The sequence below is a fragment of the Oncorhynchus mykiss genome, chromosome 1 (assembly GCF_057628025.1).
Source record: "Oncorhynchus mykiss isolate SJ-2025 chromosome 1, ASM5762802v1, whole genome shotgun sequence".
NCBI lineage: Eukaryota > Metazoa > Chordata > Actinopteri > Salmoniformes > Salmonidae > Oncorhynchus > Oncorhynchus mykiss.
The window spans coordinates 31,655,882-31,727,970 of NC_143022.1; the positions used below are offsets into that span (position 1 = coordinate 31,655,882).

Here is a 72,089-nt window from a genome sequence, read left to right on the forward strand (position 1 = left end):
TCTTCCACTGTACTACTGTTTATCCATTGCTGTTTCTCTTTCAAACTCAATTAGGTAATTGGGTAAATAGTAGGCTATTTTGGCATAAATGTGAACTAGGCCTACTGTCTAATGAATTGTTAGATACTTCTGAATTTCGCTACACCCGCAATAACATCTGCTAAATATGTGTAAGTGACCAATACAATTTGATTTGATTTGTAGCCCACTATAACAGAGTCTGCATTACTATTATTACCATTTGATAACAGTGGTTATAGTTGCTATAGTTGTAATACAAAGTAGTGGGAGGAACGAAATGTGGAGGAGGAGCATGAATCTTAGTTATTGTGGTTTATTAACATTTGTTGCAGCAGCTTGTGCGTAATGTTTGGATAATAATCATACTCACTCTAAACATTCGCCAATTGCCTGAAACTGCGTGAGGTGTCGGGGGACTGAAGTAGGGTCCCAGCGGCGTCATGCAGAGACGATCATTGTCTCTCTCACACTTTCTAACTAGCCATTTTACAACAGCGAGGCGAGGAAACGAGCCAGGCCAGAGATATCAGCAGTCCATGTGGCGCAGCAGCGGTGTCCCGAGGGCTCTTCCTCTCAACATCAACAAGAACCAAATAAACTGAGTGCAGGAATACAAGCGCAAAGATGAGAACAACTGTTGGAGTTAAATTCTATTAATATTTTATGAGACATGTTCGTTATATCGGGTGACTGTTTAGTCAAAGTAATGAGGCAGACGAATTGCCTCCAAGTGTAGGAGAATCAGTTAATTGACCAGGTTCTCTATCTCAACTACCAGCTTATTATTGTGTGAAAAGAAATACTTTAATCACACTCGTTATCTGTTACACCATCGAAGGAAACCATGCATGGAAGGCGGCATTTCCCACCAAGTTAAACAGTGTTATACGCACTACATTTGGATTAGCGTGCTGTACAACACATAGCTAGCTACCGGTATTTCGGGTGGAATTTCGGAGTGGCTTCTTGCTCGCGCATTTGCGCTTTCCTCGCGTTCCGCAGCTAAACTTGGAGAGCTCCATGCAGTCGCGAAGGTTGGTATTGGCCGTTTCTCAATATAGTGACAATTGGGCTATTTTCAGAGAGAAATTGAAGTCTGAAATCTAAACTCGTAATGTCGATGGACATTGGTGATATTTCTGTCAATGGGTCATTTTTTGTTTAAGGGCTCTTTCCTATTTTTGTCAGTGGACTATAGGAGACTATTTATATTGTAAAGAGTAAATATTGATGACTCTTTTAATAAATTAGCCCCTGCTTTATGTGCTAGGCTATAGATATTTTCTTTATGTAAAATGTTTTTGGGCAAAATAGACCAATTGCATACACAGTACAGGCTACAAAATAGGATTCGCAATGCAAGTTGTCCAACTGTAATAACATGTTTTGAATGTTATTATAGGCATGGCAATGTGTTGACATATGGCATTGCTTTATCAATAATTGTATAGCCTCATAGGCCTATGTGTAATTGTGAGTTCACCATTGTTAAGAATATTTATATGTACTCAATATGATGACATTAGGCCTACAATATCATATGCTTCTCCTCTTTCACATTGCTCAAATCAAACACCGTACGCACGCATTATTCAGGAAAAACTGCAATTGGAAGCATATAAGACAGCTTCCAATTAAGCACCTATCATATTTGTGTTTTGAATATATAAAAAACAGAAAGAGATGGGCTTCATTATTCGCTGTGGTAGAAAGGAAACGGGAAAGTATCACGATTCAATGTCGATGACTGATTGACAGTTGTTGGCTACTGTAGCCTAATAATTGCGCTAAAGCGCCACAAAGACCAATTCTATGTCAAATAAACTTATCCCGCACTCATAATGCCATGTGTCTGCATTCATAATGCCATGTGTGTTTGCCATATCTAGAGTTAATTAAAGGTGTCATCTGTTGGAAAGTGTGAAGTAACTTCCCCGGTGTCATACAGTATAGGCTAAGACAGACCAAATGTGTCTATGGGACAGATGCATTATTAGTGTACCTCCCCAAAATATAGCCGAATGACACCAACTGGAACATTGTAGTAGACTCAGTTTATGAATTTCAATCGAAATGTAGGCCTTGGTATTGTAAGCGTACAGATAGGCCTGACGTTTATATTCCAAGGTCAGTGATGGCAAAATGAGATCAAAACATCCATTTGTTCCATGGACTGATTAAGTTTGGGGTGAATGTGGTTTTATCTAGCATTACAGGAGGCATTACATGGGGGCCTTTGATATCTGCTATTAGGCCTACAGATGTAGGATCTTAATTTGATCACCCTGTTGCAGGAGAACATTCCTGCAATGCAGAAATTGTAAAAATGTAGTGTATTTGAGGTTTAAAAAGGCTTCTGAAGTTTGTAATTTCCACTTTTAAATTTCATACTAGATTTTTAACATAAGAAAAATTTTGCGACCCCTACCAAAATGTCCATTCATTATAATCCACATAATAATTCACATGTCCTGTGGCTGCAGGATTATTTTTCTGGTGTAGCAAACTGGCTCAAGTTAAGATCCTACATATGTACAGTGAGGTGTCATTAAATGTTCTACAAGTCTAGGATACATGTCAATTACCACACATTCATAAGCAATGCAAAACACCTCCCAGTCCTTGCAGAACATTATGTTAAGAAATATAGCCTACTATCACTGTAATACCACTCAAGTGGCCCAACCAAACACTAAAACACATGTAGTTCCCACAAACTATGCTGTTTAATTTAGTTTGATAATTCAGTCATATTAATCTATAGCCATTGCCCATGTTCTACCTCTTTCCAGAAAAATAGTTAGTCTGGATGGTATTTGGTGGTTCTCCAGTAGGCTAATGTCCCCAGGGTTTTTCATCAACCCCAATAGACTAGTATAACCCATAGAGATAGATAGAAGACCCATCTTTGTATCTGTGCCAAGTTAACGCATGTGACAAAATGGCATCTCCATTTTAAAGTAGTACATTTTCTTCATTGTCTGATTTCTCCCAACTCATAGGAATCCCCACCCAGTTGACTCCTTTAAAATGGTGGACACACTCAATGGCAATGTCCATTTTAAAATGGGTTATATCCATGATGAGTAATCTATCTCAATGGTATAACCTTATTAGCCTACACAGTATGTATGTAAGCTTACATAACCGCTCAGCTGAATATTATTCTAAATATCTTCTCATTGAAGTGCAATTGTGCAGCAATAAGTTCAATGTCTTATTACATCAGCCACCTTAATTGCCTGATATTTAAGGATAAAAAGAATGGATCAACATGGTGAGAAACATGTTATGTCAGCTTAAAGAAGTTTTGCTTAAGTATCTTAAGTCTTTTTTTTAAACGTATATCAGGATTTCTCACCCTCTTTTTGATTAGTAAGGCTATTATCTTTTTTTCCTGTTTTTTTATCTCCATAATTTTTCACCCATTTTCAATTCTACACAGATTGTCACAAATAGCATCTAATTATCACTTAACTGAATCATTCTGTGTAGATCTCATTTGTTTTTGTAGCCTACATGATGGCTTTAAGTTGCCTATGTCACTGTAATCATTTGACATATTTGACATTGTCAGGTGTCGGTCATCATGGTGTCATAGATAGAACTTTTGTACTACTATTCAGTGCTTGACTTGAGCAGGGGCTCATTTGAGCTGAGTAGCGTCACCTCAAATGTTCTACTGCTTGAGCTTCTGCACCTTTTATAGCAGGGTTCCCCAACTGAACAGTACGGAACAAAGATATAAATGCAACATGCAAAGTGTTGGTCCCATGTTTCATGAGCTGAAATAAAATATCCCAGCTTATTTATCTAAAATGTTGTGCACAAAATGGTTAACATCCTTGTTAGTGAGCATGTCTCCTTTGCCAAGATAATCCATCCACCTGACCGGTGTGGCATATCAAGAAGCTGATTAAACTGTATGATCATTACACAGGGGCACCTTGTGCTGGGGACAATAAAAGGCTACTCTAAAATGGGCAGTTTTGTCACTCAACACAATGCCACAGATGTCTCAAGTTTTGAAGGAGTGTGCAATTGGCATGCTTACTGCAGGAATGTTGCCAGAGAATTGAATGTTCATTTCTCGACCATAAGTCGCCTTCAATGCCGTTTTAGAGAATTTGGCAGTACGCCCAACCGGCCTCACAACCGCAGACCACGTGTAACAATGCCACCCCAGGACCTCCACATCAGACTTCTTCACCTGCGGGATCGTCTGAAGGGGGAGGGGCTGCTGAGGAGTTTTTCTGTCTGTAATAAAGCCTTTTTTGTGGGGAAAAAGTCATTCTGATTGGCTGGGCCTGACTCCCAAGTAGGTAGGCCTATGCCCTCCCATGGCTGCGCCCCTGCCCAGTCGTGAAATCCATAGATTAGGTCCTAATGAATGTATTTATATTGACTGATTTCCTTATATGAACCGTAACTGTTGCATGTTGCATTTATATTTTGGTTCAGTGTAGTTAATAAGGATGGTTAGTACGTTTCATATAAACTATAGGTCAAAGCACACGATAAGTGCGATTCACCACGTTACAGGCTTACCTGCTCCAACATATATTTACGCGACATATACTATTATTTAGGTTAGCATGTGCTGTTAGCTGCAAAGCAAAACACTGTTCCCAATAAACTATTGACAAGAGACCCAAACGTGACTTCAACGAACAAATCTACACATTGAGGTGTAATTTGACACTTAGGAGGGGCCGAAAGCTGGAACAACCGCACCTCATTGGCCCAGTCAGTAGTAGGCAATTGCCTAAACTGCACCTTCTTGGCACTGATGAAGCTCGATTAAACTGACTCGCGGTGCACCAGTCTATGGCCCGTGACGTGACAGGGCAAAAACGGTGAGGGAGGAGAGCCTGCTCAAATCGAACAGTAATCTGCGCTGCTCCATTATGTTGTCAACAAGGGAGCATTGGTCATCGTTCAGAAACATATCTCTTTTCCATAAAATATATGTTCAAAATTTCTAACTAGTTTTAATTGGGAAGGCAGATTTTTTTAATAAATCAAAAGCAATCACCTTTGCATGTGAAAACATAAAATCATACTCATTACCCCACGTGCATAACCTAGGTGACTATTTCACATTTGTTTTGAGCCAGCGTAGGCCAGTTGTTTGGCACTGGCTCAGGCAGGTTTTGTTTAGGATATAGCTTTTGTCAAAATGTTGTTTTCGTACCAGGTTTAGAAGAATTTACACAGCAGGTTAGGATTATTTGGTTACGGTTAGCTATAATGCACCCCACATTTTTGGGGGGATAAAAGCTGTATCCCATCTAGACATGACGGCTCACGCCCAGGAAGCAACTAAACGAACGCAATCACTTTTCAACCGGTGCAAAACCGGGCCAGATAAAATCGAATCTCCTCACTCCGTAAATGGAAGCTCGATTGCCAGCTTTCACTGTTTGCTGAGGAATTCGAGTGCAGTCAATAGGCTTCTAGAAAGAAGGCGAAGTTACTTCGAGTTCGAACCAAGTTCTTGTTCGAGGACATGACTGCATTCCTTAACTCCAGACCTCATGTAGCCTTCTGATTTGGGTTATTCAACCAGATAGACGATACGAATTTCTTCTAATTCATTTTTCCACCTTCTCATTTGATTCCACCAGGGAGAGGAGAGAAGTGCGACCCCGTGCTGGATGGATGGTTATGGGGAAAGGAGCAGGAGGACCTTCGGCGCTTGAAGTCGGCAAGATCCTTGTTGTGTTTCTTTGCCTGTTTCCTTCTGGTAAGATAATATTAGAGATACTAATTGAATCATGCCTCTGTAAACATTGTTAATATGATTCATGTAGTTATCACAATCCTTGTTCAGTTATACTCTCTCTTGAGGTCTTGCAAAGTTAGCCCAGTACCACGATGATGGCAAAATCCACACAATGAAAAGGACAAGACACATTGTTACATTGAGGCAATATTCACGGATACAATGTTAAATTGAAACAAGCTTCACAGAATGGATACATAAATGCATTGTTACATTTAGCAAAAGCGTTTGCCGTCGTGCCAAAACAGTACATTTTCTACAAATGTAGCATCCGTTTGTACGTTTTGCAGCTCACATAGTATTAAAAAGACAATATTTGAGTGTATCAACAAAAATGTAAGAATTTAATAAATTGCATGTCAACACTGGCAAAATGCATAAAATATCAGAGACCCGTGGAATCGACTGTCGGTGCAAACAGCCACTTATTTCGCCTTTCTTGTGCTCCATGTTGTGAGTTTGAGGCCTATGTTATAGTCGTAATACTTTTCTGTTAGTTATAGAAATAACGTCTTATTTTAATTTAACCGTTTTACGCAGCTCTAGGCTACTCAAGTGCTACACCCCCGTGCGGTTGTTTGTTTGGGGGGATGGGGGTAGGGTTTACGGATTCTATCCCCCTTTACTAAAGTAGCCTACTTTCTTGATTTGACTTTTTATTTTGGCCTCGGTCAAAACAAGTAAAGTTACCCTGAACTGCACATCGAATTTCCCCCTGAGCAATTCATAACCATGTTTAGGTTATTCATTGTTTGACCTGCATGGTTCTAGTAAAAGTAAACATGAAATAAAACTTGATCAAGCACAGCTAATAATGGTCTTACCTAATGGTCTTACCATTCCTGTTTATGAGATACAAAAATACCATATCTCCATGCCCCATAGAACTCAATTTGCCAACCTTCATTATTTTATTTTTTTACCTTTTATTTAACTAGGCACTTCGGTTAAGAACACAATCTTATTGACAATGATGGCCTACCATTTTTATTGGTTTCTTTCAAATCACTTACTGACAAATGCAAGTGTTCCTTTTTGAAGTTTATTAGTTGCTGAGGCGGGACTGGTGTGTAATTTGGTGGTGGTGGGGAAATCGTTGTTGTGGTGTGGTAGAACCATCAGCATTCAACTGAATGTTGGCTGCTCAGTTCTGAGGAAAAGTTTGGTGGAGGAAATGAAGGCCTAAACTGAAGTTTGTTTGTTAGGCGACAGCTAGGAGATCCAATTGTATTGGTATTTGCTTTTAATTACATCTATTATGTCCTATATACCCACCCCTTTTTTCATGCCTCCCAAAGCAACTTAAATTTCAGCTCATGTAATTTAAGTACCAGGGAATGCCTGTTGAAAATTGCGTTACTCTTTGATTAAGGCCTTCTGCAATGGACAGGTGGATATCTTATATCCAGTTTGAACTGTGGAATGGTGAGACCTCTCTTCTGGTCCTGGAGCCCCCCCCCCCCCCCCCATTGCCTCAACCCATTGCTGATGAAACTCAATCTAATCCCTTTACACAGGGCTAATTTATGACTCTGCTGGTCTCTTCTCAATGGCAAATTACATTGTCTTCATTCAGAGCTGTAAGACTACCCCCTCCCACATTGGCTCACACAAACTCATACCCCCTCCGGTTCACTTCAACGAGCTGGATTCTCAAATGGGAAGGTCTTTCCTCACCCCTGGTGGGGGTTTTATAAAGGCTTTTAGCCATGCAACAGGAGGATATAGTATACATGAAAACACTGGGTAGGATACCAATTGGTGAATTTATGCAGTTAACACTTCTGAGTAGCTTGTTTTGACTAATTCAAATCAAATTGTATTTGTCACATGCGCCGAATACAAGAGGTGTAGACCTTACAGCTTACTTACAAGCCCTTAACCAACATTGCAGTTTTAAGAAAAATAAGTGTTAAAAGTATTTACTAAAATAAACAGAAGTAATAAAAAAAATAGTAATTCAAGAGCAACAATAAAATAACAGTAGCGGGGTTATATACAGGAGGTACCGGTACAGAGTCAATGATGCAACCTGTCAGGATGCTCTCGATGGTGCAGCTGTAGAACCGTTTGAGGATCTGAGGACCCATTCCAAATCCTTTCAGTCTTCTGAGGGGGTATAGGCGTTGTTCCCTCTTACTGACTGTCTTGGTGTGTTTTGGCCATGATAGTTCGTTGGTTATTTGGATATCAAGGATCTTAAAGCTCTCAACCTGCTCCACTACAGCCCTGTCGAGGAGAATGGGGGGCGTGCTCGGCCCTCCTTTTCCTGTAGTCCACGATCATCTTTGTCTTGATCACATTGAGGGAGGTTATCCTAGCACCACACTGCCAGGTCTCGGACCTCCTCCCTGTAGGTTGTTTCATTGTTGATGGTGATCAGGCCGACCTCTGTGTCATCAGCAAACTTAATGATAGTGTTGGAGTCGTGCTTGGCCACGCTGTCGTGGGTTAACAGGGAGTACAGAAGGGGACTGAGCACACACCCCCGAGGGTCCCCCATGTTGAGGATCAGGGTGACAGATGTGTTGTTACCCATCTTTACCACCGTGGGGTGTCCTGTCAGGAAGTCTAGGATCCAGTTGCAGAGGGAGGTTTTTAGTCCCAGGGTCCTTAGCTTAGTGATGAGCTTTGAGGGCACTGTGGCGTTGAATGCTGAGCTGTAGTCAATGAACAGCATTTTCATGTAGGTGTTTTATTTGTCCAGTTGGGAAAGGGCAGCGTGGAGTGCAATTAAGATTGCATCATCTGTGGATCTGTTGGGGCGGTATGGAAATTGAAGTGGGTCTATAGTTTCTGGGATAATGGTGCACCTCATGGCTACAGATGTGAGTGCTATGGGTCGGTAGTCATTTAGGCAGCTTACCATAGTCCCTGTGCCCAAGAACACCATGGTGGTCTGCTTGAAATGTTTGTATTACAGACTCGGTCAGGGACAGGTTGAGAATGTCAGTAAAGATATTTGCCAGTTGGTCAGCGCATGCTAAGTACATGTCCTGGTAATTCATCTGGCCCTGTGGCCTTGTGAATGTTGACCTATTTTAAAGGTCTTACTCACATTGGCTACGGAGAGCGTGATCACACAGATGTCCGGAACAGCTGGTGCTCTCATGCATGCTTCAGTGTTGCTTGCCTCGAAGTGAGCATAGCTCATCTGGTAGGCTTGTGTCACTGGGCAGCTCTCGGCTGTGCTTCCCTTTGTAGTCCGTAATAGTTTTTTACGCCCTGCTACATCCGACGAGCGTTGGTGCTGTTGTAGTACGATTCACGGACAACTCCGCCAGCTGTATGTTATCCATGTCGTCGTTCAGCCACAACTCGGATAAACATAAGATATTGCAGTTTTTAATCTCCCGTTGGCAGGTTCGTCTTGATCGGAACGCATCTATCTTTTCATCCAATGATTGCACGTTGGCTAATAGGACTGATGGCAGCGGCGGATTAGCCGCTTGCTGTCGGATCCTTACATGGCACCCTGACCCATGTCCCCGATATTTCTGTCTCTTCATGCAAATGACGGGGATTTGTGCCTTGTCTGGTGTCTGAAGTAAATCTTTCGCGTCCGTCCAGTATGAGGTGAGTAATCGCTGTCCTGATATCCAGAAGCTCTTATCAATCATGAGAGACAGTGTCAGAAACAAAGTAAGTTACAAATAGCGCGACAAAGGACAACACAATAGCACAATTGGTTAGGCGCTTGTAAAACGGCAGTCATCTCGTCCGGTGCCATTACAAGAGTGGCCTGAGGTGTATGTTGGTGTTTTTAATAATTTATCCCCCTATGTCCCTGTTGAAATAAAGTTAGTATATATTTTTCTACAAGTTAAATTAATACACCTTGTCTTCCACAAAATATATATTTTTGGTGATGCATTAACTTTTGCAAGTCTACTGTATCTCTTGGAAACTGTGAATCTCACGTTGTGTGCTGTATGTTCTTTAAGAATGCGATGGTGTTCATTGAGTGTTATGAAATCTCAGAGCAGAATTGATTTGAACTTGGCAAATTGCAGCCACTTGGAATCCACATGTGGTGGAATTTTGGGTTTCTTTACACATGAGGTCAGAGTTATTTAATGGAAATAAATGCTCAATTTGTCTTGACACTGAAAAAACATGGAAAAACTAAAAGGATGCTGCAGGGCTTTTTGGAATTACAGAAGTCTAAATAGAAGGCATAGCCCTTACATAGGTTATTGTTATAGGTTTCAAAACACACAGATAAGACTAACACTTGCTTTTATTTAAATTTCTTAGTACATAAAAAAAACTGTCCATTGTAAGTATTTTTTTTCCCATTGTTTGTTTGAACTATGGTCCTAATGTTTGCTTCTCTCTACAGTGAGTCTGCAGTGTAAGATCCTCAAGTGTAACTCAGAGTTTTGGGCCTCCACCTCAAGCTCCGGCCCGGAGGAGGAGTTCTGTACTGCGCTGCGGGCGTACAACAACTGTGTACGCCGCACCGCACGCACCTGCAGAGGCGACTTAGCCTACCACTCAGCCCAACATGGCATAGAGGATCTCATGAGCCAGAACAACTGCTCCAAGGAGGGGCCTACAACTCAGCCTCGAGCCCGGACCCCTGCTCCACCACCACAGCTACAGCCTGACAGCCAGGAGCGCTCCGATGGGCCAGAGCAGTGTCATTACGAACGCAGCCTTCATCGCCAATCCTCGCCACCCAACTACACCCACTGTGGCTTCTTTGGAGACCCGCACCTCCGTACTTTCAGCGATGACTTCCAGACCTGCAAAGTGGAGGGAGCCTGGCCACTAATCCATAACAAATACCTGTCTGTTCAGGTGACCAACACACCTGTCGTGCCTGGCTCCTCTGCTACGGCCACCAGCAAGGTGAGAGGAGCCTCTACAGCTCTCTATCATATTCACATGTTGAATCCATGACATATTAACTATATTGTGGGCACAGCACAGTTATCAATGTCAGGCATCCCCAGACTAACTACTGATCAAGTATTCTGTGATAAATTCTTTGCCAAGGACTGAAACCTTGCAAAACTACTCGCTTGAAGTAAAATGTCACCACTTCTCTTATCATAGAAATACCAACAGACCTTGCAAAAAAATTCTGAAAACACCTGTCTTCTCACCGCTGCGGAGGAGTGTACAAGTTTTCTAAGTAAAGAACTCAGAAATAGCTATCTATCAAGCTATATTTTTTGCTATGTCCACTATTACATAATTGAGCTTCCAATATGGGCCCATAAAGGAAAGCTGTGTTAAAATGCCAGGTAGAGGTTTTTAGGAAAGGGAACATTTTGTTGTCTGTCCTGACCAGGGCTGGTACTCCTCTATTCTGCCATTTTCTTACTAAAGAAAGCCCTTTCAGGGAATGGGAAAATATGTTGGCCGGCTTGTACGAATCAGTAAACAGACAAATTGTACTGCAGTGATTAGTTTGTAGGAGCTCTCAAATCAAGAAATAGTATCGTAAGTAAGACCTTCGTATGTAAGGTTCTGGGCCTCTTTAATGTGGGTAGAGAAGTAGGAACAGCCTTGTGGACTCTGGTTAATGTTTGGATCAATTCCATCGCAGACCAAGAGGCAATACACAGACCAATTGTTGGGATCTTGATAAGGTTTACAAATGATATGCCAGTATTATAACAGCAGTATAAACATCAAACGTTACCAGGTGGCTCCAGCCCTCTCGCTTTTTTTTGTTTTGTTAACAGCCAAGACTAATTTTAGGCCCACTGTATGTGTAGCAGTCCATACCCTAGCATTGTGTGTATGTGAATTAGAAACTGTTGTTTTAACTAAGTGCTCAAGCCATGCAGGAAACTGCAGACATTTTCTCCACATTAGTTGGCCCTCATACCTCATCAATTATCATTGTTTTGCTTCTATGGTACATTGGACGGCCTGGAGGGTTTACCCTGAAATGGCTTTCACTAACTTAAGGGGAAAACCAAGAACCCTGAGCATTTGTAGTCTGTGAATTCACTTAATATTCGGTCCACATTTGGTGAAATTTTGGCAATAGTGATTGTGTGACCAAAAGGCCTCCGTGCGCTCTATCCTGACTTCAGGGTTTACACTGAAACTTTGTCCTCAATCACATAGAGAAAGACCAATTTTCCATCATCAGACCTAATGATGCACTTTCAGCATTCAGGCTTTTTTCTGTGCACTTAAGGTAATTATATTTGTACACAGCTGTACTTGGAAACAAATTAGACAGCTTTTTAAGTTATTCAGTCTGGACAAAGGGAAAACAATGCTACAGCCTATACAAACAAGACTTCCCTGGTTATAGATAGACCATGGCATTGCTGGAGCTCTGATTATCATTGGCTCCTGCTGCAGTGTATGGGAACTGTCGGTTGTATACTCTACCAGTGTGACATGCTAGCTGTTCCCTTAGATTTCCAGTCATTGAGCCAATGACTATCCACTTAAACGCTCTTCTCAGTAGAAATATATAAAAAATGACTTTTATTTAGCGTTGGTGACAATTTAGCAGCGATGGGCCACCGCTGCCAAATTAATATAGGGGAAACACTGACTACCTTAAGGTTAATGATGCAAATTGTTTCTTTATGCACAGTGTTTTTGCATGTTCTTAGATAAAGTTGTCCTTCGAAAACGGGAGATTGAGGGGTGGGCTGGGTGGCAGATGACTTCACTGGGTAAGGCATTTTCGTGCTCCCCTCCCCCCTCCACTCTGAGATTAGAGCCTCTCGGCTGTACCGGGCTCACTTCTGTGACAACGGCTCACTGGCGTCCTAATGAAACCATGCAAGCGGAGAAGTGACCAGCCTGAGTTAATTAGCCGCAGAGCATGCTCTCCCCTACTGGCCCAGTGCCACTCCCCAGAGCATAGTTCTGGGGTTCACAGGCATGTTTTTCACCACTATGAATGGCTCGTCTTTGTGTCTGCACACTAAGGCCCGATTTAACATGGCCTATACCCATGTTTTCTGAGGCCGTTTACTTTGGCCTCCCCTATGTTGAGGCAGAGCTGAAATGTGAAACTGGGTTGGGGTCTGCATTACACAAACTACTGGTGGTGTTAATGCCAAAGCACAAAGATACCCCTCAGTCATTTGTGTAGCCCTACCACTAACTCTTGTCCACATAAACATGACAATAGAGAGCCTCCATACAGTTATTAAATTCAACTGGTGTTCAATGATTTCATTAATTTGATGTCTATATGTACCTTTTCTATTTTCAGCCTCAAAAGGCTCCACCATTACCTGAAACATATTGAATGAGCTAACTATTGTTGTGCTGACTGCTATTTCTAATCCCCTCTCTTGCTACAGTTGACAATCATCTTTAAGAACTTCCAGGAGTGTGTGGACCAGAAGATGTATCATGCAGAGACAGACGAGCTGCCTGCAGCGTTCGCCGATGGCTCCAAGAACGGCGGAGACCGCCACGGGGCCAACACGCTACGCATCGTGGAGAAGGTGCCTGGGCAGCAGGTGGAGATCCACGCACGCTACATCGGTACAACCATTGTGGTCCGGCAGGTGGGGCGATACCTGACCTTTGCTGTGCGGATGCCAGAGGAAGTAGTGAACTCTGTAGAAGACCGAGACAACCAGGACCTGTACCTCTGCCTGCACGGCTGCCCCGCCAACCAACGCATCGACTTCAGGACATTCAGGGCCCGTGCAGTGGAGGGCCACGGCCTGAGCAGGACTGGCAGCCCTCCCCATGGGTTTACCTACAAGGCTGCCATGGCTAAGTGTAAAGAGCGCCTCCCAGTGGAGGACCTGTACTTCCAGTCCTGTGTGTTCGACCTGCTTTCCTCTGGGGACGTCAACTTCACCATGGCTGCCTACTATGCCTTTGAGGATGTGAAAATGCTCCACTCCAACAAGGACAAATACCACATTTATGAAAAGGATGCATTTGGGAGTAATGCGGCGCCAAGGGGATCAGATGTGTTCTCGCTAGTCCTCCTCAACTTTCTGGCTGTGTTGTACATCTATAGTCCCCTGCCAACATCATGCTCATTATGCTAGCTGTCAGTGGGTGTGAAACAGTGCTCTCACCGTGTCATACTTCACCACCACTGCTCTGTCCTCAGTGGCTGGTGGCCAGTGGAGTCCGCAAGCCCTTCCATGCCTCTGCGGGGACAGAGCAGCCCATGTGCAATCAAACTCATCCCAGCCATGGTTTCATCATTGTTTTGTTGTTGTCATCATGTGTTGACTTCCATCTGGTGGTGAGGTGAGCTCTATGTGCTCCCACCTATCATTACATTCATTCTGCTGGTTTAAGGACTGGTCCTTTGATGAAGGGGAGCGGTGGTGAGTGAGGAGAGCCCAGGAGCCCCAGTACTTTGGATATCAAGCTGGGATTAAATCCCACGTTCCCACTGGGACTGCATGCGCCTATGGGAAGCGAGATGAGATTATCTCTTGCAGAAAGAACCTCACTGGTTCCAAGCCAGTGGAGCTCCCTGTGGCTCATGGGTATGGGCTAGACGACATGACAGGGGCTTTTGTTAACCTCTGGCCAGAAGTAGCTCCCTGTTTGATGATCTTCCAGCTTTGGAAAAGCTGTAGCTTTTTGGAGGAAGCTCTCAGCCAAAAGGATGTCAGAGCAGCGAGTCTAGTTGTCTGCTGTGGAGATTAATAGGTCATAACGCCAGGTCTTTTGTAACATTGTGTGTTTGTTTGTCTGTCTGTGTGTGTGCGTGCGCACCTCTGTGGTTAATTGTGTGCTCCAGAAACGGTTGTGAGTGAGAGTGAGTGTTACTCAAAAGTGCAAGAAATCTTTCCTTGGGAGAAATATTTCTTAATGTTGTTATATTGCACCCCAGGTTCTAATATAGAACCGTCATGGTGGTCTAGAGTCAGTTGAAACTGCCTCTGCCTGCCAAGTGGTTACTTCTAAGTGAACTGGCAGACGGTAAAAAAATATTTTCCCAACTTTTTACCTGTCAATCAGTGTCAAAAAGACTTAGTTCAAATATTGCCGTTTTAAAGTGTTAAGTATGATAAATGTATTTTTTTGTATCAGGTCTAATTAGGAATGGAGATGTTCATAAGGAAAAAGCCCTGAACAAATTCTACCAAGGGCACACAATGCAGAAACGCAGATCACGTTTACACAGTATCTCTCTTCATTCAACCAACCAACTTTCATGTACAATGTATCATAGCCAAGAAATTGTTTTCTACTGATCATTTGTTTCTTGTCTAGGCAGTCAACAGTTCCCTGCAGATGTAGGTATATTGGCAATGTGATGGGTTTGAGAAAGGTATAGTCACACTAGGTTAAAATAAAATGTTTTCCCACCCGTGGTGTGCTTCCACCAAATGGACTTGTTGCGGATACAAATCAGTGTGATGACGTAGTGCACACAAAATGTACTTTAAGTTCAATTTGTTTCCATTGTATTTTCAATTCTACCGATAGTTTTGTCACAAATTGTAGAAAATGTATCTATTCTGGTCTTGACACATGCGCTCTAGCCAACAGCTGGCAGATACAGTGCGGGTAGGCTTGTCTACATTGACATTATTATGGATAAGAGCAAGAATATTTGTCAAATGGCAGTCAAGCATCAATCATCATGTCACCAGATCCTCAACATTTATTGGAAAGGAGCATCAAGCTCATCACCGTGCACTTTCATCACCCTGTGAAGTTCATTTATTTCATCTGTCGTCTAATAAGCGGCATTGTTTCCCTAGTCGGAGGACTCACCATATCATCACGTGACTCCAAGTTCTTCGATATGATGGTTATTCTATTAATATTTGCGCATAAAGGGGTTTCCACTGCCATTTCTCGCATAATTAATTTTACCAACACAAAAAGATCCCACCATGTTGAATGAACAAATTATTTATCGGCATTTATAAAGTTGTACCAAAGCCTCCTGTTTCTAACACCACTGTCGTGATTTGTTTTATATGGTATGATTTTACCCACATAAAAACTGTGGATGGAAACGTGGTTTACTGACCACTGTAGAGAGCAGGCCCTGTACGTAAAAGAGGGTGTTGACATGGCTCCGCTATAGGGAACGTACAACTTGCATCTGTCTGTAGACCTGTTCATTTATGGCTTTAATCTTTGCCAAAGAACAAGCCCTGGTGCCAACAATTTTCCCAACAGCTGAATTTTCACTTCTCTCTTTCTCTGTGAACTTTTCCGATTAACGTTTCCATTTGGATTGTGTAGAACGCTGGTGCTACTACTTGAACTTAGTGGATTGACTTATTCAGCGCAGTATGGTAAATAAGCTGTCAGTTTCTGGTTTTGAATTTGATCTTCTGTCATATGTGAAATGCATGCAGCTACAGCAGTGGAGGCTGGTGGGATGAGTTTTATAAGAGGACCGGCTCATTTTAACAGCTGAAATGGAATCAATGGAAATGAGTCAAACGCATGGTTTCTATATGTTAATTGTTTAATGCCGTTCCATTTATTCCATTCAGTGGTGTAAATTACTTAAGTAAAACACTTTAGTACTACTTAAGTCGTTTTTGTGGTATCTGTATTTTACTATTTATATTTTTGACAACTTTTACTTCACTACATTCTTGAAGAAAATGATGTACTTTTTACTCCATACATTTTCCCTGACACCCAAAAGTACTTGTTACATTTTGAATGCTTAGCAGGACAGAAAATGGTCAAATTCACACACCTGGTCATCCCTATTGCCTCTGATCTGGCGGACTCACTAAACACATGCTTTGTTTGTAGGTGTTAGTGTGACCCTGGCTAGCCGTCTGGTTTGCTTAATATAATGAATTTTAAATGATTCATACTTTTACTTTTGATACTTAAGTATATTTTAGCAACTACATTTACTTTTGATACTTAAGTATATTAAACACATACTTTTAGACTTTGCCTCGAGTAGTATTTTACTGGGGGACTTTTACTTGAGTCATTTTCTATTCAGGTATTTAAAAAAAACCTTTTATTCAAGTATGATATTTGAGTACTTTTTCCACCACTGATTCCATTCCAGCCATTACAATGAGCCCATGCGCCTCCCACCAGCCTCCACTGATCTACAGTATCATTTTGATGTGTTGTAGTTTCTCCATTGCATTGTCTGTGTAATAATTTCATTCACTAGTAAGCCTAAGGGCTCGTTTAAATTCGTACAGCGGAAGTTCAGTGCGATAGCGAAATTGAAAGGTAATTTCTGATTGAGCCGACACATGCAGCATTTATCTCCACGAGCCAGGAGCTTTGCCTTTAAATGTCAATCATGCTATAGCGCTGAACTTTCACGATACAGATTTAATCAAGTTCTACATCTTGAGGCTGGAGGTACTAATACTTCAAAGGCATGTTATATGAAGAAGACATTGAACCTTTCATTCTGGTTGGATCTTGATTTGCATTATTTGTTGTATACCCAAGTAAGGATAAAACCTTGTCAGACGATTTGCTTCGGGGGGTTTTCCGATTTCATCTCGGTTTAATATTTTGGGGTTTTACCTTCCTAGTCCCTTAGCACTCATCTATTAAACAACTTAAAAGGTAATATATCCTTACACTGAAGTATTTGGCCTAACTACTGCTATGGGAGCATGTGCAGTTTGTTCTTAGTCTGGCCTTAAAAGATGATCAAAGAAACAAAAATGAATGTAAACACTGAATCTTGTGATTATAGATGTAATTTGTATTGTGCGTTTGATATATGGTTCTACATGTGTAATGTGTGATTGTATACATGTTTGTTGAATTGCTAAAATATTGTATTATCTGTTGTGTTGAATTTATCACTACAGTTTTGTATATGAGAAAAGGTTTGGTGAATGTGACTTTTATTTAAAAAGGATTGTGAAAACGTGAACATTACAAAGCTGTTGGGTTGTCAGGGCCTATTTTTCAGCTATCCATTAATGGCAGGAATCCTATACTGGTTACTGTAGTTTCAGAGCATTCCTTTACCTGCTCAGGAGCAGACATGTTAACCTTCATTCCATCCACCTAGATGTCTACTAAGGGAATACAAGAAAGTTTTTTTGGTGTTCATGTCTTTCATTTTAACGCACTTTATGTTTTTTCACTTGGCTCTTACTTGGTTTGAACTTGATTGTGAATAGAGGTTGTCAGACTTGTAACGGTAGAAAAATATGGAATTAAAAAAAAAACATGTCCGATTGGGAGAAGCCAGAAAGATCAAACTGTGTATGTAGGACAAAAGCGGTGCCACAAACTGTTTATACTGTAAAATATTTATTAAATAAAAAATAGACAGCACCCAAAGTGAACCTCGTGTTTCATAGTGATAATGAAATACTTTGTTAAAATTCTTGATTCCCAGTGGTGTTGCATTCAGCGCCTTGATTTGCTTAGTTACACTGCCCCCTGGTGTAAGCGTTTAATGGTATGAATACGTTTGAACTGCTCCGGGGGAGTCCTGACATATCATACAAAACAAGCATCTCGATGGTAATAGCCATGGATGTTCATATTAGCATATACAGTGCATGCCGGAAGTATTCAGAACCCTTCACTTTTCCCACTTTGTTACAGCCTTATTCTAAAATTGATGAAATAAAACATGTCCTCAATCTACATACAATACCCTATAATGACAAAGCATACAGGTTTAGACATTTGCAAATGTATTCAAAATAAATAAAAACATTAAGTATTCAGACCTTTGCTATGAGACTTGACATTGAGCTCAGGTGCATCCTGTTTCTACAACTTGGAGTCCACCTGTGGTAAATTCAATTGATTTGGAATGGCACACAACTGTCTATATAAGGTTTCACAGTTAACAGTGCATATCAGAGCACAAACCTAGCCATGAGGTCGAAAGAATTGTCCGTAGAGCTCCGAGACAGGATTGTGTCGAGGAACAGACATTGAAGGTCCCCAAGAACACAGTGGCCTCCATCATTCTTAAATGAAAGAAGTTTGGAACCACCGGGCCAAACTGAGCAATAGGGGGAGAAAGGCCTTGGTCAGGGAGGTGACCAACAACCTGATGGTCACTGTGACAGAGCTCCAGTTCCTCTGTGCAGATGGGAGACCCTTCCAGAATGACAACAGTCTCAGCAGCAGTGGTCCACCAGTCAGGCCTTTATCATAGAGTGGCCAGACAAAAGGCAGGACAGCCCGCTTGGCACTTAAAGGACTCTCAGACCATGAAAGTAGATTCTGGTCTGATGAAACCAAGATTGAACTAGTTGGCCTGAATGCCAAGCATCAGGTCTGGAGGAAACCAGGCACCACTCATCTGGTTCAATACCATCCCTACGGTAAAGCATGGTGGTGGTAGTATCATGCTGTGGGGATGTTTTTCAGCAGTAGGGACCGGGAGACTAGTCAGGATCGAGGGAAAGATGAACGGAGAAAAGTACAGATCATTGAAAACCTGCTCCAGAGCAATCAGCACCTAAAACTTGTGCAAAGGTTCACCTTCGAACAGGACAACGACCCTAAGTACACAGCCAAGACGATGCAGGAGTGGCTTCAGGACAAGTCTCAATGTACTTGTGGCCCAGCCAGAGCCCGGACTTGAACTCGATCGAGCATCTCTGTAGAGATGCTCCCCAGCCAACCTGACAGAGGATTTGCAGAGAAGAATGGGGGAAAATTCCCCAAATACAGTTGTGCCAAGCTTGTAGCGTCATACCCAAGAAGACTCGAGGCTGCCAAAGGTGCTTCAACAAAGTACTGAGTAAAGGGTCTGAAGAATACTTATGTAAATGTCATTTTAGTAAAAAATGTGCGAAATTTTCATAAACCTGTTTTTGCTTCATTATGGGGTATTGTGTCGATTGACGTTAAAAAACGATTTAATCCATTTTAGAATAAGGCTGTAACCTAACAAAACGTGGAAAAAGTGAAGGGGTCTGAATGCACTGTAAATGTTGTGGGAAGAGTCAAGATTCCCAATGACATCATTAATAGCATTCACAAAGCTATTAACCTTTATCATAATCAGACTGATTGTTGGTCTTATACTTTACTAGATGAATAAACAAGTGACAATGCTTTTCATAATGTAGGAAAGTTTAATACATATGTCTATTAACATTTTTACAGTACATTTCATGTGAAGAGTGGCTTTCACAAATATAAATTATTTCGGCTTGTTTTCAAGAGGACAGGTCCAGGGACTGTAGCGTGGAGAGAAGGAAGGCGGTGTTGGTTGGCTATTCCTTGTAACAGATCTACCCACAGAGGACATACACAGATTCACCTGTGTAATGCTGTTTATCCTTTTCCCAATAACTTGTGGGGAGTTACAGAAGAACATGACAAACTAAACAATTTGTTCCCACCTCCAGTCTTCACTTAACAAGCATTCCACAAATCATCCATTGAGAAAAGTCTCAAAACATGACTGTTTAATACTGCATCATTGCTGTAGTAGAGTACACTAATGTACATGAACCCATATACAGTATGAAAATATACACAAAAATAAGGCACAAATGGAGAAGCACACCAAAACACCAGAAATCATAAGAACCAGAGCAGGGCCAGTCTCTGGTTTGGCACTGAACCAGATTGACCAATAACAGCTTGTCATCAACCACATCCGTAAACACTCAAATGTCCCTTTGAAAATTTACCAGAAGTTAGTTACATTGTTTGATTCCCAGCGACAGCAATCTTTTAACTTTAGAGAAAGAGAAAATTATTTCCAGTCTTCTCAAACATCGTTCAATACTTTTATGGGTGGAATAAAGCGGTAGAGTGCAGTACTTCTAGTGCAATGTAAGATGCAAAAGTACCATTCATACATAAGACACAGAAATATGGTTGAAATAGCTTCATTCTTTGCACATCTACAAATAAAATGTTATTAGGGATAGCTTAAACATAGTCATAGTGTTCTTTTGAACCTTTGCACAATGAATTACCTTAAATACTGCTTAGAAAGTTGTCCTTTCATTAGGTCCTCAACTTATCAGCGAGTAAGTGGTTTTTATCAACTTAAAGAAACTTGCAATGATGAATGTCTTTTCAGAAGAATGATTATCAACAGTAATGAGAAATGCTCATTAAAACCTTTTAAATAGTCATTCTGAGGACTAGGTACTGGCAAGCTGACTAACTTACTATTCTCCACTTCAATTTAGACATACGGATGCACTCCCATTTGGATTTGGGGAAGAAGGTGCATCTCTTTATGAAATGATGATAGTTGCACGACCAACTCAACATTAAGATTCATAAACATCTGAAGGTGAGGGTGACATGATAAATATAACATTTTTTACAGAAACATTTCCTATGGACATCATAATGGCATAAAGCTAAACACAAAAAAGAAAATCAAAGTCATGGTTCCTTTGGGAATAATCCCATACCTCTAACAGTCAAAAAGGCCAAATACTGTAGGCACTTTTATGTTCCAAGATCAGTCAACATCAACCTTTTAGGCATTGTAAGCTTTCCCCAGATAATAGTCCATGGGACTAGTGATCCACAGGCATTTTACAGACTCACCACTAACACTGACTGATCACCTGTCATTTCATCTAAAAAAACCTAAAAAAAAACATCTGTAATAGATTTCAATATGGGCACAGACAGTTCACTACCACAGTCACACCCGGAGGAGGGGTTTGGAGTTTGGTGTTTGCTGGTAAACAGAGTATTTGCGACTGAGGGTGTGTCAGGCCAAGCAAACCAGTGAGTCTAGCCAGCCCAGACCTGTCCTTCAGCAGCATGTGGAGTTCACACTGTGTTCATCACCTGAACAAAATACACTCACATTGTCCTTCAGCGACAGTCCTCATGTCTTCCTGTTTAAATCAGCCGTAGCTGCTTTCTGCTCTGCAGTCCGCTCTGCAGTTGGCGAGCGTGAGTCCTGGGGGGACTTCTGCGCCTGTGGGGAGCGTGGGTCCAGCAGGGGGGGGGGTTTGTTGTCTGGATAGGGCCGGGTGAAGTGTTCTGGCCCTGCTGGCCCCGGGGGCCCCCTATGCTCTGGCATCCTCACCCTGAAGTCTTGGGGATGGCCTCCACTCCCCCTGAAGTCTTGGGGAGGACGGAAGTCATCGCCGCGTCTCCGCTTTGAGTCTGGATGTCTGGAGCGAGAGGGATGATGTCTTTCAGAGCTTACTACTACAGAGCTACAAGCTATCACAAGTCATATGGTTTTAGCATTACATTTCAATACTGACAAATACAAACCTCTACATTATTGTGTTTGAAAAGGCCTAATTCTCACCTGTCGTAATAGGCACGACGGTCCCTGTGTTCTCGGTCGCTGTCATACTGGTCATACGGCCTCTTCCGAGGGGAGCTGCTGCTGCCGCCACTACGGTAACTACTAGAGCTGCTGCGGTAGGAGTCTTCACGCGGACGACGGTCACCATAGTGATGGTCCTTATACCGATGGGCGTCATATGGATGATGCCGCTCGCTTTGCCAGGGCTGGTTGCTATTTCCAGGGTAGTTGTATTTACGATCTCGCTGCCAATCTCCTCGATCTTTTATAATAAGATAAAATAGTGGCCCGTGAAGTGTCATGCTCATATACATTTTTTTATAGAAATCCACACAATTGCTGCAATGTTATAGAATTGTGCATACTTCATACAAAATAAACAACTCTTACCATCATTTCCAAAGTGTCGCTTGTTGGACTGGTTGTAGCCTTCTCTGTGGGGACCATGGGGGGACGTTGGAGAGGGGTGGGGCATGCCTGGATGAGACTTGGACGATGGCTGGGTGCCGGTGGAGTCTCGACTGGAACCAGACGCCTCTGCTCGGAAAGTCTTTTTCCTGCCTGACGGGTCATCCCCCTTTTTTCTATGCTCCTTCTGAAAATTAGCAAAGGGTCAAGCACAGGACCAAGCAAAAATAACGTTTGTCTGGTTGTACTTGTTACAGAAGCCTGTGAGTTTTCATACTAGGAGAAAAGAGACCAGCTCACCTCCTCCTCCCGAGACCGCTTCTTCTGAGCCATCTTGTACAGCTTGTGAAGCTTCCTCGCTCCAAATTCTGTGAACTTAGACACAAAAATCCAGAGGTTCCTGCCAAACAAAGACATCTTGGTAAGTCATGTTAAGTCACAGACTTACCCTTAATATGGAGAACTATTTTAATGAAACTCAATGGCATCGGAATTAAAAACATAGATTGACCTAAATGACCAAGGAGTTGGTTTCATAATCAAACCTTCAGTGCATACACTGAGTGTACAAAACATTAGGAACACCTGTTCTTCACATGACAGACTGACCAGGTGAAAGCTTTGATCCCTTGTTGATGTCACCTGTTAAATCCACTTCAAATCAGTGTAGATGAAAGGGAGGCGAAAGGTTAAATAAAGCGCTCAACTGTTTCCCGTGTGTATCAAGAATGGTCCACCACCCAAACGACATCAAGCCAACTTGACACAACTGTGGGAAGCATTGAAGTCAACATGGGCAAGCATCCCTGTGGAACGCTTTCAACACCTTGTAGAATCCATACAAAAAAGGATGCAACTCAATATTGGAAAGATGTTCCTAATGTTTTGTACACTCAGTTTATAACTTGTGGTTGGCTGAGGGCTTACCGACGCCATGTTTTGACATGCTCTGGGTCGCTGTAGGCTTTAAGGCACTCAGTGATGCGGTCTCCTATCTTCAGCAGGCAGGTGCGTGTGTGTTGGAGCTGCTCCTGAACAGACAGGCCCTCGTCAGGCTTATCCAGCTGTTTTAGGGCCTTCTTCACCGGCCTCATGCGCTCCTTACACTGGACAAACGCACACAGACAGTTTACTCCGCTAAGTACAAGAGAGCGCCAAGCCAAAGATGATCCATGTTTCAATTATCCTCAGCTGTAACAGAACATCCATTATGTTTGACATATTAAATGGCTTATTAACACCTACATTAGTCTTCAATGTAGTTAATATGTTTCCTTATCCTGTCCACGCCGGTGGTAACTAGCATGGCCATGCTCTAGTCGTTACAGGGTGCAATAACTCACTATGCTGAAGTTCTCTTGGTCCAGCTCATCGTCCTCCTCTCCGATGGGAACAGGATCACTCCCAGCAGTAATGTGGACCGGCCCCTGGGGCTTCTTCCCTTTAGCTCCTTTTGCCTGAGACACAGATAAAGACAGACAGACACACCACCAAGCAGGTTAACACAGATCTCCATACAAACACCTGCACAGTGACACTATCCCTCCCGGTGATCCAGGAGCAATCTTATAACCTAATCTGTACACCCCATCTTGCTCCTAAATCCACCACCAACAACACAGACAAAGCTAAATGTTGTCCCATTTGTTTGGAAACAAAAAAGGTTAGTGGGTGTGAGATTGTATACTACCGCAGCACAAGGCATAAAGTTTGCCACTGCCGAAGTACCTTTTCTTTTTTTGGCTTTGGACGTTTTTTGTCTTTGTCCGCGTCCTTCTCTTTTTTAGGAGTTCCGTGTTTTTCTTTGTTCTCTTTGTTATCCTTTTTCTTCTGCCTCTTCTTTGTGGGAGTTTTTTCAGTCCCGTCATCCTGGTTAAATAAAGAACATGGAAAGGTAAATAAGTAAACTAGTTCTGGTGGACTACCAACAAAGACTGCATCACATTTCCCTTTTCTCTATCCCGGTATTCTGTAACCAACAAGAAACTCCCTTGTGAAAAGGCTGGTGGTTGATAGGCAGGTAGAGCTGGGTGTTTTGAGATGACTTACCCTCACCTCCCCTTCCTCTGAGGGGTTGTCTGACATGCGGGGGGAGGAGATGTCATTGCCCTGTTCATCTTTAGGGGCCTTGTTCTCTTTCTTCACCCGAGGCTTCCTCTTCTTCACTTTGGCCTGGGAGGGGGGGAGAGATATGATGAGCCAATGGGGTATATACTGTGCAGAAACCAATACCAGACAGACTGTACATTTATTATTTAAGAGAGGTCCTGTTAAACAGAGCAGCCATGTCTTTTCTAACCTCCTCCTTAGTAACATCTTTACAGTCCGCTTCTTTCTTCAGCATCTTCAGAAGGTAGTCTGATCTGGCCTGCAACTGCTTCCCTTGAGGTTTCTTCTCTGGGTCATCTGGGAGAATCTGTGCATATAGAATACAATTTCTTAACAGGAGCCAATCTAACGCACAGCTTTATAGTTTCATCGAGTTCCACAGCTTTCTGAGAACTTTTTTTATTCTGACATTCTGATGGTTACCTTGTCTGCGAGTTTGAGATCGGGGTCGGTCTTCATCAGATCCCAGTTTCCGTAGCCATGCTCATAGACCCCCAGCAACAGTTGAGTGTCATCCTGCAGATCCCAGTCCACGTCAAAGTGAGGCACCTTCACTCTGCAGGTCAGTTGGAATCTGTGGCGAAAAGAGGAGAGGTGGTCAAACCCTCTGCTACTGCAGCCCATCATGACAATGCCCTGGTGTCTGCATCAGTTGTTACCTCTTTGACCCACATCTGTTATAGTAATATTTATTTTAATCTGATAAAATGTTTCACAGGCCTCAGATATATCTGCAATGGTAACTTACTGGTTTCTCTCAGTAGGATTAGCTGGCACAGCTTTGTGCAGTGGCTCAAACTCCTCCTCGTGCTGAATGATGGACTTGGCATTGACCTGCACTCCTGAGATCTTGATGTTAATACCTCTGCGCTTCCCAGGGCCTTTGGCTAAAGGAACCGGGTATGCATGAGTCAAAATATTAGCACACACATTCTAAGCCCTGATTCCTAAAAATCTGAATCAGACAGGTCGTCAGACAGACAGGCAGGCAGGCCGTCAGACAGACAGGCAGGCAGGCCGTCGGCAGCAGTCAGACACACTCACCTTCACTGGGATTCTCTCTGAGGTGCTCTTCATGCTCTTGGACAGCCGTCACGCAGCTGCTATGGATCAGCTCGCCCAGTCTCTTCAGGTCTGCCTGGGATTTGTCCACCAGCTCTGAGTCCCGGGCAATGCCCTCCAGCCTTTCAAGCGGAGCTCCAAATTTCTTATAAGCCTTGATGAACCTGGTGAAGGAAAGTGTAAAACATGAACTAAGTGTTTAATGAAACACTGAGAAACCATTCTAAAAATCAGTCTAAATGGCCAAAGAGACCTACAAACCTGCGGATCTCTGCATCAGTAAAACCCTCCACGTTGTTCTTGCGGGCTCTGGGCCTGCCTCTCCTCTTTGGCTTCTTGTCATCGCCGCTGTCGTCCGTCTCGCTCTCGGAGCCCGAGGAGCGGTGCTTCAGCTTGGAGCCAACGTCACTGTCACTGTCGTTGGCTTGGGCCTGCAATTAATAGACACAATACAACCTTCAGACACAACAAGCAAAACCTATTTCCTACTGATTAATTGCCCAATGCCTTTTTGAGTTATGAATACTTCTGAATGCTGAACTGTTTAAGGATGTTTGTTTTCTCTACTATAATATTAAATAAAATCAAGAGAAAATCTAATCAAGAATTATAATTGAATCACACTAATGAATAATTGAGGTGACTCTTCCATGCATTTCATGAATTTGGATAATATCCTATGCTGTTGAAGGTTATCTGTGTGATATAAATACCCACTGTTGCATCACAAGGGACAATGCTGCTATAAGCCCTAATGATTCATTAAGGAAGCTTCTCATGCAGAAGATTCACATACACACAGTGGAATCACCAGGGATTCACCTACACCGTGAGGCAGTAAACACCTCATTACCACCCCATCAGACCCCCAGTCCCCCGACAGAGAGCAGGAGAGGATGAAAGTAAACAGTTCAGCAGCACACACATTCCCTGGGGAAGCCCCTTCACACACAGCCACCTGAGCTGCACCATACCATGGAGTAGTCACATCTCTGTCATGCTCAAGAGATCTAACGTGAGATGTGTGTTCTCTCCTGCATACCCTCTTATTGGAGCTCCTGCTTCTAGGCAGCATGTAGATGTCCTCCATCTCCTTCTGCTTCTGCTCCTCCTCCAGCCTCCGCCGCTGGTCCTCCGGGATGATGTCGTCCCAGTCAGGCACCATCCGCTCCACCATCTCTGGAGCACTCTCCTCCATGTTGGAGAAGTTGGCCACCTGGAGGGAGACACACATGTACTGTCTGAGACTGGGAATAATATTTTATCTTTAGTTAGAATAGTAGCTAAAGGTATTCCGAGAAGTATTGTGAAAAGCAGGCTGAGAGTTGGTTCAAATTCTAGGTACCTTGAACTGAGAGAGAAGCTCATCTGTGGCACTTGATCCCTGGTCACTTTCTCTGGTTTCAGCCAACCGCAAGATCTCATCAATATCCATCTCCTGCAAGGGCAAAAAGAGAAAGGTACAATGTAAAGGACAAGAAACGCAGACATTCTGCAAATCTGGAAGTTTGAAAATCATTCACTCATACAATTTAACTTTCAACAGAGTACATAATCAATAGAAATGTGTGTCTGTGTACCGTAGGTTCAGTCTCCTCTCCTTCTGCCTCTTTGAACAGATCTTCAGCTCCAAACTTCAGAATGGCAGTCAGCTCATCTTTATTGAATGGGTTGGAGCTGTGAAAAGATGTTGATGTTAAGTTAAGAACCTGAGAGACCTCATGTTTTCAGTCAAAGCAAAATATCACTCAAAGACTAGTAGACCGCATGGTGAAGTTTCCTCACTTTGAATTTCCGGAGTTGTTATCCAATACAGTTCGACCAGTGGTGTCCATTCTCTGAATTACAAGATGGTCCAAAACCATCTTCTTCTTGGCTCTCTCAATAATGTCTTCCTCCACAGATCCCTTTGTGACCAAGCGATAGATATTCACCTGTTCAGAAATACAAGAAATACTCACAAAGTTGGAAGACAAACATTTTCCATGAAGGCTCTGCCAAAGAAAACGTATGCCAAACTGATTACTAACTTCCTACTGTACCTCACAGGTTTTATTCATTAGGATCAAGTCACCAGAATCAGACCAACAATCTTGTGCTTAGCTAAACCTTCCCTCAATACTTAGGACAGTGGGTCTAGTTGTAGATACCTGCTTCTTCTGGCCAATCCTGTGAGCCCTGGCCTGAGCCTGCAGGTCATTCTGAGGGTTCCAGTCAGAGTCAAAGATGACCACAGTGTCTGCAGAGGCAAGGTTGATACCCAAACCTCCAGCTCTTGTGGACAGCAGGAAACAGAAGTCCTGGACAGAGAGGGGGGATTATTATTCTCAAAACAAATCACATAGTGCATCACGCCAAACCTGCTGAACATCACAGGTGAAGGGACAAAATGCCTGAAGTAGAGAACATGTCAAGTGTGATAACCGTTCTTGTGGCTTTTATGGTGTGGGTTCACACTTTATTTGGATATTCCCATATAGATGATCCACAGATGGTCATATATCAACAAACTACCTATTGATAAGAAACTGCTTGTTAATGTTACAGTAAAGGTGAGGTTTAGAACAAGTGTTAGGATAAGGGTTAAGATTTGAGCTAGGGTTAGTAGATAGTTTGTTGAAATGTTGACAGTTATTGAACATCTACAAACCATCTACTTGGGACGATCCAAAGAAAGTGTTACCTGATGTGGTAAAACACACCAGGTAACAGTCACGGCCATTTTGTTTTTACTTGGTTGAGCTACGCTATCACAGGTCAGTAAATGTGTCTTGCTAAATTGACCTCAAAAGAATATGATAACTTCTGAGGAAAATAAATCTTAACACTAGATGAAACAATGTACTGACTGTCATGTTAATGTCATGTTAATGTCATGTTAATGTATGGTATCTTCCGGCGCCGACAGAGATGGCCGCCTCGCTTCGCGTTCCTAGGAAACTATGCAGTTTTTTGTTTTTTTACGTGTTATTTCTTACATTAGTACCCCAGGTCATCTTAGGTTTCATTACATACAGTCGAGAAGAACTACTGAATATAAGATCAGCATCAACTCACCATCAGTACGACCAAGAATATGTTTTTCGCGACGCGGATCCTGTGTTCTGCCTTACAAACAGGACAACGGAGTGGATCCTATGCAGCGACCCAAAAAAACGACTCCGAAAGAGAGGGAAACGAGGCGGTCTTCTGGTCAGACTCCGGAGACGGGCACATCGTGCACCACTCCCTAGCATTCTTCTTGCCAATGTCCAGTCTCTTGACAACAAGGTTGATGAAATCCGAGCAAGGGTAGCATTCCAGAGGGACATCAGAGACTGTAACGTCCTTTGCTTCACTGAAACATGGCTCACTGGAGAGACGCTATCCGAAGCGGTGCAGCCAACGGGTTTCTCCACACATCGCGCAGACAGAAACAAACATCTTTCTGGTAAGAAGAGGGGCGGGGGCGTATGCCTCATGGCCAACGTGACATGGTGTGATGAAAGAAACATACAGGAACTCAAATCCTTCTGTTCACCTGATTTAGAATTCCTCACAATCAAATGTAGACCGCATTATCTACCAAGAGAATTCTCTTCGATTATAATCACAGCCGTATATATCCCCCCCCAAGCAGACACATCGATGGCTCTGAACGAACTTTATTTAACTCTCTGCAAACTGGAAACAATTTATCCGGAGGCTGCATTCATTGTAGCTGGGGATTTTAACAAGGCTAATCTGAAAACAAGACTCCCCAAATTTTATCAGCATATCGATTGCGCAACCAGGGGAGGAAAGACCTTGGACCATTGTTACTCTAACTTCCGCGACGCATATAAGGCCCTGCCCCGCCCCCCTTTCGGAAAAGCTGACCACGACTCCATTTTGTTGATCCCTGCCTACAGACAGAAACTAAAACAAGAGGCTCCCACGCTGAGGTCTGTCCAACGCTGGTCCGACCAAGCTGACTCCACACTCCAAGACTGCTTCCATCACGTGGACTGGGAGATGTTTCGTATTGCGTCAGATAACAACATTGACGAATACGCTGATTCGGTGTGCAAGTTCATTAGAACGTGCGTTGAAGATGTCGTTCCCATAGCAACGATTAAAACATTCCATAACCAGAAACCGTGGATTGATGGCAGCATTCGTGTGAAACTGAAAGCGCGAACCACTGCTTTTAATCAGGGCAAGGTGTCTGGTAACATGACCGAATACAAACAGTGCAGCTATTCCCTCCGCAAGGCTATCAAACAAGCTAAGCGCCAGTACAGAGACAAAGTAGAATCTCAATTCAACGGCTCAGACACAAGAGGCATGTGGCAGGGTCTACAGTCAATCACGGACTACAGGAAGAAATCCAGCCCAGTCACGGACCAGGATGTCTTGCTCCCAGGCAGACTAAATAACTTTTTTGCCCGCTTTGAGGACAATACAGTGCCACTGACACGGCCTGCAACGAAAACATGCGGTCTCTCCTTCACTGCAGCCGAGGTGAGTAAGACATTTAAAACGTGTTAACCCTCGCAAGGCTGCAGGCCCAGATGGCATCCCCAGCCGCGCCCTCAGAGCATGCGCAGACCAGCTGGCCGGTGTGTTTACGGACATATTCAATCAATCCCTATACCAGTCTGCTGTTCCCACATGCTTCAAGAGGGCCACCATTGTTCCTGTTCCCAAGAAAGCTAAGGTAACTGAGCTAAATGACTACCGCCCCGTAGCACTCACATCCGTCATCATGAAGTGCTTTGAGAGACTAGTCAAGGACCATATCACCTCCACCCTACCTGACACCCTAGACCCACTCCAATTTGCTTACCGCCCAAATAGGTCCACAGACGATGCAATCTCAACCACACTGCACACTGCCCTAACCCATCTGGACAAGAGGAATACCTATGTGAGAATGCTGTTCATTGACTACAGCTCGGCATTCAACACCATAGTACCCTCCAAGCTTGTCATCAAGCTCGAGACCCTGGGTCTCGACCCCGCCCTGTGCAACTGGGTACTGGACTTCCTGACGGGCCGCCCCCAGGTGGTGAGGGTAGGCAACAACATCTCCTCCCCGCTGATCCTCAACACGGGTGCCCCACAAGGGTGCGTTCTGTGCCCTCTCCTGTACTCCCTGTTCACCCACGACTGCGTGGCCACGCACGCCTCCAACTCAATCATCAAGTTTGCGGACGACACAACAGTGGTAGGCTTGATTACCAACAACGATGAGACGGCCTACAGGGAGGAGGTGAGGGCCCTCGGAGTGTGGTGTCAGGAAAATAACCTCACACTCAACGTCAACAAAACTAAGGAGATGATTGTGGACTTCAGGAAACAGCAGAGGGAACACCCCCCTATCCACATCGATGGAACAGTAGTGGAGAGGGTAGCAAGTTAAGTTCCTCGGCATACACATCACAGACAAACTGAATTGGTCCACTCACACAGACAGCATCGTGAAGAAGGCGCAGCAGCGCCTCTTCAACCTCAGGAGGCTGAAGAAATTCGGCTTGTCACCAAAAGCACTCACAAACTTCTACAGATGCACAATCGAGAGCATCCTGGCGGGCTGTATCACCGCCTGGTATGGCAACTGCACCGCCCTCAACCGTAAGGCTCTCCAGAGGGTAGTGAGGTCTGCACAACGCATCACCGGGGGCAAACTACCTGCCCTCCAGGACACCTACACCACCCGATGTCACAGGAAGGCCATAAAGATCATCAAGGACATCAACCACCCGAGCCACTGCCTGTTCACCCCGCTATCATCCAGAAGGCGAGGTCAGTACAGGTGCATCAAAGCTGGGACCGAGAGACTGAAAAACAGCTTCTATCTCAAGGCCATCAGACTGTTAAACAGCCACCACTAACACTGAGTGGCTGCTGCCAACACACTGACACTGACTCAACTCCAGCCACTTTAATAATGGGAATTGATGGGAAATGATGTAAATATATCACTAGCCACTTTAAACAATGCTACCTTATATAAATGTTACTTACCCTACATTATTCATCTCATATGCATACGTATATACTGTACTCTATATCATCGACGGTATCCTTATGTAATACATGTATCACTAGCCACTTTATACTATACTATGCCACTTTGTTTACATACTCATCTCATTTGTACATACTGTACCCGATACCATCTACTGTATCTTGCCTATGCTGCTCTGTACCATCACTCATTCATATATCCTTATGTACATATTCTTTATCCCCTTACACTGTGTACAAGACAGTAGTTTTGGAATTGTTAGTTAGATTACTTGTTATTACTGCATTGTCGGAACTAGAAGCACAAGCATTTCGCTACACTCGCATTAACATCTGCCAACCATGTGTATGTGACAAATAAAATTTGATTTGATTTGATTTTATCACTATGGTTATCTTCAGGTAGATACGTCGCTGAGTAAGTGAAATGCATACCAACTGAGTTCCGACACAGATTCAGGGCTGACATAGACACTTCAAATATCAACGCCTCGAATGTTCAGACCTGCAATCTGCAATAGCTAAAACATAATATAGATGACATACCTCAGAACCTTCAGCATTAAAGTGGTCAAGTGCTTGTTTTCGTATTTCTCCCTTTATGGAGCCATCCAGGCGCTGAGAAGAGAGGGAAGGAGAGAGTTTTCAGGCCTTGGAACCTTGCCTGAACTCCAAACCCTAAGATCCCACTTGGGAATGCTCAGCTATACATGGCATTATATGATCCATCAGGCAAGCAGCATATTGTCAAAGAGAATTACAACAGTAAAACTATGTCTAGTTATTTACCTGTGCTAAGACCCAGTGGTCACTCTGGCTCTGGGGACCAGCCAGTCCCCATCAAAAATAACTTGAGGATAAAAATAACTATGCAAGAGCATGTTTGCGGCAACACTGACACATGAGTCGGTTAACATCTGAGTGGACTCCAACACTGCTCCAATATCTCAACAGCTACTGAAAACACCCTCACTAAGTCACCATAATAAAGATGTATTAACATTTAATGGAGACGTAAGAGAACAAGGACAAGTCATGCAGAATAAAAGAACAGCAGGTACACTACTGAAGGGTTGGACCTGCTGCCTTGCCATCCCCTGGGCTGTGTTATACCCTACCTGGAATGGGTAGCGCTTCAGGGCCAGGTACTCAGCCAGGATGTCCAACATGCGCACCATCTGGGAGAAGATGAGGACTCTGTTGCCCCTGTCCCGAAGTCTGGTCAGTAGCTTGTCCAGAAGAACCAGCTTCCCACTGCCCCTCACCAACGCCTGAGATACGCAAAAGGTCAACGGTCAAACTTAGGGAAATTAACATATTTTCTACACCCTCTAACAAACCGATACATTAGTGTGGCTACATGTAATCATGCTCTGCTGCCATTTTAACCAATGAGGGTATTTCTAAATGTTCAAAACAGCAAAAGTAGAGATAATTAGTCCACTGTATTATCACATGGACATAATACATATTTTGCCATAATGCGCTGAGCTGAGCTCTTCTTGCTAGTCCTACCTGCAGGTGCTCCTGTGGAGTGTCACACTCTTCCTCAGGCTGTTTGATGAGGAAACCATGGTTAGTGCACTTCTTCAGCTCCATGACGATGTTGAGGAAGCCAGAGGAGCTGCCTCGGGTGCCTTTCTGCAGGGCTCTGAAGTTCCTGGTCAGAATCCACCTGAAACAAGCACCAAAACACACCACCAGTTAACTTCAGGGACAAGGAGTAAGACCTTAGATACTGCTCAAATCATCTGTCCAGACAGGCAGACATGGATAGACAGAAGTGCTACATTTGAGGGAACGTACTTGTAGTACTGCTTCTGCACAGCAGACATGTCCACACGGAGGATCTGTTCTACCTTGGCAGGCAGGGATTTCTCCACATCCTTCTTTACACGCCTCAGGAGGAAGGGCTCAAGGACTTTGTGAAGGCTCTGGTAGCCATTGTCAGTCCCTTTACCATGCTCACTTTCAAAATCTTCCCAATTTTCAAACCTTCAGAGGGGGAAAGTACAATTGCATCGAGATAAGAACACTGTAAATGAATACAAATGCACAGGTTGTTCTTCTCAAAGTCCACATTTGCCAAAATATACATGATGCATTTTATAGAGAGGAGAAGTACATACTTGTCAGGCATGAGGAAGTGCAGAAGGGACCACAGCTCTTTGAGAGAGTTCTGCAGTGGTGTCCCTGTGATAAGAAGTCTGTGGTTGGACCGGAACTCGATCAGGGTTTTGTACAACAGGGAGTCGTCATTCTTTAGCCTGTGAGCTTCGTCCACACCCAAGAAAGCCCAGTTTATGTTCCCCAACACCCCCTATGGACAGACCACACACATTGAGTGAGTGGAGAGTTGTATTCAATCAAACAATTAAATGTTTTCTTGGTCTTTTTTATATTTTAAATAAATCACAAAATGTGTACTATTTTGGCCAGTACAAATCGAAGCCGATTCAGTATATCGAAATGCATCTGTCTGAAAATGCTTCCAAGAAATACAGATGCCTTACCTTGTCTTTCAGTAGAATTTCATACGTGGTTATAAGTGCATTGAACTTTATTCTCTTCGTCTGATGGCATACCCACTCATAGTCACGGATCTGTTCAACACAAAAGCAAAGCAGAGGGGCGGCAGGTAGCCTAGTAGTTAGAGCGTTAGGCCAGTAACCGAAAGGTTGCTAGATCAAATCCCCGAGCTGACAAGGTAAAAATCTGTCATTCTGCCCCTTAAGGCGCTTAACCCATAAATAAGAATTTGTTCTTAACTGACTTGCCTAGTTAAATAAAGGTTAAATAAAAAATTAAAGAGGGGGACATTCATTTTTGGTTGGCAACAAGACTACAACGCTTCTTTCGAGTTTTGTAAAGAGGAGATTTCCGTACCGATTTCCTGCTCATCACATCTCCCAAGTAGACCACCACGTTCATATCGGGGGCCCAGGTGTCAAACTCTCTCTGCCAGGAGGTGAGGGTGGATAGGGGTACCACCACCAGGGAGGGCCCATACAGCTGGTGCTGGTGGAACATGTAGGACAAGAACGAGATGGTCTGGATGGTTTTCCCCAGACCCATCTCATCAGCCAGGATCACACTATTGCACCTGAAAAACAAAGAACATGGAGTCTTATTAGGGTTACGTTCATGCTAAAATGACCTACGAACTACCTAATTCCAGGTAATTAACAGTACACCTCAGTACAGTATCAGTACATCCACTAAATGAGATGATTAAAACAGTAATAATCTCTACTGTTTCTCTAGTGTCCCTCGTGACTTGATGTATACCTGCACCAGGAGTGAGCCAGCCAGTTCAGTCCATCTAACTGGTAATCTCTCAGCTGCAGGTTCTCATCCCCAATGTACGATGGCTGGTTCTTTAGTGCAACAAATCTGGGCCTCTGTTTCAACACCTGAAATTAGAGTTAGAAAATCACTGCACTGTTCTGAAATTACCATAGCTACATATTGTACATTTGTGTTCTAGCTGATATTAGTAAATGTTTAAATAAAACAATTGTGATGAGTATTGATGTGCAATCTATCTAGTCGGGACACTTTCCTCACTCACTTTGCAGTCTTTGGAGGGGACTGTTTTACTGGAGTTCCTGTTGATGAAGCCGTCTATACAGTGCTGGAACTTCTTCCCCAGCAGAGCTCCATCCTCCCAGCTGCACTCTGAATAAGGCAGGCCCATCCACTTACACAGGTACTCTGGCTCATTGGAAGAAGCACCATTCTTGTGGCTGTGAGCTGGTGTACAGTGAAAACAACATCTTCAGTGAAAATGTTTTTCAGAAGGTTTTATTCAAAATGTGCTTAGTATGATAATGAAGATGCACTACATGACCAAACATATGTGGACATCTGCTCGTAAAGCATCTCATTCCAAAATCATGGGCATTAATATGGAATTGGCCCCATCTTTGTTGCTATAACAGCCTCCACTCTTCTGGGAAGGCTTTCCACTAGATGTTGGAACATTGCTGTGGGGACTTGCTTCCATTCAACCACAAGAGCATTAGTGAGGTTGGGCACTGATGTTGGGCAATTTACCTGGCTCGCAGTCAGCGTTCCAATTCATCCCAAAGGTGTTCAATGGGGTTGAGGTCAGGGCTCTGTGCAGGCAAGTCAGATCTCAACAAACCATTTCTGGACCTCACTTTGTGCACAGACAAGGGCATTGTCATGCTGAAACAGGAAAGGGCCTTCCCCAAACTGTTACCACAAAGTTGGAGTCACAGAATCGTCTAGAATGTCATTGTATGCTGTAGCATTAAATTGGCACTATGCAGTCGGGCAGGTAGCATTTTCCTGGCATCAGCCAAACACAGATTCGTCCGTCGGTCTGACAGATGGTGAAGCGTACTTCATCACTCCAGAGAATGCGTTTCCACTGCTCCAGAGTCCAATGGCGGTGAGCTTTACACCACTCCAGCCAACGTTTGCATTGCGCATGGTGATCTTAGGCTTGTGTGCGGTTGCTCGGCCATGGAAACCCATTTCATGAAGCACCAGACGAACAGTTCTTGTGCTGACGTTGCTTCCAGAGGCAGTTTGGAACTTGGTAGTGAGTGTTGAAACCGAGGACAGATGATTTTTACGTACTTCAGCACTTCCATTCTGTGAACTTGAGTGGTCTACCACTTCGCGGCTAAGCCGTTGTTGCTCCTAGACATTTCCACTTCACAATAACAGCACTTACAGTTGACCGGGACAGCTCTAGCAGGGCAGAATTTTGATGAATTAATTTGTTGGAAAGGAGGCCTCCTTTGACGGTGCCACATTGAAATTCACTGAACTCTTCAGTAAGGCCATTCTACTGCCAATGTTTGTCTATGGGGATTGCATAGCTGTGTGCTCGAATTTATACACCTGTCAGCAATGGGTGTGGCTGAAAAAGCAGAATCCACTAATTTTAACAGGTGTCCACATACTTTTGTATATATAGTGTATGATAATGTTGGTGATGACATAAGGGACTTACAAGGAAAATCCGAGAGACCCTGTGTCTTCCCGGTTTTAGTCGCTGAAAATAATAATAATATCTCAAATTACATTCCCCAAATAGCTATAATTGTTGATTACACTAATTCTGTAAATATATTATAAAGTGTGAAGAAAGAAGGTAAGTCTGTTGTAATAATCACAATTTTGTCAAATATATTTTCATCGATGAACCATTGCTGCTAGTCAATGAAGACACATTTCAAAGGAGTTTAGTTTCTTACCAATGACTCTCTCCAGAATATGGAACTGCTTATTTAAATCAGTGGTTAGCTCTTGCTGGCAGTTGTAATATTCTGAATCCTCAGGGGATGCTTTGCTCAACCTATGGAAGATAATCAGTGTCAAAAAGTAAAAGAACACAACACTGAAAGATAAAACTTCAAATTGTAGCTACTTTACATGTGTACACAACAAGCCCTCACCAAGCAGTGAGCTCATCGTTCTTCTTCTTGAAGTTATCTAGTTTCTTGAGTCCCTTGACCTTCTGTTGAGTGAGGGAGTCGATGCTCTCCCAGGTGTTGTGGATGTAGGACCAGCCTTTCCACTTGATCAGGTAATGGATCTCTCCCTCATCCTTCTCTGGGTCAAAGTCGGCTCCTGGGTCCCCATTTTCCTCAACAGCATACTGGGTAGTGGAAGCCCCGCAGGCTAAAATGGATACACACACAACATTTGGACATTAATGTTTTCAATATCTGAATATTATTCACAGTATAGATTCCTAACCAGGAGGCAGCCGCTAGTAAACAGATATCTTGTCTAGCATAGTAATATGAGCACCTCGGTTACTGTGTCTTTCAACACCATAGGGTACTATAAAGCAGGATCAATTAGTTATTCAGCTAACTTTGATAAACAACCACAAAAAAAATGATATTCTGGTTTATTAAAAAAGAGAAACTTAGATATGAGTTTTCATTTGTTGAATCAATTAGACCATGCCCATTTCAAGCCTATCAGCCTATCAAGCCCATCTGCTGGCAATGTCTATCTAGATGGGTTAACACAATACAGGTGAGATACTAAGTGAGGATGCATCACCTCCTTTTTTGCCTGTCCTGGTATCCATGATCTTCTCAATGGTCTCGCTGTCATCTTCCGGCTCCACCTCAGCTCCCTCCATCTCTATCAGGTCGTCAGAGTCAGTCTCAAAGTCATTTTGGTCCTCCTTGTAACTGTAACAAACCAACACAATGCATGTCATGCACGGTAAACAATTTCCTTCATATTTTATATTGAACAAGTGAAACATTGACATACCTGACTTTAGCAGACACCCTTCGCCGGGTTTGTCTCTTTGGGGTATCTTCGTCATCATCATCATCATCATCATCATCGTCGTCGTCATCATCTTCCTCCACAGATGACTCTTGTTTCCTGGTTTTCCTTCCCTTTGGAGGCTGCTGTTTTTTGACTGTAGATGATTTGTTCTTTGGTCTGTAAAATATTGAGTCAAATACACACATATACCACTTCTAACCACTCTGCAAGACAGCCTACTTACTAGTTTTCCTCTAACAGCTCTAACTGACTATAATCACTCCTAACAATCTGACTCACACCAATGGCCTTGAGACAGCTTTCAACCCTCCGACCTCAGCAATATTAATAATTTATTGTTGATAGGCTTACAGGTGAATTTCTTAATTAAATGCCTTTAGAATACCAAGTGATCAATGGGGGGGGGGGATCCTAAAGCCTACAAAAATATTTAATGTACGGTCCATTCGGAAAGTATTCAGATCCCTCAAATTTTTCCACATTTTATTACATTACAGCCTTCTAAAATTGATTAAATTGTTTTTTCCCCCTTAATCTACACACAATACCTCACAGTGACAAGGCAAAAACAGGTTTAGAAATTTTTGCAAGTGTATTACAAATATAAAAACTGAAATATCACATTTACATAAGTACCCTTTAGTCAGTACTTTGTTTAAGCACATTTGGCAGTGAATACAGCATTGAGTCTTCTTGGGTATGACACTACAAGCTTGGCCCACCTGTATTTGTGGAGTTTCTCCCCGTCTTCTCTGCAGATACTCTCAAGCTCTGTCAGGTTGGATGGGGAGCGTTGCATCAAATCTATCTTCAGGTCTCGAGAGCGAGATGTTCGATCGGGTTCAAGTCCTGAGTTGTCTTAGCTGTGTGGTTAGGGTCATTGTCCTGTTAGTAGGTGAACCTTCACCCCAGTCTGAGGTTCTGAGCGCTCTGGAGCAGGTTATCATCAAGGATCTATCTGTACTTTGCTCCGTTCATCTTTGCCTCGATCTTGACTAGTCTTCCAGTCCCTGCCGCTGAAAAATATCCCCACACCATGATACTGCTACCACCATGCTTTGCCGTAGGTACGGTGCCAGGTTTCCTCCAGACGTGACGCTTGGCATTCAGGCCAAAGAGTTCAATCTTGGTTTCATCAGACCAGAGAATATTGTTTCTCATGGTCTGAGAGTCCTTTAGGTGCCTTTTGGCAAACTCCAAGCGGGCTGTCATGTGCCTTTTACTGAAGAGTAGCTTCCGTCTGGCCACTCTACGATAAAGGCCTGACTGGTAGAGTGCTGCTGAGATGGTTGTCCTTCTGGAAGGGTCTCCCATCTCCACAGAGGAACTCTGGAGCTCTGTCAGAGTGACCATCGGGTCCTTGGTAATCTCCCTGACCAAGGCCCTTCTCCCCCAATTGCACAGTTTGGCTGGGAGGTCAGCTCTTGGTGGTTCCAAACTTATTCCACTTAAGAATGATGGAGATCACTGTTCTGTCTTGGAGCTCAAGGGACAATTCCTTTGACCTTATGGTTTTGTTGTTGCTCTGATATGCACTGTCAACTGTGGGACCTTATATAGACAGGTGTGTGCCTTTCCAAATCATGTCCAATTAATTGAATTTACCACAGGTACAAACATCTCAAGGATGGATCAATGGGAACAGGATGCACCTGAGCTCAATTTCGAGTTTCATAGCAAAGGGTCTGAATACGAATGTACATATATTTTTAATACATTTCTAAAAAACAGTTTTTGCTTTGTCATTATTGGGTATTGTGTGTAGATTAGATTGCTGAGAATTGTTATTTATTTAATTAATTTTAGAACAGTAGCATAACAAAATGTGTAAAAAGTCAAGGGGTCTGAATACTTTCCAAAGGCACTGTAGCTGATAATGTTAGCAAGCCTTCATCAAAACATAATTTTGGTTGACTTTAGGATTTAACTGTTCTTTTTTTGGTCATCCTTCTGAGTCTAAATGCAAATATTCACTGCAATATAACAATATAGAATAGTATAATGCATATCATAGTTGATAAAACATATTAAATGCACAGTAATAAATAATACACAGAAGAACATTTTGAACAATTATCAGATTGGAATTGACCGATTTCATATTTTGTATGTGACTGAAGGCTAAAAAGAAACCCGGTCATACAGCACTTTCAAAGCCAAAAAAGCACTACAACAGCCAGTTTCTGATCACACACAATGGACATGAAAGTGGACAGATTAGCTGTCTGAAGGCCAGGCTTCACTACACCCTTACCTTCTAGCAGGAAGTCGTCTGGATCTAACTTTTTTCTCTTCCTGCTCACTGTCTGCACTGCTGGCATCCTCCTCCTCATCATCATCATCATCATCATCCGATTCATCACTTTTCCAGGTATTTCTTACAACACAGAAATACCACAAGTTCACCCTTTGGGTTTATTAATGCTCTACACCGGGCTTAGGGTGCTCTGGTTAGCAAGATTTGATCAGATAACTAAACATAAAGTAAAGTTCTGAAGACCACCTCAGTCTTGCTGTCTGAATCTCCTAATGAGCCACTTTAGACAAGCACAAACATCCACATATGCATGAAAATGGCAAGGACAGTATCCAGAAAATTATTGGAAAAAATAATGACAAATACAAACGCCACCGAATTGAAAGATCAAACCAAATATACAGTGCCTTGCGAAAGTATTCGTCCCCCTTGAACTTTGCGACCTTTTGCCACATTTCAAGCTTCAAACATAAAGATATAAAACTGTATTTTTTTGTGAAGAATCAACAACAAGTGGGACACAATCATGAAGTGGAACGACATTTATTGGATATTTCAAACTTTAACAAATCAAAAACTGAAAATTTGGCGTGCAAAATTATTCAGCCCCCTTAAGTTAATGCTTTGTAGCGCCACCTTTTGCTGCGATTACAGCTGTAAGTCGCTTGGGGTATGTCTCTATCAGTTTTGCACATTGAGAGACTGAAAGTTTTTCCCATTCCTCCTTGCAAAACAGCTCGAGCTCAGTGAGGTTGGATGGAAAGCGTTTGTGAACAGCAGTTTTCAGTTCTTTCCACAGATTCTCGATTGGATTCAGGTCTGGACTTTGACTTGGCCATTCTAACACCTGGATATGTTTATTTTTGAACCATTCCATTGTAGATTTTGCTTTATGTTTTGGATCATTGTCTTGTTGGAAGACAAATCTCCGTCCCAGTCTAAGGTCTTTTGCAGACTCCATCAGGTTTTCTTCCAGAATGGTCCTGTATTTGGCTCCATCTATCTTCCCATCAATTTTAACCATCTTCCCTGTCCCTGCTGAAGAAAAGCAGTCTCAAACCATGATGCTGTCACCACCATGTTTGACAGTGGGGATGGTGTGTTCAGGATGATGAGCTGTGTTGCTTTTATGCCAAACATAACGCTTTGCATTGTTGCCAAAAAGTTCAATTTTGGTTTCATCTGACCAGAGCACCTTCTTCCACATGTTTGGTGTGTCTCCCAGGTGGCTTGTGGCAAACTTTAAACAACACTTTTTATGGATATCTTTAAGAAATGGCTTTCTTCTTGCCACTCTTTCATAAAGGCCAGATTTGTGCAATATACGACTGATTGTTGTCCTATGGACAGAGTCTCCCACCTCAGCTGTAGATCTCTGCAGTTCATCCAGAGTGATCATGGGCCTCTTGGCTGCATCTCTGATCAGTCTTCTCCTTGTATGAGCTGAAAGTTTAGAGGGACGGCCAGGTCTTGGTAGATTTGCAGTGGTCTGATACTCCTTCCATTTCTATATTATCGCTTGCACAGTGCTCCTTGGGATGTTTAAATCTTGGGAAATCTTTTTGTATCCAAATCCGGCTTTAAACTTCTTCACAACAGTATCTCGGACCTGCCTGGTGTGTTCCTTGTTCTTCATGATGCTCTCTGCGCTTTTAACGGACCTCTGAGACTATCACAGTGCAGGTGCATTTATACGGAGACTTGATTACACACAGGTGGATTGTATTTATCATCATTAGTCATTTAGGTCAACATTGGATCATTCAGAGATCCTCACTGAACTTCTGGAGAGAGTTTGCTGCACTGAAAGTAAAGGGGCTGAATAATTTTGCACGCCCAATTTTTCAGTTTTTGATTTGTTAAAAAAGTTTGAAATATCCAATAAATGTCGTTCCACTTCATGATTGTGTTGTTGATTCTTGTTGATTCTTCACAAAAAAATACAGTTTTATATCTTTATGTTTGAAGCCTGAAATGTGGCAAAAGGTCGCAAAGTTCAAGGGGGCCGAATACTTTCGCAAGGCACTGTATGTCTTGCACTTACATCCAGACTGTCATGGGATACTATGGCTATATGTTCATGATATCAATCAAGAATGTGATCCAAGGTTATGGAAGAGTCTAATTGGACAGCAGAAAGTGCATTTTGGAAGCAAAAAAAAACATGGATTGCCAGTAATGCTACAGATAACGAATGTCATCTATGGCATTTGTCGGTTTAACTAACCCATTTACAATTGATTTGACAAGTAGACCTAAGTCATGATTCAAATGAGTTATTCTACACATAGCCCAACATTGAGCAGAATTTGGCACAACATAATAAATTCATCCCACGACATGATAGATTTAAGTGGATAAGAATCAAAAAAATCAAGAAAATAAAACTGAAAATTACAAATCTAATAATCTCAATACTCACTCTTTCTTCTTCTGTCGTGATGCTTTTCTTTTAGGACTTTCACCTTCGGAGTCACTGCTACCCTGCAAGTGTGTTGAAATTGATTACATCTCAATGAGAGATTAGGCTTTGCCATAAGGGGTTGCAGCTAAATTGACTGAGACACCAATAAATCCACACGACATACACTAGAAGTTTTTTGGGAGTTTTCTTTAAAGAATTTCCATTCAGCAGTATTTCAGTAGATTTCATGTTGCACTTCTTACCCCAGCTCCAATATTGAGACGAGCAGGTTCTTGTCTACTGCGATTTGATCGCCTGACCCCATAGACATCTGGATGCTCTTCCCACATCTGGAATCAAATACCAAATTGGATCATTGCATCCTTGCCATTTTCCGTCTCCAACCCAATTAAGACAGGACTCCGTTTCTAAATATGCAGTGTCCATGCATAAAAGCTGTTGTGTAACTGATGGCGCGATATATCCCAGAGCCGACTTGGTGAAAAATCTGTTGATGTGCCCTTGTGGGCACTTAACCCTAATTGCTTCTGAATCTGAACGGAATATGAAGACGCTCTATATAAGTGTCTGCTAAATGACTAAAATGTAAATACAGTACATGTCTTCTTCTGGCCTGGTATAGAAAATCTGATTTACAATCTAGAAACCATCAGGCAAATAATCATCAGGTAAATAATGGTATAACCAAATATGGGGAGTAGGATACCAAGTCTGTGGTATAACTATATGCATTCAACTGAAATGGGGCTTATATATATATATATATACATAGACCACAGACTTGGCATTGGGCTTCAATTTATTTCCAACGCTGCAACGGCCTTTCAGCCCTACATATTATAACTCAAGCAAACTAGTTTGCAGTACAGGCCTTGCTTTGTTTACCTTCTTCACATCTGACAGATTGTCTTTCTTTTTAACTGGTTGTCTGTCCTTGACCTCTGCCGAGGCCTGCTGGGATTCACTCTCAGACCCGGACTGGCTCCCAGATTCAGAAGAGCTGTTGGACTCTCCTGAGTGGTGCAATCTTCTCCTCTCCCTGCCGTGCTCACTCTCCGACTGACTCCCAGACTCCAACCCAGAGTGGTTCGATTCTTCTGAGGCCGAATTGCTATAGCATCAAAAATGTGGAATTTAAGTCTAAAATATTACCATATTTACTTAATATCATCCTTTTATAGTGCTGTACTTTCATTTGGTAAGCTATGCAAAGATTTCCCTTTTCAATAACAAGCCCATTTCATGAACAGTTTCTCCAATCTCCCACCTACTGTTGTCAAGCACTGATTTGGCTAAACAAATGAAGATCACTTTTTTATTCAAAATTGTACACACTTTATTATTCAAAATAGTACACAAGGTCCAAAGGAAATTTGACTTCCGCTTCATCCTAACACCTCTGAAAGACACACATACAGGTTGGAGGTTGGAGCAGGGGGCTGCCACACTGGGCACCCATGGAGCTGTTGTTGTGGGGTGTTGAGCACCTTGCTCAAGGACACAACAGCAGCCAATGTCATCTAGGATTTGTGTGTAGAAAGTTAAGAGGCTTATTTCACAAAGTACAAAAAGTTGGAGAATGTGTAACATGTTGTTTTCTAAGTGAATGGAGTTCATGTAGTACTGAAAAGACTACACACAAAATGCTAACGCCTTTAGGTGGAAAGGAAACATCATTACATCACCATAGTGTGCTCAGATTAACTTTGTCATAACAAGACCACTCTCCATGCCAATCCAATCATGTTATAACAGATCTTTAAAAATACTTCCATAACCACATGCAGGAGAAATTGCTGAAAACCACACAAGTGCTTCTCAATCAGGGATGTGTTTTATGTCCATACTATTATTGGTATGTTGAAAAATCTTAGCACGGTATTTAAAAGTTGCTCACACTAAAAATATCTTTGCATTCATTCAATTCCTAACATAGCCTACAAACTTTCACAAATAACCATTACTGTTTTAAAACAATAGAGGGCGCCAAATAAGTCCGATGGTTGCCAGTGCCACATCAGTACATACATAGGGCCAACAGTGACTCCACCAAACATGAAGCTCCTACTGAGATTCTATCCAACAACCAATTATAACATCTAGACCTGAAGTAATATTCACCTCAAGAGCACATCATATCATTTTGTTAATGCAAATATTAGGCTACATTTAACTAATGTATGTAAACAATGACAGAACCATGCCCTGATACATTCAAAACACTCCACATTTTTAGCAATCTAACCAAAAAATGCCATATTCATACTGTACTTTACCGTGAAAATGTTACATGCAACTAAAAAAAGATTAGAAGAAATGTCAACATTATTCAATTTAAATGGAATGTCTTTATTTAATGAAACCAGAACACATTAATCACTAACATGTATTTATTAAAACTGTAATTCTTACATAATAAACCCAGCAAATTACAAGAATGTAAACCTGTCTGTCTATGCCCCATACGAACAGAATGTGCAGTACCTTGAACAGACTATAGGGGGTACCCACATCCAGCATTATTTCATTTTCAAAATAGATCATATCCACAGTCAGCCTACCTTAAAATGGTTAAAACATGGAGAAGGCTGCTACAATAGAACAAAAACAATCATTTCATGTGTAGCCATGCTTTATTACCTATGTGTAGTCACTTATGACAGTATTTATGCATATAACTAGAGCTATTCTATTAGTACATAATATTTCATTTGAAAATATACATCTAACTATAGAAAATCTAACTGATTAAATGTTTATATAACCATTCAGATAAGAAAGATTTGTTATTGTGATATCAAAAGCTAATGAACTGTGATAAAGTTATTGTAATTTATTGACCAGTCAGTCACCCAGTGACAAACGCTCAAACCCCCATGAGCAAGTGACTCCCTTCATTGAATGTGAAGTTAGACATAGGCGGGACAAAAAACTGAAGTAAATGATTACAGGCTGGTGGGTTGCTAGGTGAGGAATGAGCCAATCACAGCTCCAAAAAAAAGCCTATGACCTTTGAAACACTTCCTGTTCCCCTTTCCTGTAGTTCTATGCACACTTAATACAGAAAGTACAAAACAAGAGCCATTTTGTGAATTAAAAGTGGACTCCACTTCATGCCCTGTATTTCAAAATAATATTTATTGAAGGGATCTGCTCTCCCAGTGTCTTTTGCTTACATGTGCTTGAAAAGTAGTCCTCTATCAGGACGAGAGCAGTCAAAAGTGTGGTAGAGGATTAGTATTTTGAGGGACAGACTTCGGATAAAATGTGCATGGTTATTAAAATGGCTGCCAACAGGATAGCAAATGCACTACACAGCCTTTAATTGTTTGACAACGTCTTCATGCCATGTATGTGACCCATTATCAGTTGAATTAAGGGCTATGGGCAGTTAAGCTGAAACATTTGCATGGATTGACAATCTAAAACCAATGCAATACTTCTCTCTTGAAGACAATCCCAAAAAGGCCTGTAGTTGTAGTAGTCATGTAGGCCTATGGTAAGAAATGTAAGCCATGTAATAGGTGACAACATGTTGGCCCCATCAGGCTTTAATTACGATATCCAGTCACCAATTATACATAGGCCGACATAAGACAGTTAATTCCATGACTGAATTCTAAAACTATCAGAGATGTAAGCAATGTGCACTTACCATCCCCGATAGAATGAAATGATTTCACTGATGGATAAGCAGATATTATGTTCCACTCAAGATTACCATGATTTTGCAAGCAAGAATGGTTATTTGACACAAGTATGCCTCAAAATAACCTGTGCACATGTATAACTTTTTATTGATTATAATAAATTACATTGTTTTGTGTTCAAACGCAAACAGATAATACATTTCAATCATTTGAATCCCAACTTTTGTATTATTTTACAAATAAAAGTATAATCTAATAGCTCAAGTTGTTGAGACCATGAAAACATCTGCAATACATGACATTTACCATCCTGGCACTTAGCTAGTAGCCTATTCCTTGGTTTCAGAATATAAGCCCCTCTTGGTCACAAATATAGGCACAGCTGAATAAAGGGCTACTGTGCATTGAGGACATCACTCAATTGAATCAGCTGTCCTATCAAATCCGAAAATACAGCCTAATAGAAAAGCCTAATCTAGAACTTTTGAGTGAACACCAAATCTGTGCAAAATGTAGTATGTCAATGGTTAGTCTGATTTGTGTACCAGTGAAGAGCACTTCAGAAAGAGCTACATCAATGCCAATAACCCCTCAAATTGTTCTCTGAATGACATCAGAATGCATACTTTTTCAGTATATACACACCTTAATTAATAACTTTTTCAAATGGCTATCCATAAAACATGTCAAAGTTAAATACATTTACAAGAGGACTGACTACCAGTGAAGCCGTTTTCAAATAGGCCTACAATAATAGAGGCTCCCTTTCTTATGGACAGAAGCCTGTAACAAATGAAGGAGTAACTGAAGACAAAATATCCAGGAGGTAAATAGATCTACAACAGCCTAAATAGAAACTAAAATCTAGTGAACATTCAGTCGTGATTGACTGTATGGCCTACTATATATTTAACAGTTCTCATTCAAATACTACACACTTTATAATTTAGGCTACCCACATTTAAGCTTACTAAAAACCAATGTTGTCAACTGTTTCAAATGATGACAAATGCGTCTTTAAACTTACCTACATAGTTGCCAATGCAGAAAACAAGTTGAATAGAGCCTACTGGATATTTATTTAAATACTTCCCTTCAGCCACACATGCTGTTAACATGAGTAAATTAGAGTTCTAAAACGTTTGAAAAAAGAATACGCGTTGCATGTTCAAATGGTGCAATGCAGTGTCGACTAATATGACAAGGTCATATCACATAGTAACGATGGAACAACAAACATTGAAATCATGTATTTGTTCTTGGGAAAAAAGCCAATTAAACTTATTCTAGGTTGTATACATGTGGGTAAAGATGAAATAACATGGGCCTGAAAGTTCAGTCTTTAGTGTAACAAAATGCTAGCAAAATTAGGGTGTGGCTATTAAACAAGACCAAGGTCATTGGTTTGAAACTGGTACAAATCGTTAAAACTATGTAGCAAATGTGTCCACAGGCGATCAACCATGCTTGTCAAGGTAAACAATGAAAACAGATGTCTAAAAAGTTAAATAGATGATCGTACCTTGATGCATTGCTTTGAGTCGAACCTTCATCTTCTTGCTTTTTATTCTTATTCTTCATCATAGTTTTATCTTGAAAACGTTGGATTTGATGGTCTTATGTGCTGGTATTTGCTGTCAAAAGTTAGAAGAGTGATGAACTATCATAAAAGTCCCATAAGATAGTGTTTCTCAGAGGACAGTAAAATCCTTGACGTTACGAAATAAGACAACGTTGTGTCAGGCGTTTAAATTGGACATATATTAATATATAAATTATCGATGGATAAATGACAACTGATGACATCCTGTAATTAAAAAGCCAAGTGTTGAGAATTACAATTAGATCCACCGACCGAGCCACATGCACTAATTCTAACTGCGTCATCAGACAAAGGACGACCAAAATGTGATAAATAAAAATTAAATCGATTGTAGGCATTATAAAAATGTAAACATACCTATTCCATGTACAGTAAGGTATAATGAAGTATTAGATTCACATCCGCAAAATAGGCTATAGACTATATAATACTCATTACCCCCAAAAAAAGGTATATATAAAAAAAAGGTTGAATGAAAATAAACATTAGGGGAAAAGACATTAATAGGATATTGAAGCGTCAACACAAGTGATCGTGAGACGAAAGGCTAGAGCTCTTCACAGAGCACACGAAAAATGGAGGCGCGCCATGGCTGCCAGACCTAGGCAGAGAAGACAACGACTCGCGCATACACTCAGTAAAACCGATATACACGACGAAAAACTAATAAAAGCAGTAAACCTAATCTACTGTTCACTATAGTACTAGTTTTTATTTTAAATAAAAAAAATATTCATAGAGCGGCATATTCCAGCTTGATTTCATGAAAAAGAAAAAGGGCTGACGAAAGCCCAATGAATTGTTCCCCTTCCCAAAGCTCATCCGCCATCTAGAGCTCCTTCCTAGCTCTGAAAGCTTTGCCTTTGATTGACGTTATTTCCATTTACCCCACACTCAGGTGATGTCCCAAAGTCCCACCCCCTTTATTTTGTATAAAAACGGCAAACCTATATTACATTTTTATTTCATAAAAAGTTGCATCACTTCAAGAGGATAGCCTTTGCCAAAGTCATATCCATATATATTATTTATCAATAAGGGTAATATTTGTACAAAAAGAATTAAACACTAAGACCCATCACTTCCTGCTCAGACAGGAAGTATGACTTCAGGAGCCATTTTAGAGGCAGAGCCTTGGCCACCATTTCAGTTTTTGCCAAAAGCTGTTTCAACTGTGTATTATGTAGAGCTATGTAGAAATGCAGAGTATTACTGTATAGATTAGCCAGCCCCTTCATTCACCATGGAATGCGTTGATCACTAGAAGCCATACCCTTTCATTTGACTTAAATTTAAAAATAAATGTTTGCGCCAATTACGAGTCGGATTGTGAATACATTACAGTCCTACAAAAGTGTAGGAAGTAATAAACTAGTCAATTAAATTAACCCGGGATATAAATAGTTTTAAAAAGTTGCTACATTGTTAAGTATTGCTCGAGACAAGTAGCGTAAACACTTGAGCAAAAAAACTTTTGCGTAATAGGTGTAAAAGTTCACAAAATAAAAAGTAGTGAAAAGTATTACTTGCGTTTACCCTCCAATTCTCCAGATCTTATTTAAAGTTAGTGGGCCTAATTTAGCTAGCACTAAATGTCAATTTAGATTGTACAAGGCAAACGTATCATACCTTCCAGTAAACAGGAGTAAATCGGAAGCCCAAGAAAATACCAGAAACTGGATTACATTTGAGTAAAATTGATTCAGCTGGAGAGAATTTTCACATTTAGCGAAAAGACAAGTCCTGTAACATTCTTGGGTAGCATATTGATCAATGAAAGAAAGTCAGAATAGTGAAAATTGCAATGTTTTATTTAACATAAATAACATCCTATTAGGAAATCACAGAAGTAGAAAAAGTAGTGTAACTGAACCCAGTAAAGGAAACCATTACAATATTCAAACAATTGAGTCCAAAGAATTGCCAGCACATCCAAAGCACAAGAGTCCATGTCAAAGTTTGATGTAATTCCAATTGATGCATCTTATCCAGTAAAATAAAATCCTGAAAAATCCAGTCAGCTTTTCAAAAATCCAATTAGCTCCCAAATCAACGCCGCCATCTTGATGACAAAGCAGCTGTCTCCACTTCAATGTCCAGTAGAATGGGGTCTTTAATGGAATTAAGAAAAAGAAAATGAGTCGAAAGCCCCAATTACATTTAATTAAGACCTCACTTTTGTCCTATCCCATCAATTGGAATTTGCCTGCGAAAAGAGCTTCAACAACACCACAAAAGATTCCGATTCCAATGCTCAATAGCTAGCTGAAAGTCGAGTTGGTAATGAAACCCAAAGTTAAAATGTCTGTATCATAGCAGTATGCAGTGACAAATATCGCAATTAAAATAAATCCCCCAAAATCCAGAATGTTTATATAAAGAGCATTAAGGGCTGAATGCTTACTAACCATACACATGTGTAATATGCAGACAGATTGGACAAAATGTGAATATAATTTGAAGATTCAGCCCTATTCACCCCAAATGACCTTGTGCCCATGATTTTCAAATATAAACGTTAGACAATTATGTTAATATTTTTGGGGGATGGAATACTAAAAGTAATGCAAGTCAGCTGTTCAAATTTCCACAAAAGCAATAATTTAAAACCTTTAGAAATCTATGATTCTCACGAGTGTTTTAACGATAAATCTAAAGTCAAATATTATTACGCTTCGTTCACCTGAAGTAGGAAACTCAAAACTACCAGAACGGGGAAACATTAGGAGTACGACTATTTCATACTTGGGCGCTCGTTATGATTGGTTTTGGATGTCGGAAACTCGTAATTACGTAAATTCTGGGAGCTTTCCGGGGGGTATCCCAGTTCCAAATTTCCGATGATTCCGAGAGCACATGAACACAGCATTATGCAATTTAATAGCAAGCATTCAACAAATTTTACAGCTGAATAATTTGAAAACAACAAAGACAAAACAGGAAATACAGGTGAAAGCTAAGCAAATGGAATGTTACAAAATGTCTGTTAATCATTACAGATCAGTATAATTTATCATTTTAGCATGGATAATGTAAAGTCGTTATTTATATCTGACAAATCAAAATCGTTCATACAACCCATGGCTGGTGATCTACTTTTGGGATTATACAATGTTCATTAGAATAGATAGACAATAAATTGGTGACATTAATTTGATTTATTATTATTTTACTGTCAAGCTAGGCTAAACTACTTCAACTGCCCACTAGGGGGTTCACAGGAATCAAATTGAGCACACGCTGGCATGAGTTAATCTCATAATCCACTTTTGGCCAACTGATATTGATGAACTATTAGTTGTATCTAAACTACTGCTCCTTTATTTGTAACGAAACACAAAATTCCCAACAATAGTAATCATGCATGGAGTTAAACTGCACAAAATATGCTAAATGTGCTTCCTCTGCATGCACCCGGCCTCAAACTTCCACACATGACCAGCAGAGATTCACCAAGGAAGAGAGGAAATCACAAAAATAATTTTAATAAGAACGAGAATAATAAAAAGAGTTCTTAAAATCTATTTACGCATTCACTTAAGCCAAGAAAAACATAGAGGCAGGTTCCGACCGAAGATGTCAGTTCATGACCAACAAGTGAAAACAAAGTGAAGATTTTCGGAGGATCTTGCCAAGAAAACTGAATTATTACGAGAAACCATCTCATATTCAAAGTACAAGGAAATATCCATTGGGCCTTTAGTTTGAAGTTATAATTTAGTGGACATGCAAATAAATCATTAGTAGAGGTGGGTTGGGTCTAATTAATACAGGATTATTTCGCATCTCACCTTTTTACTGAAGAAAAAAAGACAACATGGCCTAACTGTGATCGTTTGACTTTAAGAAAAGTGAAATTCCTCCCGAATAAAGCAGAAAATACTGAATCATAATGGTAGTAGTAGGTAGGTGACTTTATTATCCCAGCTAGGAAATAGGTAGAATAGCATAATGCAGTAGTCTATGTATTATGTCAGAATACACTGACTAAGTGAAAAAAGGAGCTTCAATCTATTACATTTCAAAATAAAGCTGATAACAAAAAAAAAGAGGGGGGAAAAAATACTGGGGGATAAATTTGGGCAGTTGTGAATAATTGGGCCACAGGCAAGAGAAGAATCACGGAATATTTGAAAGTTATTTAAGCATCAGGAGTTATCAACAATGAATGGCAACTTCTAGCTTCTAGGAGAAGCATGAGCATATTTGAAGTAAAGATTTAAAGGGCGAGTCCTTTACGCATCATACGCTAGCGTACCTAAAGACTTCGTCATTGCGCTTACGCTAGTTAGCATTGGCTGGCGAAACTAGCTCCAAACTTCCTTCATACTTCACACAGAGACATAAAAATAGTATCCACAAGTTCATTGGACGGGGTAAGTAGAAAAACAGAATCTCGCAATATCCCTTTAAATCATTGTTATAAAATAGGATGCCCTTGTAACAGGGCTTCATTACCAAATTAAGAGATTAGTAACTTTAAACTGATTTAGCTTAATTTGAAGTGTCTGTTCAGTGGCATGTAACAATGTGTGATATAATTATAGCTTTCACCATGCAGCAAAAAACAACAAAAGGGTAAACTTTCACTGGAATATACATATTTTAATAACACTACAAGAAGAGGTAGAAATGTCATGGTGGTAGATCTGTTGATCTCAATTGGTTAAAATCAGTTTTCCAAATTATACCACATCACTGGGAATCCTACTCCCGTTACCAATAAATAGCCCAGCTCTGGATTGTTATGGATGTTAAAGATCAAGTGCTATGTTTAAGGCCCTGTGTTTTGGGCAAACATGACATGCCTGGATTTGAACTTTTATGTAGAAGTTATGTTACTTCAATGTTATTAAACATAACTTAATGTTTTTCTAAGGAATTGATTTAGTACAGAGCATTAACATTACATTTACAGCAGACATTTTAAGAAACATTCCATTTGTTACAGCACACAACACAGACTAGACTTACATAGCTGTCTTCTTACTTCATGGGGAGGGAATGGAACAGGCAGTCAGTCCATGTCTTGATTCTGTAAGGGATAAGATGAGAAATTAGGTGACCATCAAATACACCAGACCACAAGTTGTGAATACTCACTCATACTGGCCAAATATTACAAAATGTGGTCTCTCGGAATGGAGTTCCTCATCTAGGCTTTTACTTGAATACCGTTTTTGCAAACCAAAATTCAAGTTCCCAAAAATGTGATCTCTCAAGTGATCAGGTTTCCTAGTGCTATGCGTAATGCTCAGTTCAAGTAGTGCAGAATTATTTTTAAAAAAAACATGGGTTCCTGACTTTAGATTTTTTTATGACCCCCCCAAGAGGACATTACAAAATTCTGCAACCCTAGTCTACGAGTTGTGACATTATATTACAGACCTTTCACCTTTTCAACCAAACAAATCATTTACAGATTTTCATCAAACATGTGTGTGTATTATCAATTATGATAACCATGCTTCATATTAACAGAATACAACATGGCATCTTCTTGATTAGTAATATTGCCAACTTGACCAATTTAGCAAGCTAGCTAGCTAACGTATTAACAACTTTAGTTAGCTTATTAGTATTACTTACTATATTAACTCATCTCATTCAACCAGAAACATTCTAACTGATAAAGAACCTGAACAGACTTAAGCCATATAGCAACTTCAACACAAGGATAATACTACTTTTAGGATAACGATCATACATTTAAGACCTAGGCAAGATTGAGTTGAGCCAAATTAATAGGCATATTATTAAAAGCACTTTAATTTCCGATGTCCTTTACTTGTCTGAGATCATTTCTTTACTTACCCATTGGCTAGCTAGCCATTTTTTTCGTACTAATGTACAAATGTCAGTTAGTTCTCCCAAAGAGGATAAATAGCATTTTTTACAAGCACTTAACAGAGACCTTAGCAGAGAATCAAATTCTAAAAATAAGTCTAACCAAAAATGTGAAGATTTGAAGCAGCATCAAGGTAGCAATAAGAGCTAACTTTAATAGTGAATAATATTGCCCTCTTGTGGTCTTAACAATCATAACACTGCTCACAAGTGTGTTCAGCGATTTTTTTTTTTACGTATTTATTCATTTTAAGAAATTTCCCTATTTACTCTCCTTTTCAGATATTGAATGGGCACAGACTAAATAAATGCCAAGTAAGTACACAATGCAAATGTTACAATGTAGTGTTAGGATACACTATAACACACACCCATATAATATTTTACATGGAATAGATGTTATTCAAAATGTGTTGTTTTCAGGTTCTATCTTCTTCCCGTCTTTAATTAAAAGCGAACACTTTATACTTACAAGCCATGATTACTCCGATCCCCCTAGTCATCGATTTGGTGGGCCACCCAGATAACAAACCTTCAAAAGTACAAATACAAAAGTGAAAACAGGCAAACAGCACAACCTATTGGTCAGTCTAATATAGCAGTCAGGAGAAACGTACTTGCTAAATTAAACATACGCACTGTTAATAATTAATAGTCATAAAATGCCATCACAAGCTCAGTTTTTCACAAACCTACCATTTTCCAAGTATCAAAACTTCAGTATTCTTCTTTACCCTCATTTTTCAAACTTCAATGGTTCCTGAAAAAAAGAAATATACATGTTAGATTATGGTGATTATGTCACAAAATCTGGCAGAATGCCATACATTGTCTGATACAAGAGATTCTATACATCTGTACAGAATTTCATATTCGAAATGTTACTACAAATACTAGAGGCAACCATATACTCGATCAACTAATATCTACCCATAATTAATTTGTGATTAATTTGCAGAAGGCAACTTATAACCATTTACACTTTGAATACATGCATGTCCAAAAATACTATACTTTCAACTTGAAATATGCGTTGTGGCCATTTATCCAACGATTTTTGTATCAAAATTAGTAAGAATTGTTCATGGAACACAAAGATTAAACCAGCAACCAATTTATGACCACAATATAGCAGCTGGTCAATGATACCTTATTTAAATATAGTGTCCCTAAACATGGAAATCTTGAGACTTGGCTGAATCAATATCTCAGCCCCAGGGACTTTTATATTAAGCTTTAATAAAGATGATAACACAGCATCAACTTGATTACATTAAATATCTATGGAAAAAAATCTCATCCTCACTGTATGGACATATTTCAATAACCTGATCAGGATAGCATTAAGTAGCTTTTGTGTCTTGGAAAAGGGTGTATTTCTTAATAATTCCTCTATGAAATGTGATCAAGTGAATCGTTCTGTATTTGTGAAGTGTGAAAAACCTACTCCCATAACTACTAAAATAATAACCCAAAAAATATTTACAGAATTATTTCTGAGACTTTTATTTCCATTCTGTAACACAAAGAGTTAAAAGCCAACACCCTATTTACAATTTTTTGAAAAATAGCTTCATATATGCTCCTCAAGACGTTGCAGTTTCATTTGAACATACAACTTGTGTTATGTGTAAAGAAAAAGCACCATTATCGAACATGTTTAACTTCAAATTTAATTGAATAATTTTAACTACTGTTAAAATTAGCTGAAATATTAAGTTAGCCAGAACTATACCTGTCTGGAATGTTTTCCAGCATGTAACACCTAAACCTGGCAATAAAGCCTTTTCTAACAGATATATTTTTTTTGTATGGAAAAACATCGAAATGCACTATATAATAGAACTCACAATATAAAGCTTCATACTTTCATCTTACTCTCAACCCACTTAAAATAACATTGTTAAGGTGTAACGTTACTCAATTTAGTTAATTATCTGTCAATTTCAGACAAGGGCATTTGCCCTTTCAAGGACAAAGCACATTTTAAATGCGTAGGTTCTAGAACTCGAAAGTGTACCCAATAATAATGTTACTTTGTATTTGACTTAAATTAACGCAACACATTTTTTCATTCTCCTATTCATCCCACGAATTAGAATTTCAACCCACACGAACATTAGGTCCGAATTTTTTATTTGTATAATTCTTAACAGGGAACACACCATGGCCATTTTTACAACAGACCTTAGAACCCTCGCTCTTTCCACCATATTGCCACATCTTCTAAACGCGCCTTTATAGGGGAAAACTGTTTTTGTTTTTTAGTTTCTTACCCACATGTGAGACGGGCGCTATCCCCCGTCTTCTACCTGCGCGACCGCCGCATTTCTCGCAGATTTTCGTCATTTTATCGGGATCTTCACCCTGACAGTTCTGCGTCTCTGCCATTCTGTGCTGGATGCTGGTCTCTTCCGTCTGTCCTTCCCACTGGGTCTGCATGAACTGTTATCCTATTCAATAGCTCTGCCCCCTCTTTTTCAACGTAAGCGTACACAACTTCCTCTGAAACACACCAGCATCCTGGGTAGCAAGCAGAGCCTCTACTCTAATGGTTTAGATAATTACTATAAAGCGATTTATTGAGGAAAATATGCAACATTGTGGCTCTACATGTATTTTATACACTTGTCTGAAATGTATCAAATGTTAAAACTAGGAGATACATTGTGGCAACATTTCCCTCGTTTTGTCCAAAGATCTATGCTCAAAGGTTTACTGTCTGTTTTGCAATTAATGTTTGTTCTTCTTAAGAAATGTTTTGTGTTTATGAGGCAAGATGTATAAACCAACTTCATTGTTGAAATAGTTTAGTTTTGAACATTAAACAATGCTGAAGTTGTGTTTTACTACCTCCTGTCCTGTATTTCAGTACACTTATTTCATCACGTGTTGCATAGCTAAAGGCTATTCAATTAAATAACTACAGAACACAGTAGATATGTCAAAATATACCAGTGTCAAACTAATATAGACTACCACATTTGTAATTGTTTGCCTATGATATGTAATTGCTTGTATTGATAATTTCTATTAATATTACAAATAATATGCATTGACCATGTAAGAACCAATTGTATACAGGTACAATTGAAGAATGTCATGGATAGACCATAGTGGCGTTGCTTTGTGGGAAGCAGCAAAAACACATACGCCATTTTGAATGTACTGTTCAGTCCTCAGTACTCCACCCCATCACCGACCAATAAGATGTGAGCGGAACAGCTTTGGCTGTTTTGCAGTGGAAGATTTCCTGGAAAAAATATCCACAGCCTAGCAACAAGAGTTGTAAACCAAACCCCCATTCAAATGAAAAACGGCAACCTTCGTTCCCTCATTGGACAGATCACAGAAACTTATTTGCACAGGAAAAACAAAATGGTGCCAGTTGAGCTAGAAGTTACCCTGTCACTATATATCTGGGATCAGATTACCCTACCCAAACTTATCCTGTATCAGTAGTTAGGGTCAAATTCTACCTCCTGCTGAAAGACACATTGTGATTTGTGATGGGCGAAGAGGGGAAAAAATATCCACAGCCTAGCAACAAGAGTTGTAAACCAAACCCCCATTCAAATGAAAAACGTCACCCTTCGTTCCCTTATTGGACAGATCACAGAAACTTATTTGCACAGGAAAAACAAAATGGTGCCAGTTGAGCTAGAAGTTACCCTGTCACTATATATCTGGGATCAGATTACCCTACCCAAACTGGGGGGGGGGATATCTTATCCACTATCAGTAGTTAGGGTCAAATTCTACCTCCTGCTGAAAGACACATTGTGATTTGTGATGGGCGAAGAGGGGATATATTAATGCAACATTTAACAAACTTATTGTCATTGTTGAACATTAACAGCCCATAAAATCATAAAGGTTGAAGTTGGTTACACGTGCTTGCTTACACATGCTCTAGAACTAAAGTATTATTGCCAGTTGATATGCCCATTTATGAAGTTTATGGTAATTTTAACTGCAACGTTTGTATTGTATTAGACTGAAAGAGTAGACCACCGTTTCCTGTCAGTAGAATTTTGCTGTAGCCCTTATTCACTGGTTTGAATAACAAGTATCCAGGCAACAGTAACCAGATCTACTCATTTTCTGCGTTTGCGTCTGATTTACAATTCCTGCCGAACAGACAACAGATCTGATTACAACAAAAACAAATACAGAGTTGTTTTATTTTGATAAAACCAGTAGTGTGTCAGACAAAGAGTAGTTGTTGTAAAATGAATAAATTAAAAAGCAGCATTTGACAGCCCATACTCAATAGTTAGCCCAATATTGGACTAAAGGAGCCTAACGTTACTCCTTAATCCAAGGACTTTACATGTCTGTTTAAAGGGTGGTTTGGCTCTGGAAGCCAAAGCTGCCAAATACTCCAGCTAAACGTGAATCGATTCTCAATTGCAGTAAGGTTCTAGAAATATAAATCCCTCTACTTTCATATAACATCAAACTAATTTCACAACTGCAAAATACACACACTGTACAACAGAGGAGGCTGGGAGGAGGAGCTACAGGAGGACAGGCTCATTGCAATGGCTGGAATGGAATACATTTAACAATATCAAATATATGGAAACCACATGTTTGACTCCATCCATTACAATGAGCCCGTCCGCCTATAGCTCGACAAGCCTTCACTACCGTACACTGTTTAAACCAGTTTTAACAGTTTCAACACACCGTATTTTTTCAGTGACAACACCTTTGTGGCGTCTGTCTACCGTTTACACACGTGTTCTGAGACGCAGATGACTAACTAGCACAGGTAGTCCACTCGGTCTTCCGTTTGTTCTCCGTAAACAAGCGCTGTAACGTGAACATATGGCAGTGTGGCAACCCTAATCCTGTTTACGAACAGTCGGGAAGCAAAGGGTGAATAAATGCCGCCATCTAGTGTCTATTAGAGCGCAATTGGTTGTAGATGCTCTCATTTTATTATGTGTGGTCAATAACCTTCATTTTTGTAGAAAACAATGCACCAGCTTGTTTACAACAGTGGAGGCTCCTCAGAGGAGCTTTACAAAATATATTTGTCACCAAATAATTGATTAAAACACACTGTTTTGCAATGAAGGTCTAAAGTAGCCTCAACAGCACTCTGCAGGGTAGCACCATGGTGTAGCCGGAGTACACAGCTAGCTTCTGTCCTCTTGGTACATTGACTTCAATTCAAAACCTGGAAGCCTCCACTACTAGGATTACTCACTTCAAGTTGGACGAGGAGTTCTTCTCCAATGACTCGTACGCGAGGGATATACTACGGACACCCGACCAGGCCCAGATCCCCATGATTCGCTTTAAAAGGAAACGTAGGTTTCGCGGAACGAGATGCCTTGTGAGGATCAGGCAATGAGATGCCCTTGCCATCCGTTCTGCTAGCTAACGTTCAATCGCTGGAAAATAAATGGGACGAACTGAAAGCACGTATATCCTACCAACGGGACAGTAAAAACGGTAATATCTTGTTTCACCAAGTTGTGACTGAACAACGACATTAAGAACAGTTGGCGGGTTATACACTATCGGCAGGACAGAACAGCAGCCTCTGGTAAGAGACGGGGTGGGGGCCTATGCATATTTGTTAACAATAGCTGGTGCACGGTATCTAAGGAAGTCTCAGGGTTTTGCTCGCCTGTGGAAGAGTATCTCATGATAAACTGTAGACCACATTATCTACCTAGAGAGTTTCTGTATTTTCCGTAGCTGTCTACATACCACCAGAGACCGAAGCGGGCACAAAAACCACACTCAATGAGCTGTATTCCGCCATAAGCAAACAGGAAAACACTCTTCCAGAGGCGGCGCTCCTATTTTGACTTAAATGCAGGGAAACTTAAATCAGTTTTACCTTTTCTTTTTTAAAATTATTTTATTTTTTTGTGAAATCTACCCCCTTTTTCTCCCAAGCCGCACTGCTTCTTAAACACAGTGCGCATCCAACCCGGAAGCCAGCCGCACCAATGTGTCGGAGGAAACACTGTGCACCTGGCAATCTTTCTAAGAAAAACTAAATGCTAGGTGAAGACTTGATAAAATGAACATATATTTAGATGTCTAGCTTGCTAAAATAATGTGGTCCCAAATATTGCATTTGTATAAATTTCAGACAGATTCATGCAGCTATCTGAGTGAGAATACTAGTGGTGCTTACAAGACAACGGGGAACTCGGAAAGAAAGAGGTCAAGTCATGACGTCAGTGATCTTCAGGTCGGAAAGTTGGAGCTCTAGAAAGATGCCTAAGTTTCCGACTTGGAATTCCGACTTGGATGACAGTTCAAAACGAATTTTCCTAGTCAGAGTTCCCAGTTGCCTTGAACACACTGAAGTCTGACATTTTCAGGTTCCCAGTTGTTTTGAACGCAGCATATGCTATTTTTCAAAATCCACACATGCAGCATCAACAGGGTCATACAAGAATAGTTAACCCAAATTATGAAATTACTTATTGGTTTCCTTACAACCTATGGACAAGGTATGACAGCAATCCATACATATCTTTGTTGTTTTCCTGGCACTGTTTCCACATGCTAATGTTTTAGCATTTGTGACACAAATACCATGACATAGGACTGATAAACATTTATCACGCATCATGTTCAAATAATCAGTGAATGAATGGGATTTGTGCTACAAATGATCAAATGTTAGCATGTGGAAACAGTGCCAAGGAAACTAAACCAATGCATGGATTGCAGTCATACCATGTCCATAGACTGCTTACAGGGTAAGGAACCCAATGTGTAATTTGGGTAAAATATTCCTTTGAAGACATTTCAATGGATGTACTCGCAATATATGGCTCATCAGTTTCTGGGGCGCACACAATACTCAGAATGTTATGTTTATGTCGCATTTAATGAATGCATGAAAAGGTCCAGACTCCCTCTGTCCTGCAGGGCTCCAGCATCATGAACAGTGGCCGACCTACACACACCAAACAGGGCTCAGTCTTCCGGCAGTAAATAATCCCCATTCCTTCTTCCCTGCAAGCATTCCAAATGAAATCAAAGGACTGTTGGCCACAAAGAGCAACGCACCTTGACAGAACTAAGGTATAAAGAACTGGAGACAGCGTCCAAAATTGCTGACCGCTGTCTGCAACATAATCTACTCACGTTCTTAATTAACTAGTTGCCACAAAGTGAGAAGCCCCGCCTACTCAACCAATCAGATGAGGCAGTGTGATGATGTGTATGCCCCCACCCAGTTTACAGGGGAAGACGAGGGACATTAATTTATTTTATCTAGTTATACAGAAATGTGGTTATTTATTAGCTATAATAAAACCGTTGTAAATGCAAAGTGGTAATCACTTGTCTTATTCAAGCTTAGCTTGCAAGTTTATCATGTTTGTCCTTACTCAGTTACTTGTATTAACCCAAATAGGTTTACTCTAATATCTCCATTGTTTTTAAAATGGCATGCAAAGAAATCGACACAACTTGATTTTATTTTGAGTTTCAAATACAAGTAATCCACAAGTAAAACGTACACAGTTTCACAGAAATGGGCTAATTTAAGATTTAACTTAAATCCTGTTACTTTATTTGGCACCTAGGCACTTACTATAGTCACTTATTTATTTAACTTAACATAGCCTTGCAGTCTACCTTTTTGGTATTTTGTACCAGTATCCGTCTCTGTACAAAAGCATGGTCTTCAAGCTATGGAAGATGGCTAAACATGAAATAATACTAATTGATTGGACTCAGTGTAATGGGAAACTCACCACCCTAACCCCACTTACATACTTATTTTATTGACCCATCTACCCTCCTCTTTGGAGGACAAAAATAACTTTGTTTCACACATGTTTTATACAAATAGTTATATACATTATTCATACATGGTATTTTTATACACAGTATTACATGATAGGAATATAGTTTGCTATACACATTGCACCTAAAATGGTACTTATCATTACATACTCTTGCAATAAGTGCCATGGGATCTTTAGTGACCACAGAGTTATGACAACAAGTGCCACCTTCTTAAATTTGAGATGTTATTTATTTCACCTTTATTTAACCAGGTAGGCTAGTTGAGAACAAGTTCTAATTTACAACTGCGAACTGGTCAAGAATAAGTAAAGCAGTGCAACACAAACAACAGAGTTCCACATGGAATAAACAAACATACAGTCAATAACACAATAGAAAAAGACTATATACAGTGTGTGCAAATGAGGTAAGGCAATAAATAGGCCATAGTGGCAAAATAATTACAATATAGCAATTAAACGCAGGAATGATATGTGCAAGTAAAGATACTAGGGTGCAAAGGAGCCAAAAAATAAATAACAGAATGGGGATGAGGTAGATGGATGGGCTATTTACAGATGGGGTATGTACAGGTGCAGTGATCTGCTTAAACAGCTGGTGCCTAAAGTTAGTGAGGGAGATATGGGTCTCCAGCTTCAGTGATTTTTTTTCTCTCCATTTGTTCCAGTCATTGGCAGCAGTGAACTGGAAGGAAAGGCAGCCAAAGAGGAATTGGCTTTGGGGGTGACCAGTGAAATATACCTGCTGGAGCGTGTGCTACAGGTGGGTGCTGCTATGGTGAGCAGTGAGCTGAGATAAGGCGGGGCTTTACCTAGCAAATACTTGGCGACGAACATAAAGCGAGGGCCAGCCAACGAGAGCATACAGGTCTCAGTGGTGGGTAGTATATGGGGCTTTGGTGACAAAACGGATGGCACTGTGATAGACTGCATCCAATTTGCTGAGTAGAGTGTTGGAGGCTATTTTGTAAATGACATCGCCGAAGTCAAGGATCGGCAGGATAGTCAGTTGTACGAGGGTATGTTTGGCAGCGTGAGTGAAGGATGCTTTGTTGCGAAATAGGAAGCCGATTCTAGATTTAACTTTGGATTGGAGATGCTTATTGTGAGGCTGGAAGGAGAGTTTACAGTCTAACCACACACCTAGGTATGTACTTGTCCACATATTCTAAGTCAGAACCGTCCAGAGTAGTGATGCTGGACGGGCGTGCAGGTGCGGGCAGCCATCAGTTGAAGAGCATACATTTAGAACCCTCTGGCTCCAATTTGACACACTGAACTCTGAGAAGTAGTTGGTGAACCAGGCGAGGCAGTCATTTGAGAAACCAAGGCTGTTGAGTCTGCCGATGAGAATGTGGTGATTGACAGAGTCAAAAGCCTTGGCCAGGTTGATGAATATGGCTGCACAGTAATGTCTCTTATCGATGGCGGTTAGGATATCGTTTAAGCCCTTGAGCGTGGCTGAGGTGCACCTATGACCAGCTCTGAAACCAGATTGCATAGCGGAGAAGGTACGGTGGGAATCGAAATGGTCGGTGATCTGTTAACTTGGCTTTCGGCTGATTTGTAGGGGTCCAGATTTTGAAGCTCTTTCAGAACATCAGCTATCTGGATTTGGGTGAAGGAGAAATGTGGGAGGCTTGGACGAGTTGCTCTGGGGGGTGCAGGGCTGTTGACCAGGGTAGGGATGGCCAGGTGGAAAGCATGGCCAGCAGTAGAAAAATGCTTATTGAAATTCTCAATTATTATGGATTTATCGGTGTTGACAGTGTTTCCTAGCCTCAGTGCAGTGGGCAACTGGGAGGAGGTGCTCTTATTCACCATGGACTTTACAATGTGCCAGAACTTTTTGGAGTTTGTGCTGCAGGATGCACATTTGCTTGAAAAAGCTAGCCTTTGCTTTCCTAACTGCCTGTGTATATTGGTTCCTAACTTCCCTGAAAAGTTGCATATCGCAGGGGCTATTTGATGCTAATGCCGTACACCACAGGATGTTTTTGTGCTGGTCAAGGGCAGTCAGGCCTGGAGTGAACCACGGGCTATATCTGTTCCTGGTTCTAAAATTTTTAAAGAATAACCAGGCATCTTCTACTAACGGAATGAGGTGAATATCCTTCCAGGATAGCCGGGCCAGGTCGATTAGAAAGGCCTGCTCGCTGAAGTGTTTTAGGGAGTGTTTGAAGGTGATGAGGGGTGGTCGTTTGACCGCAGACCCATTACAGACGCAAGCAATGAGGCAGTGATGGCTGAGATCCTGGTTGAAGACAGCAGAGGTGTATTTGGAGGGCTGGTTGGTTAGGATGACATCTATGAGGGTGCCTGTGTTTACGGATTTGGGGTTGTACCTGGTAGGTTCATTGATCATTTGTGTGAGATTGAGGGCATCAAGTTTAGATTGTAGGGTGGCCGGGGTGTTTAGCATGTCCCAGTTTAGGTCACCTAACAGCACAAGCTCTGAAGATAGATGGGGGGCAATCAATTCACATATGGTGTCCAGGGCACAGCTGGGGTCAGAAGGTGGTCTATAGCAAGTGACAACAGTGAGAGACTTGTTTCTGGAATGGTGAATTTTTAAAAGTAGTTTGGGCACAGACCTGGATAATAAGACATAGCCTGCAGAGTTCTCTCTGCAGTAGATTGCAACTCCACCCCCTTTGGCAGTTCTATCTTGTCAGAAAATGTTATAGTTAATGATGGAAATTTCAGGGTTTTTGGTGGCCTTCCTAAGCCAAGATTCAGACACAGCTAGGACATCCGTGTTGGCAGTGGGCTAAAGCAGTGAATAAAACAAATTTAGGGAGGAGACTTCTAATGTTAACATGCATGAAACCAAGGCTTTTACGGTTTTATTGAGGAACATTCCATTGTTAGTTGGGAATTCAATATTTATGTTGTAAAAGTGTATGGTTTATATTCCAGTGATCAGCCTTTGAACTTACTGCCTTTTTCAGCAGGATATTTCTCTTTGTCTTTCGTTTTTCTGCCTTTCCCCAGGTGGCATTCTTACAAGTCCCGCAACTTGAAACAGAACACCATTAAATGGGCACCAGATTAGACAACAATCACCCCATTAAAAGGTGGACATCATTTTACCAATCACACCATTCATATGTTGAATGTGGCACGCCACATATGTAATCAGGTGGAATGGGAGATAATTTTTTGTTTTTTTACTCGATAAGTAGGTATTTCCCACAAACCGGCATAGAGTAGGACATCATACTTCCTCATCTGATTGGTCAAGTAGGCGTGCCTTCTGACTTTGTGGCAATGACCATTTCGTGGCTGCTGCCATATTGCTAGTTCCGGTTTTTCTAGGACTACCCCACTCCGCCAGTGTGGTATAGTTTCTGGGCACTCTGCCAATGTTGCCAGGGACGTGGATCTGCATGGCTGCAACTAGTTTCGGGAGGGGAAATCTGCTTTTGCACCACCAACATTGGGGAACGGGAAATCTGCAGTTACCACAACCACTCCAACCATGAAAGGTAATTCTGTGTATGTAGTTGTGTGCACGTAACTTATTGAGGACTAAATCATACGTGCTCTAGTTAGCGCTACATGTGCACCTCAGGAGACCTAGCAATTGTATATTTTCTATTCAACACAACATGCCACTTGTTACAAAATGAAAAGATGGTGAAATAAGTTTTTGCAAAAGTTATGCCGTTATTATTTGACAATCAGTAAAGCTGCATTTACACATTCTAAATAGGACAGTATGATAAAAGCAGCGTTATGTAAAAGTAATATAATATTCCAACTCCAGGATTCTACAAGTCACAACATGATGTATTTACAGAGCCACTGACATTGTGAGTTATGACAGATATACATTTTGCTGGGTCTATCCTTTCTAACCCCTGCCAAGAGATCTCTTTGACTTCTCTTTTTAGCATGAGGTACTTTATTTCTGTCCTGCTATTCAAAAACAATCAAGTGCTTCAACATAGTAAGAATGGCAAAATAAAGAACTCCTTACAGAAGTGGAAGGTTGTGCATTCTGATGTAAGCGATATTCTAATCTGCTCCTACTTATGTTTTGTAAATAGTTCAATAAAGTTTACTTGTACTGCCCGCCTACTTGTTTTCTTTCTTGTTCTACACAAATAGCGCCAAGACCTCCAGTGGTGTCAGTTTACATAACGACTTCAGCTGGTTCACTGTATCAGTTCAGCACAGTTTATAAGAGAATGGAGTTTGACTTAACATTGGAGCCTTGAGGGATTGGTGGAGGGGGAACTCCACTTCACAGGACTACAGGATATGATTAGCGATTGGTCGGAGAGTCACAAAGCAATAATATAGTGGAAAAATCCACAGCTAATCTTTTAATATGTAATAACTTAACTAATTGAGAAGATATTAAACTGTTTAATAACCAGCCCGCTTTTAAGAGACACACAATTTTAAAATGCAAAAGCTAAAGGATTTATGCATTAAAATGTTAATCTGTTTGGCCGGGTAGCAAATGGGCCAAATCAAGCGCAGGTTGAGCAATGTCCGTTTTCCCCACCAGAAATTGGACAGTGATGAGCTGAGCTGGTGATCCATCTTCTCTGCATCTGGGGACATAGGTGTCCAACAGGGCATGGATATCATCAGCCTGAAGGAGGAGTTACTGGGTGATAAGGGGTTTCCCCAGACATGCATGTAAAAATATATTGGACGGGAATTATAGTGAGCAGACTGTCATTGGAAGTCAAACTTAGTTGTGCAACTAGAAAAGAGAGAGCACATGCATACATCTACCATTATGAGCAAAACAAATTTAAAACACTGAGTATACAAAACATTAAGAACACCTAACTTGTATCCCGGCATATTGACTCTGTACCGGTACCCCCTGTATATAGCCTCATTATTGTTATACACATTTGTTGTTACTTTTTGATTGATTGAATTATTTGTACTTTATTTAGTAAATATTTTATTAACTCTTTCTTGAACTGAATTGTTGGTTAAGGGCTTGTAAGTAAGCATTTCATGGTAACGTCTACAAATGTTGTATTCGGCGCATGTGACATGTTAAATTTGATTTGCCCTTTCCATGACAGACTGACCGACCAAGTGAATGCTATGATCCGTTATTGATGTCACTTGTTAAATCCACTTCAATCATTGTAGATGAAGGGCGGAGACAGGTTAAATAAGGATTGTGGGAAGCATTGGCATCAACATGGGCCAGCATCCCTGTTGAACACTTGACACCTTGTAGAGTCCATGCCCCAATGAATTGAGGCTGTTCTGAGGGCAAAAGGGGGTGCAACTCAATATTAGGAAGTTCTTCCTAATGTTTGGTATACTCACTGTATGAGACCTCTTTTACTTGTGTTGAGAATCAGAGAATACTGAACACTTCATTTGAACTTGATCAGGAGGACCGCAATGTCCACGTGCTGAAGCAATGACCACGTGTAGAGGAGAGAAGTGACAGAGAGGAGTGAGAGAGGCAGAGGACATGATTTAACCTCATGATGCCTTGCCCAAAGACTGATATCATCCAAGCGGTTCCATATCTAGGCTTTCCACAATATCACTTTCATCAGTGTGGGTGTTTTGACAGAAACCGATAGTCCAAAATAGAGTTACAAGTTGGATCATTTTCTTTAGGATAGGGATTTACAGTTTTAAAATAACTTTCAGAAAACAGTATTTAAGATTTCTGGATAACGTTATCTATAGTTTCTGTGTTATACTTCTAAAGCCGTTTGGTTATGCTTCTAATCAAAGCTCATAAAATATATTAGATGCACACAAGCACCATTGTCAATCCAAATGTAGAGGAGAAAATGAAAGAGAACCTTTGTATTTAACCAAGAAGCTGTACCATTGAGAAATTACTGCATGGTTTGTCATATTGGATCCTCTGCTCAGCTGAGGTGTGGCAACATCGCCTAGTGAGAAGCAAGAAATCAGCAGCAGCCGGCCTGAAACACACAAGTGAAATTTGATAACTAGCATGCGATTAACAAAGTTAGCTGGAATACGCAGGAGGACCTTCGGTAAGTGTCATGTGAAAACAAACAGTAAAATTACAGGCAAACTGGGATAGAGCGCATGGGTTTGTCTGTATTGGGTTTAGATCCTCTGCTAATCTGACACCACATTTAACTCACATCCACTATCACAGCTATGTCATTGTGATGTAGGCCTACATCTGACATACCACTGGTGTCATCATGCACATCCAGCATCACAGTTGTCATGATGTGGCCCTTTTTGGGTGTAGATCGTGGCTTCCCCCTCTGACTCCTACACCCAGGTTCTGTTATCTCAGGTCGTAAATTCTTGGCGGAGACTCTCCCCCTGACCATGCAGAAAGAGAGAAAATCAAATCAAAGTTTATTTCTCACGTGTGCCGAATACAACAGGTGTTACAGTGAAATGCTTACTTACAGGCTCTAACCAATAGTGCAAAAAAGGTATTAAGTGAACAATAGGTAAGTAAAGAAATAAAATAAAAAAAACAGTAAAAAAGACGTAGCGAGGCTACATACAGACATCGGTTAGTCAGGCTGATTGAGGTAGTACTATGTACATGTAGATATGGTTAAAGTGACTATGCATATATGATGAACAGACATTAGCAGTAGCGTAAAATAGGGGTTGGCGGGTGGTGGGACACAATGCAGATAGCCCGGTTAGCCAATGTGCGGCAGCACTGGTTGGCTGGCCCAATTGCGGTAGTATGTACATGAATGTATAGTTAAAGTGACTATGCATATATGATAACAGAGAGTAGCAGCAGCGTAAAAAGAGGGGTTGGGGGGGCACACAATGCATATAGTCCGGATAGCCATTTGATTACCTGTTCAGGAGTCTTATGGCTTGGGGGTAAAAACTGTTGAGAAGCCTTTTTGTCCTAGACTTGGCACTCCAGTACCGCTTGCCATGCGGTAGTAGAGAGAACAGTCTATGACTGGGGTGGCTGGAGTCTTTGACAATTTTTAGGGCCTTCCTCTGACACCGCCTGGTTTAGAGGTCCTGGATGGCAGGCAGCTTAGCCCCAGTGATGTACTGGGCCGTACACACTACCCTCTGTAGTGCCTTGCGGTCAGAGGCCGAGCAATTGCCGTACCAGGCAGTGATGCAACCAGGATGCTCTCGATGTTGCAGCTGTAGAACCTTTTGAGGATCTCAGGACCCATGCCAAATCTTTTTAGTTTCCTGAGGGGGAATAGGCTTTGTCGTGCCCTCTTCACAACTGTCTTGGTGTGTTTGGACCATTCTAGTTTGTTGTTGATGTGGACACCAAGGAACTTGAAGCTCTCAACCTGCTCCACTACAGCCCTGTCGATGAGAATGGGGGCGTACTCGGTCCTCCTTTTCCTGTAGTCCACAATCATCTCCTTTGTCTTGGTTACATTGAGGGATAGGTTGTCATTCTGGCACCACCCAGCCAGGTCTTTGATCTTCTCCCTATAGGCTGTCTCGTCGTTGTCTGTGATCAGGCCTACCACTGTTGTGACGTCTGCAAACTTAATGATGGTGTTGGAGTCGTGCCTGGCCATGCAGTCGTGGGTGAACAGGGAGTACAGGAGGGGACTGAGCATACAGAGAGAGAACAAGGAATTTCACTTGGCCGAACTCCTAAATCCCCAAAATGGGAGAATTAAACTATATGTCCACTTGTGAGAATGTGGGAAGGGTCCATGGACACTTAAGGGACAGGTATGACGAGTGTGTTTCATTTGGTGACCTCATGGAGGACAGGAAACACACAACTATATGTCTGAATGTGTACATTTCTGAATTATGGGTTTATAAAATGAATGAGTAAAGATGAAACTATTTGTGATTTCCCAGTGAGCACAGGGAGCACACCCTGAGAGCACAGACATGATCAGGCATCATGGAACCGCCCTTTTCTATTGTTACTAATAAAAACCCCTCCTGAGGAAATCCTCTTCAGACTAAGCAAACCCCCAGCGTGAGCTGTGGTTGTAATGGTTGAGTATCACGACTACAAAGCCATACCACGTGGCGCATTGGCTACACGGCTGGAAATGGTTAAACTCTGAGACTATCGATCCCTACAGAATAAGAGCAAATCTTAGATACTAATTACTAGTCTGCAGCTAGAAATTATGTAAACCTGGGATGCAAATACCGACAACCGCCGAAACATCTACTCTAAGAACAATGGACCCCTGACGTACCCATTACAACAGACACTATCAGGAGCCGCCGATAGAGCTAACACCATAAGTAACCAGAGAGACTCTGATGAACTGACTCTCCAGCAGACGGACCGACGATTCCAACAGAGAAGACAACGACATATGGGCGTAAATATATTGATTGCAATTATTCCCGAATGAGCGAGCGTTCATCTGCAAAGGATTAGCATTTTAATTAATATAATTATCCACTGTGTGTAGTGATCCATTTTGTCTTTCAAGCTCCTTTATCGGTCCACACCCCCTTTTCTTTGTCCACCAAGCTGTCATGTCGGTTTAGTCCACTAGGGGATCTTCCCTATCATTGTTAGTAACCAATATCTTCTGTTTGTTATGCATTTCTGTGATTATTTAGTTAGTAAGTAAATAAATGATTAAGCCAATTGGTGTATGGATGATTCATAGTTTAGGCTGGGTTTGTACAGATAACCAAGAATTCTACGACGTTTGAAATGAGACTGACGTAAGATAAAGAATAATTCATTAATAGAAGACTAATTGATCTGATATTAAAATATCTGAAGAGTTATATTTGGAAAATTATAATTTTTGTAATCTGAAGATTTTCCGTGGTGCCCTGACTTCCTAGTTAATTACATATACAGGATTAGTTTAATCACATAATAATAATTACAGAGAATTGAGTTGATAAAATAACAGTTTTCACCTTTAATGATACTAAAGACACAACACATTGATATTGCTGTGACCAACATCATCAACAAGTACCTCAACGATGTTACGTACACATTAAGTGTGATCATGCCGCAGACGCTTTCACATTATCAGAGTTGCCACTTACCTCTGTACCTACTGTATTCCTTGATCTTTCCCTGGGGCATTGTGACCACTTTTGAAGACAACCAGGGGAGAAAATAATGGGCACAAGCAGAAGCAGTGAGGCTGACCTTTCCCCTGTCATCATCCCAAAAACACTCATCTTAAAAGTGATGGGCAGATACAAGAGTGTTGGGTTGGTTTCCAATTCATCCGCCTGACAGTTGCTACCCACTGCTGTAGCCTGGGCTTGTCATGAAATGGGAACCTGTGGAAAAAGGTAATGCATTTAATAGTAGGCTCAGTCAAGTGGAAATTACAAATATACTAATCAGCTGTTAAATGTTGCACAAATAAAGTAAGCCAACAAATTAGTGACAAATTAAACACAGTGAAATGCTTTCAAGTGAAAGTTCAAGCTTGTGTCTTTGTACATTTTTAAATATTAAAACCATTAAAAGAGATTAGAGACCTATGAAGCAACCATTACACTTCCAATAGATGGCCTAATTAAGGGGTTCTTTAAAAAAATTCTGCACACAACCCCAAATTACACTAGAAAATGCAGTGCTCCCGACTTGGAGAAATTATATTCCCTAGTTAACGCTGTATGTTCATACGCACTGTGACTCATGTTCCATCCCTGCATTACAGTTGATAACCATTGCTATAAATGCTAAACATCCAATCTTACTGAAACATATCACTTGTTGGCCTATTCCTCTGTAAAGGTACAGATCTACCATGCACACTACTCCTCACAGGATCTCTCCACTTTCTTCACTGCATCAGCATATGACAACTCCTGCACTACTCTAACCCTGGAAACCTCAACCGCCTCTCTCGCACCAGACATTTCTGATGCCTAGCTCCACGGGCACCCCTACAATTAACACATTCCACTACTTTCCTCAATGCTACACATTCCTTTGTCTCATGCCCTTCTGCACATTTGTCACACCTTGGACCCTCCCTCCTACACACTGATGCCACATGCCCATAAGCTTGACATGTAACAATGTCATGTTTTCGGTACAAAAGCTAGTACAGGATAACATATATCCTAACATCACTTTGTCGGGCAAAAACAACATAAAACAGACAATGACTTCTGTTTCTCCACTCTCGCCACCCTTTCTGCATCACACCCAGCGACGAGCATTACACACACCGAGAATGTTCCCCTTTAGTTTGTCAACTTTTACATTTACTGTTACCTCAGTAATCACTATTTTCAATGGCACCCTTTTCTTGAGAGCAAAACAATTCACATTTCTTGCCCCCCCATTCGTTTAACACTGAGCGCCTTCTCCCTCTGACCAGCAGAAACAAACAATTATCACTAGACCACTTCTGGTTACCCTCACCGATTCCACAGTACACAATTCTGTTTTCACCCACCCCGAAACCACAAATGGATCAGCCAAAAGGCAAGGGTCCACTTTTTCCAACTACTGTCACAGACTCATCTTTATCCTGACCCGCAATGCAAGCCTCGGGCTCCGAGAACTTTTTTATTTATTTATTTTATTTTACCTTTATTTAACTAGGCAAGTCAGTTAAGAACAAATTCTTATTTTCAATGACGGCCTGTTCAGGGGCAGAACGACAGTACCTTGTCAGCTCGGGGATTTGAACTAGCAACCTTCCGGTTACTAGCCCAACGCTCTAACCACTAGGCTAACTTCACCACACCTACCTCCGATACTTCGCCCTCATTCACTTCCA

General features: G+C 41.2%; 3 protein-coding genes across 14 annotated transcripts in view; 1 reads left to right on the forward strand and 2 right to left on the reverse strand.

The window, feature by feature from the left end:
- Nucleotides 1-236: 236 nt before the first annotated feature.
- On the forward strand, nucleotides 237-18,025 carry LOC110520817 (repulsive guidance molecule BMP co-receptor a). The gene is made up of 4 exons (XM_021598238.3): nucleotides 237-1,055; nucleotides 5,649-5,767; nucleotides 10,149-10,660; nucleotides 13,099-18,025. The coding sequence occupies exons 1-4, from the start codon at nucleotides 1,042-1,044 to the stop codon at nucleotides 13,804-13,806; spliced, it is 1,353 nt and encodes a 450-aa protein (XP_021453913.2). The 5' UTR covers nucleotides 237-1,041; the 3' UTR covers nucleotides 13,807-18,025.
- A 1,749-nt stretch (nucleotides 18,026-19,774) lies between these two features.
- Nucleotides 19,775-56,029, reverse strand: chd2 (chromodomain helicase DNA binding protein 2). 8 transcript variants are annotated; one of them, XM_090225804.1, is made up of 41 exons: nucleotides 55,886-56,029; nucleotides 54,302-54,365; nucleotides 54,078-54,137; nucleotides 52,733-52,793; nucleotides 47,678-47,789; nucleotides 43,391-43,616; nucleotides 42,748-42,834; nucleotides 42,503-42,564; nucleotides 40,078-40,200; nucleotides 37,803-37,979; nucleotides 37,584-37,717; nucleotides 36,965-37,190; nucleotides 36,764-36,864; nucleotides 36,520-36,561; nucleotides 35,104-35,285; nucleotides 34,821-34,945; nucleotides 34,419-34,635; nucleotides 34,046-34,135; nucleotides 33,662-33,852; nucleotides 33,339-33,527; nucleotides 33,048-33,207; nucleotides 32,651-32,803; nucleotides 32,079-32,150; nucleotides 27,692-27,841; nucleotides 27,327-27,475; nucleotides 27,122-27,218; nucleotides 26,887-26,979; nucleotides 26,584-26,757; nucleotides 25,803-25,972; nucleotides 25,524-25,705; nucleotides 25,228-25,366; nucleotides 24,903-25,053; nucleotides 24,670-24,786; nucleotides 24,420-24,542; nucleotides 24,099-24,239; nucleotides 23,714-23,827; nucleotides 23,298-23,476; nucleotides 22,671-22,770; nucleotides 22,353-22,557; nucleotides 21,963-22,224; nucleotides 19,775-21,819 (listed from the first exon to the last, which is right to left on the reverse strand). In XM_090225804.1, the coding sequence occupies exons 5-41, from the start codon at nucleotides 47,737-47,739 to the stop codon at nucleotides 21,528-21,530; spliced, it is 5,457 nt and encodes a 1,818-aa protein (XP_090081930.1). In that variant the 5' UTR covers nucleotides 47,740-47,789; nucleotides 52,733-52,793; nucleotides 54,078-54,137; nucleotides 54,302-54,365; nucleotides 55,886-56,029; the 3' UTR covers nucleotides 19,775-21,527. The 8 variants fall into 8 exon arrangements, 7 of the variants coding, with proteins under 7 accessions (XP_090081930.1, XP_090081879.1, XP_090082170.1 ...); XM_090225753.1 differs by having other exon boundaries at nucleotides 55,882-56,029; XM_090226044.1 differs by lacking the exon at nucleotides 40,078-40,200 and having other exon boundaries at nucleotides 55,882-56,029.
- A 5,021-nt stretch (nucleotides 56,030-61,050) lies between these two features.
- LOC110520865 (uncharacterized) overlaps nucleotides 61,051-72,089 on the reverse strand; it is an 11,408-nt gene continuing 369 nt past the window's right edge. Inside the window, exons 1-5 of one of the 5 annotated variants that reach the window (XR_016493121.1) lie at nucleotides 72,061-72,089; nucleotides 70,387-70,629; nucleotides 68,213-68,949; nucleotides 67,571-67,710; nucleotides 65,047-67,331 (exon numbers count right to left, since the gene is read on the reverse strand). The exon at nucleotides 72,061-72,089 is cut by the window's right edge and continues 366 nt beyond it. Coding sequence is in view for 1 of the 5 variants with exons in the window: in XM_090226163.1 (XP_090082289.1) it covers nucleotides 68,436-68,915 (480 nt within the window). In the remaining 4 variants the exon portion in view is untranslated. Of the gene's footprint in view, nucleotides 67,332-67,520; nucleotides 67,711-67,734; nucleotides 68,950-70,386; nucleotides 70,630-72,060 lie in introns of those variants that run through there. The other 4 variants (XR_016493120.1, XR_002473027.3, XR_002473028.3 and 1 more) reach the window with 4 other exon arrangements.

What these genes read in the sequence shown, in the direction of transcription:
- LOC110520817 (XM_021598238.3), top strand. An exon ending in TCTTTGCCTGTTTCCTTCTG is followed by an intron (nt 5,768 to 10,148) that starts GTAAGATAATAT and finishes TTCTCTCTACAG; the next exon opens with TGAGTCTGCAGTGTAAGATC. An exon ending in CTGCTACGGCCACCAGCAAG is followed by an intron (nt 10,661 to 13,098) that starts GTGAGAGGAGCC and finishes CTCTTGCTACAG; the next exon opens with TTGACAATCATCTTTAAGAA.
- chd2 (XM_090225804.1), bottom strand. Translation starts at nt 47,739, where the DNA reads ATGATGAAGAATAAGAATAAAAAGCAAGAAGATGAAGGTTCGACTCAA. An exon ending in GTGCAGAAGCAGTACTACAA is followed by an intron (nt 33,208 to 33,338) that starts GTACGTTCCCTC and finishes TGCTTGTTTCAG; the next exon opens with GTGGATTCTGACCAGGAACT. An exon ending in ACTGATGCAGAGATCCGCAG is followed by an intron (nt 25,706 to 25,802) that starts GTTTGTAGGTCT and finishes TTCCTTCACCAG; the next exon opens with GTTCATCAAGGCTTATAAGA.